At 37.9% G+C, this 72,089-nt stretch overlaps 1 protein-coding gene, 1 long non-coding RNA gene and 1 pseudogene across 2 annotated transcripts; 1 reads left to right on the top strand and 2 right to left on the bottom strand.

Moving 5' to 3' along the window:
- Positions 1-11,531: 11,531 nt before the first annotated feature.
- Positions 11,532-12,955, bottom strand: LOC147524902 (uncharacterized; annotated as a pseudogene).
- Positions 12,956-15,371: 2,416 nt separating this feature from the next.
- Positions 15,372-18,955, bottom strand: LOC147524903 (uncharacterized). The gene is made up of 6 exons (XM_086577097.1): positions 18,046-18,955; positions 17,553-17,812; positions 16,726-16,887; positions 16,554-16,613; positions 15,843-16,034; positions 15,372-15,722 (listed from the first exon to the last, which is right to left on the bottom strand). Exons 1-6 carry the CDS (start codon positions 18,953-18,955, stop codon positions 15,372-15,374), a joined length of 1,935 nt encoding a protein of 644 aa, XP_086433223.1.
- A 6,087-nt stretch (positions 18,956-25,042) lies between these two features.
- LOC147524904 (uncharacterized) lies at positions 25,043-41,287 on the top strand. Its single transcript, XR_015220919.1, has 4 exons — positions 25,043-25,853; positions 38,139-39,086; positions 39,149-39,279; positions 39,398-41,287. It is a non-coding gene; the product is annotated as an uncharacterized LOC147524904 (long non-coding RNA).
- The last annotated feature ends 30,802 nt before the right edge of the window (positions 41,288-72,089 follow it).

Genomic DNA, 72,089 nt, shown 5'->3' on the forward strand with positions numbered 1-72,089 from the left:
CCATCATGGATGCTATGATGGCCGAACGTGGTCGACAAGAGGCTCGTTTGCATTTTTTACAAGACTACTACCGCATGCAGGAGGGTCGTTCACCCCCAAGAGTGTTGCCTACTGATGGAAACTCGAGGGGGCAGTTCCAGCCACCAAGTCTCGACCATGGTGAGGGTTACGTCCCTACGCCTTATATCCCTTACTTCTTTGGGTATCATAGCGACCAACCAGATTCAGATTATAATCCGGAATTAGATCCAACCTGACACTCGAGTTCACACGGAACTGACTTCTCTTGGTATTCAAGTTCTCGAGGTATGAGGGATGGACGTCCGAATGTGTTTGCCCAGAATCCACAACTATCAATGTCACCCTCGGTACAAAGAAGACTTTCAGTTCCAAGGGAACCTTCATTGCCTCGGAATCCCCCAGTTCCCCTATCCGGTTTTCCAAACTCCTCCACTCGATCTTGGGAACCAGAACCACGTTATCATCGAGATGAGGACTATGAGAGTCCAGGTCCGAGGTACAACAATGAGAGAACTCCAATTCATGAACCGACTACTCTTGCACAGCTCAAGGCGCAAAGGAGATCCAATCTCTCATGTGCTCGGTTATCATCAAGCAATGGTGGATCTTTTTAAAGAAGATCATTATTTGTGCCGATATTTTGCTTCAAGTTTGACAGACTTGGCACTCATCTGGTACACGAAGGGGCAGCATTCACAAGTTTAAGGAGCTATAAATCAATTTCATTGCAAAATTCAGTTGCAACCGACCCTACATTAAGACCGCTGATGCACTGTTTGACATGAAGATTCAGAAACACGAACGTATCAGGGATTTCACCAAAATATTCAATGAGGTTCAATTGCATGTTGACAACGTCGATGAGACCCTCGCCATAGTGGCCTTTAGGAAGGGTTTAGATCTCTAAACCTATACATACGTCCTTGAAGAAAAAGAAGCCTGCGAACATGACAAAGTTGCAGGCTAGTATTGACAAGTATGAGGAGTTAGAAGAGGACCAATTGAATAGGGAATCTTCTCACAAAAGAGTGATAACCAGTGTCACCTCTGCTCCTACCGGTAAGAGCTCTAGTAATCATTATAATTACAAGAAGTCTGAAGAACCATAGTCGGACCAAAAGTCATTCGATAAGAATTCTTATAATGATAAGTCCAAGAGACAGAAAACTGGTGTCACGTTCGGAAGTAGTACATTACTCCCACCGGATAGGGAATTTACCACTTTAACTCATTCTTATGAGGACGTCTTTGAACTTAACCAGGAGCAAGATGTTGATGGAAGATCCTCCAGCGATGAATCTCGATGCAAACATGTACAATTTCCAAGTAATGTTACACTACTTTTAGCTTCTAAGAGACAAAATTTTCACAGATTTGGATCTACTTCTACTATACTGGGGGCATGATCTATTCCAATTAATTTTCAATAAAAGGTATATTTCTCTTTTCAAAGCATTGTTTCTTTTATAATTTTCTGATGGGATACTTTTTGGATGTTGGGTGAGAGATCCCATATGTTGGCTAAAGTTGTATCAGAACCTTTAGAAAGCTTTCTCGGGGTGATGAGTGAAAGATCTCATGTGTTGTTCCCCGTGTGATAGGGAAAGTTGAACTTAGCTTGGATTTTATCCTCCTACGAGCAGTTCTAATGCCTTATGTTTATAAGTGTCGATTTATGCATTAGATACCAAATCATTTAAGGACTTTGCAGGAAATAATACAGGGCACACCCTACGTTCCTACAAAGCTTTTTTTCTTAACAAAACTAAAGGTATTTATAGGAATTGACACAGGGGCAAACCCTATTTTCCTACAAAACCTTGTTTTTCTAAGATTCACAGTACGAGAATTTAGATAAAATATAATTCGACACTTTTGTCATTTTCCCTCGATGGTCGAATGTGCGACAATCTGAGAGAAAATAGGGGCATATGTGTATACATATTTATGCAAATAGGAAGTAGACACGTGACAAAACTATTTATGCAAATATGGAGTAGACACGTGACAACACTTCCGTAGCAATTGGATAGCGTGTAAGTATGGGTAAGAAGTACCAAAACATACTTTGAGCTCACTTCCAGGAACTCCACGTTCAAAACTTGTCCAAGTTTGAAACACCACTTCCTAGCTAGTCTAGAACTCCACGTTCAAAACTTGTCGAAGTACAGAATTCCACATTCAAAACTTTTCCAAGTTCGTAACTCCACTTCCTAGCTAGTCAGGAACTCCATGTTCGAAACTTGTCCAAGTTCGAAACACCAATTCCTAGCTAGTTTGGAACTCCACGTTCGAAACTTGTCAAAGTTCGAAACTCCACATTCGGAACTTGTCCAAGTTCGTAACTCCACTTCCTAGCTAGTCAGGAACTCCACATTCGAAACTTGTCGAAGTACGGAACTCCACGTTCGGAACTTTTCCAAGTTTGTAACTCCACTTCCTAGCTAGTCAGGAACTCCACGTTCAAAATTTATCCACGTTCGAAAATTGTCGAAGTTCGGAACTCCACGTCCGAAACTTGTCGAAGTTCAGAACTCCACTTCCTAGCTAGTCAGGAACTCCACGTTCAGAACTTGTCGAAGTTCGGAACTTCACTTCCTTACTAGTCTAGAACTCCGTATTTGGAACTTGTCCAAGTTCTAAACTCCACTTCCTAGCTATTTCAGAACTTGACTAAGTTCGGAATTCCACTTCTTAGCTAGTCATGAACTCCACTTCTTCTATGGGAAGTCCAAGTTCGATACTACCTTGTCACGTAACAAACCCGAAACTGTTTTGTGGACTGAAAAATCCAGAACTACATTGTCAATTACTGAAGAATTTGGAACTGCATTGTAACTTGACATATCCGGAACTGCTTTGACAATTGATCGAAGAAGTCAAAACTGATTGGTGAGACATCGAAATTGGAAGTGTGCAGTCAATTAGTAAAGCCGGAACTGGTAGACCTTGTGACTGGCCATAAAGTGACGACTTGGTTGCCAACGTCGGACATGAGTGTTCAAATTCGAAAGATGCTAAAATGACCATTAATGGCGAGCTTGAAGTTTTTCTTCTACGATGAACTCTTAGGGTGCAAAAATCCAGCTTGTACAAGATTAAAATTCAAGTTTTGATTCAAAAATCAACATGAGCAAACCCATGGTTTATGGTCATAAAGATTTGGGTGATAGTAAGGCATCAAGAGGGTCGTATGTGGTAATGGCTGCTTCACGCCTTCACTTCCAAAGAATTGAAACAAGCTTCACGGTATGCTATAGAACAGCAACTAAAACCAAGAAAAAGTTTTATTTACTTTTTCTCTCTCTTAAGAGTCCTCTCTCCTCACATAGCCAGTTCCAGATGGGCTGAGTGTGGGCTTGAATTCCTATCTCTTGAGGAAATATATTCAATTCCGAATGAATGGCTAGCGGACCTAACAAAGATGCCGAAGGGTATCAGGGAAGTATCAAGTATATAAATTTCTTTCATTTTTTGTACTCTAATATTGTCAGTCATGGGCTTATGGCTTTAAAGCTTGGTCCGGATATTCTTAGGTCCGGGTTGTATATTAAGAAATGTTCGGACCGCACAAAGTTTAGTTCCGGGTTATATAATAAACATGTCCGGACCTCAAAAAGTTTAGTTCCGGGTCATATATTAGGACCTTGACACTACTCTTGATCTATTTATCCACGTTCGGGTCATGATGACTTGGAAAAGTCTTGATATGTCCACATCCAGGTTATATATTATAAGCTAGACAAGTTCGGGTTATATTATTATAAGTCATGACATGTCCGGGTCATGGCCAGCGTATGTCCAGCCTTCACCATATCCAGTTCCTTGATCTAAGATAACGGAAATTTTTGTGTATAAATTTCAAGGAGCAGATTGAGGCATACTGCCCGCTACTTTTTTATTTTTTTTATAAATATAGTTACGCGATGTGACGAACGCCTACCTTTTTAACCCTTTTTCCTTAAGGGTTTGAATTACAACCCATGAAGAAAAAAGGGGGGCATTTGTGTGTGCATATTTTAGCAAATATATATGTAACACGTGACCGCATCTTCTTAAGGCTCGGATATGGTCTTGGTGTGGGTAGAAAGTACCATAACACACTTCAAGTCTAAATCCTCTCACTTCCTAGGTTCGGAAGTGAGACAAGAAGAGGAGGTTCGTGGGCTTTGGAACTAGTTGGAGTAGTAGGTTAGTATAACCAACTCCTAACTCCTCATCCGGAACTCAACTACAAGGTTCGAAGCAGGTTCGTGGGCTTTGGAACTAGTTGGAGTAGTAGGTTAGTATAACCAACTCCTAACTCCTCATCCGGAACTCAACTACAAGGTTCGAAGCAGGTTCGTGGGCTTTGGAACTAGTTGGAGTAGTAGGTTCGTATAACCAACTCCTAACTATGAACTCCAAATTTAGAACTCAACTACTAGGTTCGGAGCAAGTTTGTGGGCTTTGGAACTAGTTGGAGTAGTAGGTTCGTATAACCAACTCCTAACTATGAACTCCAAATCCATAACTCAACTACTAGGTTCGGAGCAAGTTCGTGGGCTTTGGAACTAGTTGGAGTAGTAGGTTAGTATAACCAACTCCTAACTATGAACTCATCCGAACTCAACTACTAGGTTCGAAGCAGTTCGTGGGCTTTGGAACTAGTTGGAGTAGTAGGTTCGTATAACCAACTCCTAACTATGAACTCCAAATCCGGAACTCAACTACTAGGTTCGGAACAGGTTCATGGGGTTTGGAACTAGTTGGAGTAGTAGGTTCATATAACCAACTCCTAACTATGAACTACAAATCCATAACTCAACTACTAGGCTCGAAGCTCTAACTATTACTCCGAACCTAAACATGTTTTTCTGTTGTTTAAGTCAATAAAGGAGACCTATTTAACTTGGGAAACATGGGGCTTCTAGAAGAGTCAAGATGAGACTTAACAAGAGACGGTCTCCTAGTTAAACACTAATTGGGAAACCTTATCTATTCTTATAAATAGAATAGTTAAACTACGCTTTGGGTTTGATTCCTATTCACAGGATACGTAGGCAGCCATTAGAGAACGTGGTTCAACTCATCATCTTCTACATCTCTTCTTCTTCTTGATCCAATACTTCTCATTGTTCTTCGATCATCAACAAAATATTTGTGTTTCTAAATTATGAAAAATCATCACACAATTGGCTTGTATGTGAACTTATATGTTTGTTTTATGCTTATAGTTTCTATCTGTTAGAACTTGTATGTTTGCTCTATGTGAAAGTCTTTTGTTCATGGATAATACTTGAACTAGAACTTGTATGTTTGCTCTATCTATCAGAATTTAGTACATTGTAGTTGTTTCTTTTATGTCAGAACTAGAACTAGAACTAGAACTGGAACTAGAACTGGAACTTGAACTAAGTTGTTTCTTTGTTAACAACTTGAACTAGAACTAACACTCTAACAGTTGGAACAAAAGTTGAACATAACTGAAGCTAAAACTCAAACAAGTCATTTTTTTTTCAATAATGGATATTTCATTAATCATAATTTAATGGTTTGGACACCTGAATCTACAATGCAAGGTGGAAGAGTGCTCGGATTTGCAACCTTAGCCCAGGTAGCTAGTTCATGAGCCTCCCTAATAAAAGACCTACGTAACCAACTAAACTTAAAACATACTAGATCAGCCAAACTATCTAAAATGTGATAGACTACACTTATAAATGGCCACCAACATTCTTCTAGACTTAAGTGTTATGATAATACTTTGATTGTCTCGAAGGAACTCCACATGCCTACATTCCAGGCTTTTGGCAAGTAGAATAGCCACTTCAGCAACAACAACCTCTACTTCATGAATTCTCCTCCCTCAGTTTTTGCAACTGCTCCTGCTATTGCATTTCTATTGGACATGCTCATCCTTTTATATTTAGCTTTGAGAATTTAGATAGAGTCATTTTTAAGGTAACAAGGGGTTCCGTTGTCAAAGTGGTTCTCTTCTTTCTTGACTCCATCTTCAGTGCATCTTCAAGCCATTCAAATTCCCCACAACTCTTGCATTTCAAATACGCTTTTCCAATATTCATTCCATACTTGGTAGTCTTAACAGACCTCATTCCCTTACAATCATTTCTCTTGCAATCATAATCTACCCATGGGTACTCCTGCATCCAATGGCTAGCCTGACCACACTTAAAACATTCATTTCTTGATAAGCTTGATCCAATCCCAAACAGTCTTTCAGCAACAGCTTCATCCAACCATTGCATATAACTTGGACATGATTGATGTTGGCACTTCAAGTACTTCCATCCTAGATTCTTTGTTGTTTGCGATATTCCGCCCAGCATTATTTGGATCCCATCACATGTAGCTTCCTTACAGGGAGAGTACATAAGTTGTCACTCAATAGCTGAGTGTCCAACCTCATCACAGACCTGACATTCAACCTGTGGTGAACAAAAAATGTACTAATTACTGAAGAAATAAAAGTTAACAACAAAATTTGAAATTAAAAGAATGTATAAAGCTCTCACAAGGACAAGCATAAATATTATAAACACCTCATGTATTCATTAGAAACTAATATAAATTTTAAACTAATAATGCATATGCTTCAATATTGCAATTACCTTCATTTTTGCACGTTCTTTTGGAAAAATAGAGCTCCTGTTTGCTTTTTGGAATAATAAAGAAACACCAATTTTGGTTTGATCTTGAATAATACCGTTGTGACTGTTTGTGAAGTTAGGGATTTTGGAGGGAGATCAACATCAGGGACTTTGAGAAAGGAAAATTCTTGAAGACTCACGTGAGTGAGTGCATGCGTCCTTCATTTCTCGTTTAGAAAATTTAGATGGAGACTCATGTGCTTTGTGCATGCATTACTTATGTGGAGACTGAGTTGCCATGTGTACGCATTATGTATGCCAAATCATCAAATACATATACATACTTCATAGTATACATAGACAGTACCAATTTTAGCAATATTTGAAATCTACTATTTTGCAAAAAATATAATACAATACCCATATTGTAAAATCCACTATAGTTCAGTACCCATATCAATAATTTTTTCAAAACTTTTTGTAGTAGTCCACAAAAGCACTATCCATATCTACCTGCCCTTCTCTTTTGTTGCCATCCATATCCTCAATAGGCCACAACTATCTTCTACTCTTATTTTCCTTCAGAACATTAAAGAAGTATTTGTTGCATCTATCACCATACTGCATCCAGTCAATATTGGTTCTATGCTTCACATCCATTTCCTCCATTCTAACAAGCTGAATCAACCTATCTCTGACAGAGCACTCAAGAGCACCAACCACCTGATCAAGATCAAGGGTTGGACTTGAGTTTCTCTTGTATCTTTTTTAACTGAAACCTCGCTGCTTTGACTTCCCTTTGTAGGTTTGAACAGTTAACTCTAGACCATTGTTTTAAAGAACTCTTTAAGTGCTTGAGCTTTTTAAACAACATGAAAGAAGGGATCCCTTGTGTAGGTATAGTCCAACTGTCTGTTAAAGTTTCTCTTGAACATGACGTATTTGGAACCGAATGCCACATGAGGCTATGGGTACACGTACTACAAGTCTACAACTGACAAGAAAGGTAATAACATGGTATTGTTATTGTAGGCTTGTCATATTTTATGTTTGTGTGCTCCTCCATCATAAGCTATTTGCCATTTCAGTTACTTTCTACATAGTGAAAAAGGGAGAAAAAATGGTAAAAAAAAAGACAGAAAAAGAAGTTGAGAGAATAGACAATTTGATGCATTTATAAATGAAAATTGAATCAATTAACAAAACAAACAATATAATGAACTAACCTATGCAATTAATGATCGTGTTTACTCCTAGGTAGTACAGTAGGTGTGAGTTATGATCTAACACTTTCAAATTTGAAAATTTTGCTTTCTAAACTATAATATGAGTTTGATTTTTAAAAATTGAAAACATAAACTAATTTTTTTTTATAACAATAGTACAAAGAAAAAAATTAAAATAAATAAAATAAAATGGTTTATTACCAATAAATATTAAACTAAGAGAAAAACAAAAAATATGTGTGTACGCTCTAATTAAGGCCTTGAGGTTGCTCTAAAAAATTGTAGTATTGATCGGCTCACCCTAGACTAATTTCTTGGTATATATATATATTGGCCCGACTAGGTTGACAACCAAAATCGAGACAACCATCTTACATCCGAAATCAAACCGTTAGATCATCCCAAATCCAAATAAGGAACCTTAAGCACAAAATCACAAAATTTCGAAATCAACCCATTTTCGAAATCAAACATAAAACACTTACAAAGGGTTTTCGCTCCTATTCCTCTCTCCCAAATTTTCTCCAAAATCAAACTATTTTCACCTCTAAATTTCCTCCAAAATCAAACAATGAATTTGGTATCTCAAATTTGCTCCAACAAAATCAAACAACACAAAATCCAATTTGCTCCAAATCAAACCACCGAAATACCTCCAAATTCAAACCGAAAGTTTTATTATATACCTTCTCTCTCCGTCGTTCAAAATCTATAGTTCATAACAATTTTCTTCAACCAGAAATTCAAGAAATTGCCAAGTGAAATTCTTCTAAGAATGTCAATTTTGATTTATTTATTTATTTTATGTTTTTTTATTTTTTTTTTAATTTAGAAATGGAGAAGACGGTAGTTTAAGTTATAATCAATTATGTTTAAGAATTTGAATGCAGAATTATGAATTATGAATTTATCAATTGTTTCTTTTATGAATTATGAATTTATCAATTAAGTTATAATCAAAGTATTGAATTATGACACTATTATCTGTTTTTACATTTTCTTTTAAGGTATTGAATTACAATTTTCAATTTTTTTTTATGGCTACCAATATTGCCTGTTGTTACAGCTTCTCTTAAGCTATTCATTTTTTTTTAAAAAAATTGTTTTTTTTTTCCATATCAATATTACATGTTTTCTTAACATTATGTATTGTTTTTTTTTTCAAGAAATGGGGTGCCCAAGATATAAGTAAGAAAATCATAAAATATGGCATTGGGAGACAACCTGATGCGTGGTCCTTAAACAAAACAACGCGGTCTTGCTAGTAAGATTGGTTTTTTAGCAGGTGCCAACTAGCAAAGTCGGTAAAACCTTTGGGTGACGATATTAGAGGTCTAAGGCTCGAACCCCGCTAGCATCAAAGAGTTACTTATCTCATTTAAAACAGGCTTATCACTACTAAAAGAAGGGCATTTTGTGTCACTTTTTAAGTGACACAAGAAGTCACTTGTGTCACTTTTGAAACTAATTCTGGAGTGACCTATAAGCCCCCTACACATAAAGTTCTACCAAAAGTGACACAAAAGCCTTACTAAATGTGTCACTTTTTGTTAATAAAAGTGACACTTAAGAATAACCTCTTGTGTCACTTTTAAGAAAGAGTGTCACAGTGCTTGTCAAAAGTGACACTAGTTGTATTCGTTTAGGACCAGAGTGGGACATAATTTCGTTAAAAGTGATACATTAAGTATATTAGTTGTGTCACTTTTGGGCCAGAGTGAGACATAAGTACGTCAAAAGTGACACATTAAGTATACTAGTTGTGTCACTTTTAGACCAGAGTGAGACATAAGTACGTCAAAAGTGACACATTAAATATACTAGTTGTGTCACTTTTGGACCAGAGTGAGACATAAGTGCGCCAAAAAAGTGACACATTAAATATACTAGTTGTGTCACTTTTGGACCAGAGTGAGACATAAGTACGTCAAAAGTGACACATTAAGTATACTAGTTGTGTCACTTTTGGACCAGAGTGAGACATAAGTACGTCAAAAGTGACACATTAAATATACTAGTTGTGTCACTTTTGGACCAGAGTGAGACATAAGTACATCAAAAGTGACACATTAAGTATACTAGTTGTGTCACTTTTGGACCAGAGTGAGACACAAGTACGTCAAAAGTGACACAAAAGCCCCTTACTTCTTGTGTCACTTTTGGGAATCAACTCCATATAACTTGTATGAAAAAGAAAGTGACACATAAGAGTGGTCAGTTGTGTCACTTTGAATAGATATTATGTCACTTTTTTTAAAAGTGAGACAAATGAAAATAATGTTTTTTAAAAATATTTTCTCATTTTTGTATTCGATCGTATTCATTTCTCAACCTGCATCCTATACGTCATAACCAAAATCCCATTAACCTACTTTATGACATAAACAACATCCACATACATTTATCAAAACATCACAACCAAAATCACTTTAACCTGCTTTATGATACGGAAACAACATCCACTCGAGAAGAAAGAAACAACATTCAAAACAATTAACTTCTATTGATTTCATCGATTAAACTAAGTATTTTTCATCTAGTTTGACTCCCAACAAAAGAAGTCACTCCAATACCAAAAGAATCACAATTAAAAAAAAAAAAAAAAAAAAAAAAAAAAAAAACTACATAACGCCAATACTATCCTAGCAATATATATATTAGCTTGTTGTGTGCACTTCCAACACCAAAAACCTAGCTGTCATCTATTCATCTGTTAATCGATCCATGACACCTGCATCATATCATGAAGTCGTCATTCCACAATGACTAGTATATAAAATTAAAAAGCAAGTGAATCAAGAAGGGTATATTATACGAGTAAGAAAAAAAAACGATAAGAAAAGTATATATACATAAACAAAGGGAAAATATGGAAACCCACTTACTCAAATTAACTACTCGATAAATTGTTTGATAAAGTCAATGAATTCAAGACGAAGTTCATCTATTTCAGTGGTGTAACTCTTCTTGCTATAGAACTCCAATACCTGTTCGACGAAAAATATATTATAAATGAGTAGAGAAATGAATATACTTCCTACATTGTTTATTTGACTTGTTTCCTAGACTGGTTTCCTACATCTTTAGATGGATGTTGACATTCATACAGCAGAAGCAATGATTAAAATCTTGCACATTTTCTTAGTCACAACTGACATGCTCTTGAGCATTAGATGATGATAACTGCAAGAACCTTTACTTACTAAAAATATTCTCTTAATGGTCTTAAACAGGTCTAACTGCAATGAGCACAACTTTGCAAACAGAGGAGAATGTTACAGATGTAACACACCAAGGGGCTACAGCACCAACACATAAATTTATACTTCAGGTAAGGGACATTTGCCACAGCCAACTTATTGCTAACAAACTAATAAAATATAGAATTGAAAGTCTAAGACATTCGTGGTTTCCGTTTCAGGTCGTGCGGTCTAAGAACTAAGAAGAAAACCAAAGAGGAGTCCAGTCTAATATCCAGTCCTCCCCACACACACCCACTTCTGTCAAATTGTAATTCTAAGTAGCCTGAGCAAACAATGGATGAAGAAACCTTGTTAAGGGAATCAGTTTTCACTTTGTTAGCTTTCTTATAGTAGGTATTATAATGTAACTGGCGTAAATTTGATCTAATAATCAACGTGCCTTTGTGCATCAAAGGTTTCTATGTGTACAGTAATTCCTCTCAATTTTAAGCTTATAAACAAAACTTCAGTACAAGTTTCAAACAGTGTAAAACAAGCCAACTGCTCACTATAAATATTTTAATTTCGTTACAACCTAAACTGCGATACGGAAAATGGTGCTAATTATTATAATATTTGAACTTATCACAGATGACAATCTATTATCAATTCAACTCGAACACTCTCACAGTACCATCTAGTGAGACTGAGACAAGGTGTTCCCCATTGGCTAACACTGATATAGACTGAATGGCATCAGAATGCCCACTAAATGTCGTTACACAGTCACCAGAAAGGCTAACCCATACTCTTACTTTCCCATCCACGGAGCCTGTAGCTACAAATGGAGATGCACCCAGCCATGCCAAGCATGTCACTCCTTCCTCATGTTCACATGTGCATCGTGCTGCCGAATGCTGAAGATCCCAAATTATGAGTTTCTTATCCATGCTCCCCATTGAAACCTTTGTGAAAGTCTTTGAGAAAGTCCAACACACTCAATTGAGCTGGTGTGTGCCAGCAGAGAATTTACAACCCTCCCAGTTGTAATGTTCACTATGTGGATAGAATTATCCTTTGAACCGGTGATAGCTAAAGTAGAATCACTGGTTATTGCCAAGCATGTCAGTCCCTCCGTATGATATGGATGATCTCTAACAACATGCACACACTCTCCATTTCTGGGATTCCAGATCCTCAATGATGCATCCTCCGAACCAGTACAAACCATTTTACCATCAGGGGTAAAATCACCACAAGTGACAGTGCTACTATGACCAGAAAACATATTCAAAAAGACATTCTTGTCACCATTCCACATCCATGCTGTGGAATCCTCTGAACCAGCTAAGACCACATATCCTCTTGGATGCCACCTAACCCACTCAATACCCCCTCCTGGACCTTCAAGTGTACACTTGAGACTACCCGAAGTGATGTCCCACACTTGAATAAGTCTATCAAACCCTCCGTGGCGAGGAGCTTCCCGGAAATCGAACTAAAGGCTAAACAAGTAACGGAGTCTCTATGCCCTGGGAGCTCTTTAGCCCAATCCCCATGACCAATCTTCCACATAAATCCCTTGTCATCTCCACCTCCTGTTGCCACCAATAGTGGCTCATTTGGACTGGTCGCAACCGCATAAAGTTCACTAGTATGACCAGTAAACAAATGTATTAAACAGTAATTGATGTGGTTCAAATTTTGTAAGTTAAATTTTGGCTATGATGGAGATAGGACAGCACATTCCACACAATCCCCTTCAATAGGGATATTATGTAAAACCCAGCGTCCCAGCCTATAAGAAGTAAGACCTGAAAGAATATATTAAAAGGATGGGTTAATGAGTACGGAGCCCCTTAATCCCCATGAACCGGATTTACAGATATCGTCCGCGTAAGGGCACGGAGACCCTCTTCTTCTTCAGTCTTGCCATCATTTCATGGAATTAAGGACTAGGGATGGAGGTCTAAAGATGATAGTACTCAGAAACTCTGATACTCAGATATTCAACTACTATTTGTGAGAATAATGGAACTGCGACTTTTTACTTCGTCAAAAAAAAATGACCCTACCAGAAACAGAGTACTATCAGAGTACTATTACAGCTCTAAGTTACAGAGTACTATTACAGTGGTACTATCAGAGTACTATTACAGCTCTAAGTTATATCCATTCATGGAGCAAAATACAAGGCCAGATCAGAGCTCATCGACAATTTATGGTAGCCAAGGGCCGGATTAGGCAGAAGAAACTAGAGAACCAATTGGAACTTGAAGCAAAGCTTCGCGAGCTTGAGGTAATGACTTTTATTCATGTCCGTTGGTTAGTTCTTAGAATCTCTATTCACTCGAACTTTGTACATCCAAAACAACACTATTTCTCAGGCCATTCAGAAATTTATACATCCAAATCAAGAAGATATATAAGCTAAATCCATTAAATATAATAAATGTTTACACAAGATGCTAAGAATCAAACTTAAAATCCAATACATATGGAGATTATTCAAAGTGAACAATGATTACAAGCAATCAATCCTAAGTATGTGTATTCCTAAGATTCGAACGACTGATTCATACCGAGCGAGCGAGGCAGTCACGCAGATAGTGGCTTTGGGCTATTTCCCACAGGATTGACCTTATTGTATTGATTAGGGACAGTTGCTTGCTTTGGCTTACTCAATAGGGGATACCTTGATCTTTATTTTCGGGTATGCGTCGAGGAAGCGAAAGATCACTCCACTTAAAAGGAGAGGAAGCTTTCAAGAAAGGAAGCCTTGGAGGGATAAGCGGCGAAGTCAAAGGTAGCAAGCAAAGGCTGTGAAAAGCCATGCCCGTAGAAGCTTTGAAAGCTATCTCTCAAAAGGGGTTTGGAACCGAACCCTGACGGAAAGGTGCCTAGAAGTGCCTACTACTAGACTACATTCAATCTCAGGTCGGAGCGTTCATCGTTATGCTTGCTAGTTCAGTAAAAAAAAAAATCATAAATCGAAGCTAGATCAAGCTAGATAGGGAACCACATCATCTAGATCAAGACAAAAATACATCAATATATCAAGCTAGGTATCCTACACAATATCAAATATGCTTCGCAAACACACATACAATGATGAGCTTGATACTTACAATCTTTTGAACTACCTCCTTTGTGGCATCATCAGCATATTCACCACTTTTGTCTTGTCAAGCTAAATGCCACAAAAGAGATCTATCATCTTCATCAATAGGTATCCCATCTTTTATCTATTATCAATTACAAATAACCAAACCAACCAAGTAATATTAGATTACCTACGTTGGTTTTATCTAACAAACTTAAATATAATATCTACTTACCATCTTATCAACAAGGCCATCATAACCTAATTTTCTTAGTCGATGGTTATACTAGTTCAAGTTTCTTCTTTCCAATTGAATCTTGCTTAGTTCCTAACAGCCCAAATGAAAATAGTATATTAGTTTATCACACCTTAACAAAATTATAAATTTATTAGAAATGAAAATTCAAAGGAAATGACAGATATATACCTGGAACTCTTCCGATAACCTTATTTTTACAAATTTCTCCCAATCTTGCTTCTTAACATTCGGATAGATTTTTGGTGGATTCATTAGATCGGGGTAATCTATGTAAGGTATGACAAAATATTTTGTGCAATAATTCTTAAATTTCCGCCATATCTTACCACATTGCTGCAATCCTTTTTTCTTAAACTTAGGATTTGCCTCAAATTTTTCCTACAAATAACCAAGGAAGAGATGAGTCTACACTTCTATAAAGACAACAATAATAATTCAAAATCAGTATAATAGGCAAAACAACCGCTTACCAGCACTGAATCCCATACATCATCTTTTATTTGCTTGTCAACTTTCGTCCCAATTTGGGTACTCGGCTAGTGGAACCATATTTTTTTAACTAGTGTGCCAACCCAATTACTGAACTTCGCTTGAATAAATGCACCTTTGATCTTTCCTTTCGCATTAAACTCCACCACAAGCTTACCTTTAAAATGCTTAGTGAGTGAAAGCTTTTTAGCTTGACCCCTAACACTTGTAATATTGTCACCTTCCTCGATTGGATGCTTCCTTTTTTTCTGAGATGATTTGGCACTTGTTTTTGGATCCATATCTAACTAAACCTTAAAAAAAAACTATAGAATAAGAAAATCATTAGAAGATGACATGATCAGTAGCAATAAGCATGTCTATGGCAAAAACTTGATATCATAATTTGAACAGAACCAAAATAATCGTAAGGCCAATACATAAAAGACAAAAGTTGGTCACAATCTCTTATTAACAAACCAAATATCGATTCCACCACAAAAAACAATGAAAACTAATAAATCAAGAAGTTTCTTTATGCTCAACCCAAGTGCCCTCACAATCTTCACGAACATAAACTGACTGAGATTCGTCATTAACATCCAATGAGTCAACATTTGGCAATTCAACAAAATTGTCATCTCCTACATGAGCATCAACGAGCTCATCATCGTTATCGTCGTCATATTCGTGAAAGCATCTTTGAGGAGATTCTACAACAACTGACCACGTTGGGTCAAGTTGATCAGGTATATAGAAAACTTGCTTGGCCTGAGAAGCTAAGATGAAGGAATTAGATTTATAGCCAACTCTACCAAGATCCACTAAAGTGAAACCCATGTCATCCTTCCTAATTGCATTCTTGCTATCAACCTAGTCACACTTGAACATTAGAATCTTGAAATTTGTATAATCGAGCAACCATATTTCAACAATAATACCGTAGAAAGACATGTTCGAAAAAATTGGGTTTTGATCCTTTGCGCTTGAAACCTGTGGTGTTGTTGCTGTCAAACTCACGCCACTATTTTGATTTACTCGTAAAGCGTCTTGCCGTTTCATGGCAAAATGATAACCATTAATGACATAGGTAGAATATTTGTAAACATGTGCCAAAGGCCCCTTCGATACCCACTTCAAGGTGTTTGACACCTTGTTGTCAGGATTTCCCCTCTCGAGAAAAACCTATGCATTGTTGTGTAAACATTTTAGTCCTAATCTAAGTTAAATTAACATACAAAAATAACAAAACAAAAAAAAAAACCAATTTATAATATACCTTGTCTCTAAGCCAATCACTAAATGAGCGATTGTGTTCAGCATGCAACCATGTGGGTTTTTTTTATTTACGAGGTTGTTGTTCCTTCATATAGTTCATATGTTCTCTATCATGTTAGGCCACAAAATAAACTAGTTAGCTATCGGAATCCGAAACCAACGAACTAAAATAGACTTTTAAAGTGAACAACTAAAGAAACCTTACTCGATGTAAAATTGAACATCTCTTGTGTTTTGCAACACATAGAGATGTGCCTCGGTCCAATGTTTTTCTATCTACTTGACTATGGGTACTTCCTCGGGAAGATTTCCAGATGATATCAAATCTGTGGTAGTGTTATCTTTACAGAGGAATCCCAATTGCATCTAAGTCGGTAAGAATTCGCTACAAAATTCAATTGCTTCCTCTCGCAATGTAATTCTCACAATACAAGCTTCCGGTCGATTTGGATTAGCGTATAAAGCCCTTTTAACACGGTCATGTACCTAAGAGATTGAACAATAGTAATGTTTATAAAGAAAAGCGAATTAAGAAATATTGAAGGGTAATATATAATTCATTGTACCTCTCAAATGCATACATCCATCGGTAGAATACAGGACCACAAAGATCAACTTCTCTGACAAGGTGCACTGTTAGATGAATCATAACGTCGAAAAATGATGGCGGAAAATACTTTTCCAGCAAACATACTGTGAGCACAATGTCTTCCTGAATTTGAGGCAATTTTTCCTTATCTATTACTTTCGAGCAAATAGCCTTAAAAAAAGAACATAGCCTAATAATTGCACATCTCACATTCTTTGGCAAAATTGTTCTTATTGCAACCGGAAGAAGTTGCTGCATCAAAACATGACAGTCGTGCGACTTCATATTTTGCAGTTTTAGATCTTACATCGAGACAAGAGGCCTAAAATTCGAAGAGTATCCACTTGGGACTTTTAACTCATGCAAAGTTTTGCATAGTCTTTTTTTTCTCATCTTTAGATAGTGTGTGACAAGCCGGAGGCAAGAACGATCGCTTTTCCCCAATTGTTGGAGCCAATTCTGTCCTTAGACCCATTTCTTGGAGGTCAAGATGAGACTTAATGGTGTCTTTATTTTTACGTGGAATGTTAAGTAGGGTCCCAACAATACTGTCACATACATTTTTCTCCGTGTGCATAAAATTCACATTATGTCGGAGTTCTAGATATCTCCAGTATGGAAGCTAAAAAAAAACTGATTTCTTCTTAAAACAATTGGTACCACCCGTAATGGCTCCCTTTGTTCCCCATATGACTTTGATCCCTTCAACTTCTTCTAGTACTTTCAAACCAGCTAAGGGTTCGTGCCTCCCACTCTGCTTTTTTACCATTGAAGGTTTTTTTTGGTCTTCGATATGGATGATAGCGCGGAAGAAATCTTCTATTGGCTGTGTATACGTTCTTCCCAGAGTGTTTAAGCCTGGTTGAGGACGTGCCCTCACTGCAAATAGGACAAGCAAAATAACCTTTCACAGTGCACCCAGAAAGATTGCTATACGTAGGAAGATCATTGATTGTCCATAACAAAACAGCTTTAAGTATAAATGATTCATGACGGTACACATCATAAGCCTCCACCCCTATCTCCCACAAAACATGTAAGTCGTCAACCAAGGGTGCCAAGTAGACGTCGATATTGTTTCCAGGTTGATTTGGACCTGATATCAACATCGTAAGCATCATATACTTTCTTTTCATGCATAGCCATGGTGGGAGGTTGTATGTGACCAAAGATATAACAGGCCATAAACTGTACTTAGTACTAAGAGTACGGTGTGGATTGACTCCATTGGCTGAAAGTGCTAGGCTAAGATTTCGATTTCGCTACAAATTCGGATATTTTTCACAACCAACTTCCATCTTTGGAGAGTCTGGCGGGTGGCGATCTTACCATCAACCACCCTTTCATCGGCATGCCATGTCATTGACTTTGATGTTTGGGCAGATTGAAACATCTTCTTGAATCTTGGAATTGGTGGAAAATACCACAAAACTTTTGCTGGTACTCCACCTAATTTGTTGGTCGCTCTCTTGTTCTCTTTATATATTAAGACTCCACAAATAGGGCACATAGTTTCATCTTTGTATTTATCATCCCTATAGAGTATACAATCATTTGGACATGTATGTATTTTCTCGTACTTCATCCCATAAACAGATAATGTCTTCTTGACTCCATTCAAGGATTTCGGCAAGAGATTTGGTTGAGGAAGCATCTGTCCCAGTAGCTTCAATAACTTCGAAAAACTTGTGTCAGACCACCCACTATTTGCTTTCAGATTAAATAAAATAATAACTATTGATAGCTTTGTGAATTTTGAGCAACCCTCGTACAAAGGCGTTTCGGCATCTTCAAGAAATTCCTTAAATTTCTCGATCACCGTATAATGGTCCTCTGCGGCCGTCGCCATTTCTCTCATGCGTTCAACATCTTCAGGAGTCTCAATCTCATCATAATATCCAACATCTTCAGGAGTCTCAGTCTCATCATAATGTCCAACATCTTCAGAAGTCTCAACCTCATCATAATGTCCAAAAGTGTCTTGTTCTGTAAAACTAGTCGGGGTCTCAGAAAATAGAGAGCTTTCGCCATGAAACCGCCAAATAGTGTAACCTTGGCTAATACCATGTTCGAAAAGATGATTTCTGACCTCAGTCTTAGTTAACTCATTGATATTTGAACAATCTCTACATGGACAACGTATGAAACTTCCTTCTTCCTTTCCAACACTAATTAACCTTTCTACTCCTTGAATATACTCGCTTGTTAACCGGTCCTTGGACATCCAAGACTTATCCATATCGTAGAAAAATGCAACAAACCGATCTCTTAAAGAAAAATAGAGTCAAAAAAAAAATCAAGTACAAAGACCACACATTCAAAAATAAAGTATCATGGCAAGATAATATCAACACATGACACATTAGTAGGAAAAACATTATGTAAGTCTAAGATGATATGATAATTGTATTATGCAAAATCAAATTACATTGGAAATCTAATTAAACAATTTAGGCTACTCTCAATAACCAAATAGAAGCTAAGAAGCATGGATACCGACATGACACACGGATACGACACGACACGGATTCGCGGACACGACATTTTTCAAAAATATAGGAAACGGATACGTCTTGGACACATTTGAATAATATATATTGTATTTTATATATATATATATATATATATATATATATATATATATATATATATATATATATATATATATAGATAAAATAAATATATATAATATATATATATATATATTGTATTTTATCTATTGATATTGTATTGGTGGTACGAATATTTTCGTGTGATGCATCCTGTATTGAAGAGGTTGGAAGAGGATGAGACTCATGACCTGATTCCACATATTCAAGCATGGGGGCTTCATCGTAGGTAGAGGGGGTATGGGGATCTATATCACAATATTCATAACACTCGTTAGCAGATTAAGCTTTTAAAAGCTACCCGAATTGAGTGGCAACCCTGGGCCGAGTCCATCATATTTCAGACCCCTTATACGGATATTCCTGATGTTCCAGAGAACACTGAGTACCATAGACTATCCTATATGTGTAATAGAGCAAGGTTTCTTTCTCAGCGGTGAATGATACTTATAGAGTCAGTAACTGCATGGTACCTTGGGGACAGATGTTGGCGGCAAGTATCTGAAGAGATTGTTATACCTTACCCACCACCCATAGATATGACAGCCTCTGATATTCTTCCTGCTGCTCTTTCACACTATAGAGCAAACCCAAATGATTGGTCAGACGCATCAGCTTTCATTTTTACGGGAGACTATGACTTGTATTGGAAGAGGGTTGGTCGAGGTCTCTTGCTAGGTGCATTATACCGGGGCACCAATTTTGAAGGGGTTACTTCTGAAGCATTGAGGCCCAACATTCATTTCCTAGAAGGAGTGGAGTTGCCACAGTCACAGCCCAGGGTGTTTCATGATATTCAGATGCCGCAAAGAACTTCACAGATATTTGATGAGGATGACCTTTGGCACTGGAGCATGATTACTTCTCAGGGGCAAGATATGAGCATACCTATTCCACCAGTAGATGCCACAGTGGTAGCAGATTTGTCAGTACAGTTTGCGCAGTTAGCCGAGGTTAGTATGATTTGAATTTAATCATGATTTATTATTATTATTATTCACTATAACCCCTAACATGCATTTGTTTTGTTAAACAGGATGAAGTAAGGTCGGAGCTCCTTAACTACATCACTCTTAGTTATGGCATGTGTGCGTCCTTCATGGAGTCCTCTCATCGCAGTTTTGAGTACTTACAAGAAAAGCGGAATTGAACTTTGCAGTTTCAAAGACGTGTGCAAGAGTTGGAGAATGCTGCAAGTGCCACACCTCAAGCTCAACCTCAACCAGAGAGGCGACAACGACGTAAGGGGGATAGCTCTTCGACCGAGCCTTCTCGTAGGGGGAGGAGGTCTCAATAGATATTTTTTTGTAGTTTGTAATAACTGTGCGCCATTACTTGTCTTATGGCGTTTGGGATTGTTGTTTGTAATGACTTTTGATTTAGCAGGTTGTTTTTTTGATGAGTTTTGGATATGAATATGTCATTAAACAAAGGAGGTTATGTCCAAAAAAATTCAGAAATTATAAGTTAGTTTTTTTACCGAGTTTCTTTGTTTGACTTGGGTGTTGTTCATGATTGTTGTTTTTCTTATTTATTATTTCTAAAGTATATTAGCAGATTTTTTATATGAATATGTGAATAAAACAAATGAGGTTATGGCAAAAAAAAATTCAGAAAATTATAAGTTCGTATGTTTCCAAAGTATAAGTTCGTATGTTTCCAAAAATTTCACATTCGTTTCACTCATTTCACTCGTTTCACTCATTTCACTCATTCCAAAAGTTCGTAGGTTAGGCTAGACCTCGCATTTCACTCATTTACTATGTCTTGGTTGAAACAGAAAATTTTGATGGAATATCACTAATTTTTGCAGGTGGTTTGGTTTTGATAGGTTCTGACAGGAATAGTGTATGGGGATACCGAGACAGAATGTAACATCCCATCTGGTATTTTTAGACCGAGATAGAATATAACATCCCGTCTGGTTCTTGGTTCCATCCCACTGCGCTTTTTACTATTCCATACATTGGATTTGTGGATGGTGAGCCATAAATTGGAATTATTGAGGATACATTTGGATAGACATTTGGATACAATGTGTTGTCACTTGGAGAACAAAAATATGATAAAATGTGTTGTCAATTGGAAAGTGGACCAAAATCGAACTATCACATGTGACCTTACCTTTCATATTTCGTTTTACTCTTCTTTCTTTTAGATCAAACAAACAAACAACCATCTTCTTCCCCACAACCAAGCTAAAAATAGAAAAAATGTCTAGAGAAGAAAGAATTGCATTTAACCAAAGGTTATGGGGAGGATCTAGTAGTAATAGTTCGTCTTCTGGTTTTACCGGGTCATCTTCTGGTACTTCCGTTGAAGATGACTACATAGAAAGAGTAAGAGATGAACATAATGATATGATAAGGCGAAGGACGAGGAGGAGGTTGCAATTATTATCCACTGCTGGGGCATTAATGACTCAAGCAGCCATTGAAATTGAAGATGTGGATAAAGACAAACACGGTGGATCTATGAAGGGCAGAGAGTATACGTTTAGAGATTGTGGGGATTTCAGTAAACAGAAGATAATGAGGGATTACTTCACAACACCTTGTAGGTGGCCTCCTCATAAGTTTAGACGAAGGTACATGATGACAAGAGAGCTTTTTATGTATATGTTAAAAACTATTGCAGTATTCGACGATTACTTTAAAGACAAGGTGGATGGATTGGGTCGGCAAGCAATTTCTGGGTTATAGAAGGGACTAGCTGCAGTTGCACAATTAGCAACTGGTTGTTCTTCTGATTCAACGGATGAGTATTTACAAATTAGAGATTCCACAGCAAATGTATCTATGAAGCGTTGGTGCAAGGCAATAATCACGGCGTTTGAGGAAGAGTACTTGAGACGACCAACTGAGGCAGACACTGCTAGGATATTAGCTGAAAATGCGGCAAGGGGTTTTCTAGGAATGCTTGGATCAATCGATTGTATGCACTGGGTGTGGAAGAATTGTCCAAGTGGATGGGCTGGAACACATGTAGGGTACAAGAAGGAACCAACTTTGATATTTGAAGCCGTTGCAGACAGACACTGTTGGATTTGGCATTGCTTTTTCGGCTTACTAGGTTCGCATAATGACATTAATGTGCTTCATCGTTCTCATGTTTTTGAATCATTAGAGCAAGGTGAGGCTCCTGCTGTTGCATTTAATGTGAATGGTAATGACTACGATATGAGATATTATCTTGCTGATGGTATTTACCCAAAATGGGGCACATTTGTTCAAGTCATTCGTTATCCAAGAAATAAGCATGAAAAGATCTTTACTCAACGTCAAGAAGCTGCAAGAAAGGATGTTGAAAGGACGTTTGGAGTTTTGCAGGCACGATGACATATTGTTAAGGCTTCTGCGCGTTGTTATAGTGTTGTTGTTCTTTGAGACATAATGAAGGCATGCATTATAATGCATAATATGATTGTTGAGAATGAACGTAAAAGTGGAGTTTAAAATTGGAAAGGTCAGAGGAAAGAAACAATACCTGCGTTCTTTCAGGAAGAGGATGGTTTTCATTTTGTCTATCAGATGATTGAAGCAAGAAATAAGATCAGAAATGAAGTTACACATACTAATCTTCAAAAGAACTTAGTTGAGCATGTTTTTAATTTGACTGGCATTGAAGAAACAGCAGATCCGGTACCAATTTATGATCCAAATTGATCGGATCCAGAGGAGGGAGAAGGAGGCGAAAATTAAAATGGAAATGAAAGTGTATTTCCTATGTATTCCCTATGTATTTTCTAACGTGAACTATGAAGTTCCAAAGTATTTCCTATGTATTTCCTAACGTGAACTATTAAGTTCCAACGTATTTCTTATGTATTTACTATGTATTTCCTAATGTATTTCCTATGTAATTCCAATAAGTTCTTATGTGTTTAATGAGTTGTGTTTTAATGAACTATATTACAATGTATTTTAATTTTATTGGTAATTGTATTTCTATGAAAATAATTATATTGGAAAGAACATACATAGTACATTAATTTTAAAAAAAAAAAACGGTGAGATAAAAACACATAGTTCATTAATTAAAAATACAATGAAATTAAAATACATAGTACATTAATTAAAAAGACAGTAAAATTAAAATACATAGTGTTTTAATTAAAATAAAATACTAGATATTACATAAGCTTAGTTAGAGCTAGAACCACCTCTATCCTTTGCCCATTCAGCACGTATTTCAGCTTGTTGTTACTTGATTAAAAAAGCGGTATCGGGATGGAGGACACTTGTATCAGTCGCTAAAATCTTAGCTTCATATTGCATCTTTAGAAGCCAAATTTTTTCCAATTGAACTTGATTTTTTTCCATTTGAATCCGATTTTTTTCTTCTCTTGCCATCACAGTTCTTTGACCATATGCAAGTTTCATTTTCCTAAGTTCTAAGTGTTTTTGTGTTTCATTTGCATCTTGTGAAAATGTATCCTCTAAACGTGTAAAAAGTAACCCTCCAACGTATCAACTGATTTTTCTTGGTTTCTCTTGGACTTAAATTTCTTCGATCCAAGAGGACGCTCCATTTCTTGAGGACGCTCTATTTCTTGAGAACCCTCCAATTCAACTCCACCAACACTTGGTGAATTATAAGTTGAATCTTCACCATCATTTTTGCGACATTTTCCCTTTGTGGGGCGGCTTGACCTTGCCTTAAAAACGTTACTCCACTTTGGATTATCCTTGAGTATAACGTAACAATGATCAAGTGAAAAAACCGTTTTTTCTTGTAGTTGGTACGTCATCATTGCCTCGGACAACTAAAAAATAAAATAGAAATAATTAGACTAAAACAATCACTAAGACTAAGATAATTAAACTAAAATAATAATTAGACTAAAACTAAAATGGAAATAATAAATACACTAAGATAATTAGACTAAAACAGAAATAATTAGACTAAGACTAAGATAATCAATAAATTTCAAATTGACAACGTTGTAATTACCCGGCTTTGTATTGTTGTACCACTTGCATGTCGAGCCTCCACTGCATTCACAATTGCCACGAACTTGTTCATCATTTTTGAAATATATTTCCATCTACCACTAATTAAATCGGAAGACCTATCCGACCCACGTGTTTGATTGAACTCGTTTGTTACACGATTTCAAAATCCTTTTGCATTTTGGAAAGCACCAACAATGGAGTCTTTACTAATTTTTATCCAAGCAAGACATAGAGCTTGATCTTCAGACATGCTAAAGTGAGTTTTTGCTTTTGCTTGAGTGCTACCACTTGCTAGAGATACTTGAGTTGATGCCATTTGATATTTTGTTTTTTTGAAGAACTGATTTTAAGGAAGAAGAAATATGAAATATGATTGTTGGAAGTGTGAGTTGAAATGAAACAAATGTTGTATATATACCAAAGTTTTTTACTTTGACCGTTTTTGACCGTTCTGACTTTCTGACCGTTGGTGAACTAACCGTTAGGACTCCGGACGGGATGTTTGATTCCGTCTGGAAAAAAAGAAATAAACCGTCTGGTGAGTTTTGTAATCCAGACGGAATCCAACATCCCGTCCGAAGTTAACAAGTCAGCTACTATCTCGGTGATGAGTTTTACATTGAAATCAACTGGGCAAAATATTCACCAGATAATCATCTTTGCATTGCATAGCAGTTTTTCCCCACAACTGGTGACTATAGTCACAAACCCCTTGAAACCCTGCATTGCAAATGCTCTAAGGGATACAAAAGTATTTGGGTTAATTGATGTATTTCAGCGCAATTTGCTCCGCGTTGAGCTCCAATAGTTAGGAAGTTGAAACAAGGAATTTTTTCAATGAAATTCTTTTTATGAAAATAGTAGAGAAACAAAGTAGTTCTCCTAATCAATCTCATCAAGGAGAAAACAAATTCGGGTAAATTAAATCACACTATACCAGTTTGTGCTTCGTGACAGGCTTGAATCGTTCTTAACCAAATTAAGAGGCGCGTTTTGACAAATATTGGTAAATCGGGCTTGGGAAAGGTGAGGGATCGAATCAACATTCTGGTGCCAGTGGCACTAGGCGCTCACCGGGTTCCACACTTGAAGAACTGCCCTGGGGGGTATTGATAAAATCAATGACATAAAGATGCTGAAATAGATAAACACTTAAAGAGCAACTAATAATTTGAAGTGCATCTTTAAGAGTTCTAGACTGATTTTATCCCTGCCTCTTTTCATCACAGTATTTTCCTTTGGCAGTATAAATAAAGTATCCAGCTATTAGAAGAAGACAAGTGAAAACTAACTAACCGAAGTAAACACCCAAAGTTATGCAAACTAAGATGAGGTCAATCTGCCAAATTAATTCTAGAGTATCGAATCCACATGGATAAAGCATAATAGCAACCTTTATAGGATCATAAGGAGATGCTCTCAGCCTCACTATAGCATTTGGAATTGTGGCCACCACTGAATCAGCATCAAAATTTCCATGTAGAATAAAGACAGATGGCTGTGTAGTTACTATAATTTCAATACCCCCCCAGCTCTATGCATCATTTTGGTGGACGGAGATATACGCCAGAAGGTATGTGATTGTTCTACCTTTTTATTTGAATTGTTACCGAGTTAAATAAATAATTTGATCATGCATAGTACTTATATAAACTTTTAGTATAAGGGAATCCATCTATGCTTACCAAAATAGTAAAAGGAAGAGAATAATGACAAGGGGCTGTCGCTGCTTGAATTCGATCATTCCCAGGTCTAGGGTGTAATGTGTTAAAAAAAATTAGCAAACTCATTTTAACGATCAGCTATGCTTCGATGATTTTCATCATTCTTACTATGTGGTGTAAATATGGTAGAAGTTGCAGGTTTGTTCCACCTTCTGAATGCTCAATAGAAATGTGGTCCACTTATGAGGCCAGCGATGGTAGCAAATAGGTTGTTTGGTTAGGATATCCATTCAGTTTTTTGTTCTCTTCTATTTCTGACTAGTAGAATGGGACAGAGATCCTTAAGAATTTGATAATGTATATTACTCATGTCTTATATAATGATATATACTATAAGGAATCTGCCTGCCAAAATTGTAAAAAGAAGACATCAAGGATAGGGGTCTAGTTTTTCGCTGCTATGTTGTTGCTTGAATTAGTTCGTTTCCAGGACCAGGGTATAATGTGTTCCTTTATGCGAACATATTACAACAATTAGCTGTGCCTCGCTCGATGGTTTTCCATAGGGATCACGAGGTATAATAGTGGGCAGATACTATTTCCATCAATAAGACGCTGGTTTATCAGAAAGATAAAGCTGTGGCTCACCTTCTAAGTAGGTGATGCACCATACAATCGTTAACAAGAGGAAAAGAGGATAAAAGGAGGTTTGGTGAGGAGAGGCATTTTTTTTACTTTTTCATAAAGATTCTGGATTTCCTTAATTATTTGTTATGCACTTGTTTTGAGGGCAAGTATGGTTAGAAGGAAGAGGGAATAAAAAGAGCACCCAAGAAATATATTCTAAATTATTCCATATGCATGCCTCTATTGTCCGTTGCGCCCAGGCTGCTGGAAACTCTAGGAAGTGAAAACGCTCAGTACACTAATGCGATTCATTACACGAGGCAGCAGAGTTGGACAATCCTTGGATCCACCTAAGCATGCTTTTAACTGCATATTCATTATTGACAGACACTGTACCCCAAGTAATGGGGAATAGCATGGGTGTGGTCCTTTCTCTCACCACTTAGATTTTGATTTGCTAGATCGAAGCTCGTAGTTGATACTGTTGTGACCAGAAATGGAGCTGGAGCACTTTAGTTTTCCAAGTACGCACATAAGAAGAGCGTATTGTCCTCCACAATCTGGACATTAGTAATTTCCTTGTCACATTCCCTTGAGAGGCTTTGAAGACTACGTATGCTCATAAAGCGAAGATTCATAATGGCGCAACACAGAAACAGCCCAGATGGCTTAGTTAGTATTATCATTGATGTGGGTTTTGAAATTGCTAGTTTAGTTACCCACCCACTTATCAGAAAAATATGAGAAAATATCTTGCAGCTGATCGCTTTTGGTGACACTGATTAGATATAGGTAGATTGTATAATCCTTTGCCTTAACTACCTATACTTCTTGAAGAAACCCTATGGAAATACTGATAAGAACAAAGAACAGAAATTTTTGCCCTAGGTGGCACATTTTGAACCATCTTCTTTGTTTTCCTTGATGCTCATGTTGTCTAACTTTAAATTGTGAACATCTCTCTCTCAGTTCCAATTGCCTCTATCATGGAAGAGTTTGGTTCTTTGGGGTCCCTTTATTGGTGAACGGTCGCTGGTAGTGGCACTTATAAGAAAGAAGGAGATTCAGCTAACATTTACTTCGATTCTTATGAGAGGGTTGTGGACTAAGCTATTTATACTAAAACTCAAATTTGTCTTTGTTGTCTATTAGTGGAGAAGAACCTAGTGTAGAATCAAAGAAGGGAAGGGAGGCACTGAGTTTAACTTCTTCACACAAGTGAAAAATTTTCTTGCTTATTTTTAAAGCTGCCTCGTTGCATTGCAAGAAAAATCTGGTCACTTGCCCTTGAACTTACAAGGAAACCGTAGCATCATGGAGTTGATCAAGTACTTTAGTCTTGGTTTTTGAATGGGAATTGTTCGCCTTATCTCATATTGAAGAGGCTCCATTGGCCCTTACTGAGAACAAGGTTTGGGATTCGTAGTTAGTTGGTTAGAAATGCCATGTTTGGTTCTAACAGATTAGTAAAATGAAAGAAAACAAGATAAATTTTCTTATCATAGTTATAATTCTTATATATGTTTTTTAGCAAGAATTTATTCTAACTGTAGGTCCTATTGATTCTCAACCACTAAGGAAATAAATCATGGGTGGTACCATTGAAGAGCAAAATCACTTAAATGGGTTAAATCTCAAGTAGATATAGTGAGGAAACTCCAAACTATAAACGTAAAACGGTTCAATCCAGCTCTCCTGAACAAGTCTCATAAATCCCTCATGCTTTGGCCCGTGTCCCAGCATATATTGAATCTAAACTGAATACTATGACTATTTGGTACTTCAACACGTTCTCATATTAATGGTGAATGATCAGATGCAGCCATGCAGCCATCTCTGTATCTCCAACCTGGAAGCCTCAAATGCTAAGCATTGTTCATCAGATCTCTATCAATTTTGCTATATTCCTTTCCTGCTGATTCTTGCACCATGTCATTTGAAGTCCATAGTGATTTTCATTCAGCTTTTATGTGTCCCTGTCTTACCAGAAGTCATGCATACTACATCTAGGTGGTGTTTAATTACCTCTTTTTTTTCCTCCCTCCGTGAGCACACGGTTAATGCCACCTATCGGTAACCATGGTTATAGGAGAATTCATGGCTCTGGTATCCCTCCATAGTCCTCTTCTTTCACTAATCACACATTTTCGTGTAGAAAATGATCATTGCACCATCAACTTTACAGTAATATGTTGGTATGAGCTAAATAAATGCTTAACATTCACTCCTTTTGTACTAATGATCCATAGATTTCCAAAATGGTCATTTGAATGATTATGGATGATAGCAGAGTTGTTCATAGAGAATCCTAGTTCACTAACAATGCTTTGCTTCACTCTAACTAAGAGTTCAGTGAGACAAACAGTATCAGGTTTAAACACCCTAGCAAGATCAACTTGAATCTTTGGATGTAAGCCATTAATGTCTCAACATTGAAGCAGATGTATTGAGTCTTACGAAAAGAAGGTTAAGCTCTTCAGTGTGAACTTGTATAGATGGAGAAAGCTGTCTCAAGTTATAAAGTCGAATAAATAATCTCCGCTCATGAGTGTGGAACGCAATCTCACTGCAAGGCTTATTTCTTCTTTTGCCTGTAAAGGATATGAGTATTACCCGCTGTTTGATAGTTACTCATTGTTATTTATTTATTTATTCTGTCAAGAAAGAAAAGGGATGTGCCTACCAAACCTGTGGATAGGTAACCAATTCAGTAGCACATGCCAAACTTAGAGTCAGACATGCCCTTGTACGCAAATATTTTCTCATTTCGATTCTATCAATTAACACGGCTAATTGACTAGTAATCTAGTATTATCTCAGATGAATACTTGAGTTGCTAACCAGTAGGGAAGGTCCCAGAAAGTGACTCGGTATCTGATTCAGAAGAACCACAAAGGAAAGATTCGTTAGAAGAATCACTATTGGAATCAGTAGTAGGGATACTCTAGTATTATAAGCCACTTCTTGTATCTGGGTTCGTTGTGGGGTTGTAATTAGCTAACATTTGCTTCTTGTTAAAGTTTAGCTAACAATTTCATGGGAATAGATATACGTTTTATTGATTAAAGAACAGAAAAAATCAGAAGAGCTACGAGGAAGGGGTCATAATTTTGAGGGGGTTAAAGTTGGGTGGCACCTCAAACCCATCATCCATAAATATGTCGTGTAGACATGGTAGAACGAAGATCAAAAGGAGGTGGTGGAAGTTGAGGATTAATAACGAGGCGATTGTTTCAGCTTTTGAATGCTGATTAGAAGTGTGGCCCACTTATGGGTCCAGCAATCTTAGCAAATAGGTTGTCTGCTTAGGGTTTTTTGTTCAGAATTTCATTTTCGAAATTTGGTCAGCAGTGAGAACAATTGCCCCTCATTCAGAACTTCAATCAGTGGAAAAGTGATGCTTAATGCTGGATTCAACAAATGAATCAGAACCAGCGCTCAGACATGAAATTAAGCACAGCCTAAGTTGGTCAAGGATTTGATAAGTTGGGAGGGGAGTGGTTGTCGCCATTGTGGTGGTTAGAGTTTGTTTTGTATTTTGATTGTGAAAGTTGGGTTTGAGGGGCACCTCCTGAGATGGAGGCGTTTGTGGGTGTGAAACACCAGTTTGTAATTTGTAGGCTTATGCAGTCCACTGGCTGTTGGTTATGGTGTTATAAGTAATGATAGTATGACATGTAGTAGGGATGATATATTGTTGAGAGATTTCGGTGTACGGGATTGGTAAGGATATGGGGATGTAAAGAATAATAAGGATGAACCTTCAATCGGCTGAAATAGGTTAGGTCCAGATAATTTCTTTTTCAGTGACTGCTTCAATTTCACTTATAAACCATATGTTGCCTCATCAATGATTTCGTACCAGTATTTATCGCGACTTCCTAGGAAACACGGTGGCTTGCTGTAGAAGGATTGTAACTGTTTCATTATCCCATGCTCGAGTATATACACAAAATTTACATACATACTAGTTCGTAATATTTGTTAGGGATGATATATTGTTGAGAGATTTTGGCGTATGGGATTGATAAGGATTTGGAGATGTAAAGAATTAGGATGAACCTTCAATCCGCTGAAATAGGTTAGGTCCAGATAATTTATTTTTCTGTGATTGCTTCAATTTCACTTTATAAACCATATGTTGCCTCACTCAATGATTTCGTACAGTATTTATTGCGACTTCCTAGGAAACATGGTGGCTTGTTCTAGTAGGATTGTAACTGTTTCATTATCCCATGCTCGAGTAAATTTATACACAAAATTTACCTACATACTAGTTTGTAATATTTGTTAGCCTATGGTGTTGATATAGTTGATTAGTCAAAACCACGACGAGAAAACTGAGTTGTTTCGAAGACATCAGGTTTGGCTCATCTGAACGCCATACTAGCAATGGTAAGTAAGCTTGTGATTAGTGAGAGACCTTGGGGATGGTTTAGAGTTTAGTTTGCACTTGTGCTTGGAATATCTCTAGAACTCTCAACACTCTTGCTTGTTTATATTGTGACCGTGAAGCTGAATAATCCAACTTCTGAATTTATACAAAGTACAAATAAGCCGGAGTGAAAATGTCCGATTTTTGTATATGAACTGCAAGCGCTATTCATAGTGCAAGTCCACCCGTGTTCAACATTGAGCTTCACTTTATCAATCAATTGACATATCGATCTGATTGATTGGAAGCCTCTAGGAGAAGCTCAGGTTTTTTCTGGACCAATTAGTATGTGATGGTTAATCAGTTTGTCCTACCAGAAAGGTTTAACATGAGCTCCCGACAAAGTTAGGAAGCACGGATATCGATACGCGATACGGTATTTTTCAAAAATATAGGACACGGATACGTCATGGACACGTTTGAATAATATATATATAAATATTATATAATTGAGCATTTTTCACCAAATTCAAATTAAAATAGCAATTCTACTTCATAAAATGACCAATTCAAACACATTAAGCAGCAACTTACATGTATAACTTGGATTCACTTCATCTTTCTTCTCTTGCATCTCTTCTTAACTTGGATTTTATTTCACTTGTTTTTTTTTTTGTTGAAGTTCCAAAAAAATTTCTTGTATGTGTGAGATCACTGTCCCCCACGTGTCCCCCGCGTATCCCCTGCGTGTCGGAAATTAAAAAATTAATTATAAAATCGGATACTCCAAATTGCGTATCCGACCGTGTTGGACACGTATCGGGGCGTATCCGTGTTGGACACGTATCAGACACGGATACTTCACCCTTAGGGATGTATCGGTGCTTCATAGGGACAAAGGACCATCACTAGGTGAGTTTGCTTATTAGGAAGGTGTATTGAGGAACTTCTTGGAGGGCACATTTCACTTAAAAACACAGCTAGAGTTAGAAGGGTTCATGCTTGGTACCTGGTGTTTAGTATGGTAGGGTAGATAACATCCTCTATGCGAGTGCCTTGTGGTTTATCCTGGGTGGGGGGTTTCCACCAAAGAACCTTGCTGTCATAATTGTTTGAACAGATTACCTAGTCAACTCAACTAAGTTCTATAATACGTGGTCTGATGGTCCTTTAGTCTGTCTGGCTTAAACTGCTTAGCATGGACTACATACAGTTGCTACATGTTTCTAACCTCATGTGGGAAAGTTTTCTGTGACTATCAATCAGTAAATAGTTGCAGGGAATGGCATCTATTGGGAAATCAAGTTAGTCCACAGGAAGAGTTGGTTGAATAAATTTGATCGTGTTAAAGTGATGGAGAAGTGAGATTGACTGATCTATATAGTATTTGTTAACCAAAAGTGAGAAGTAATGCCGGAGCAAATTAGTAGTTATAGCTCCTCACTAGCTCACTGTTTATTTGAATATTTACAGCTCTCATCATAAAGATATGAGTCTGTTTTCTACTTTTGCTTTTCAAAAGGAAGACATTATTTTCACTTTGTCCATTTTTACCATAACCAGCTTGAACGTTTTTATAAGGGCATATATTTTAATTACTGCATCTTTTGGCTTTTTCTCATCACCGCTGTCTGTTCTTGTGCCCTCCTTTGTCAATCGGATCCTGTTGTGGTTTTTGGATAAAACAAGAGGTGAACTTGGGCTTGGGCTTGGGCTCTCTTTGATCCCTTATTTTCTTTTGGTAGACCATTTTTCTTAAACTGTTTCCGGATAAGTTTGGAAACAGAATTGGATATGGATTGGGAAACAGATGTGATAGACTTGTAGAATCCAATTCTTATCGGAAAATCGGATCGATTACCACTATCCGGATCTACCGAAAGTGCTCCACATTTTCCTCTATAAATACTCCTAAAGCAAAGAACTAATAATGCGTGAAAAAAACTATTTTCTATATTAAGTTGGGGGCTTTCATAAGATCGAATCGTGGTTCTTCTTTTTTCTTCTTTGGTTTATCCGCAAAAACAAAGGAGAGTCTATCCGGCTGTTGTATCCTCGGAGGTTGACGCTTTGTCCGCATAAAGAGGAAAAACAACGCTTTAAACAACCTTTGAGAAAGCGCTTGATCCGCGGCTCTCCTTCTTCTTCATTCAGTTTGTTCTTGTTGCAGAAATTGTTACCAACAATTTTAAGGTTGTTTAACAATGGAACATGAAGAAGGTAACCACCCAGTCCCACAATGACAATAGTCATAATCGACCGCTCAAGTTTCTTTGGTGAGCACTTCAAGCGTGGAAGGCGAAGATGATGTTCTATCCGACCGGTGAAAGTGGAAAACGCTTCTAAGTGAACCGATTCCCCGCGAAGATGTCTTCTTTGGAACCTCGCTTCTATCCTTTGTTGATAAGTGGATCGCCAAGGATTTCAAGTGTAAGAATTACATTCTCGAACTCGCTTTTGATGATCTATAATGACTTATACTACAACAACTTCCGTCATTCGATGTTTGGGAAGCCCTACAAAAGAAGTATGATAATCGAGGAAGCCGGGCTCCAAAAATACGTTGTAAGTCGTTATCTTAAGTTTCAGATGGTAGATGACAAATCTGTTGTGTCTCAGTGCCATGACCTACAGATTATCGTTCATGAGATACTTTCAGAAGGGATGAAAATTGACGGGCAATTTCAGGTTGCTGTCGTCATTGATAAGCTTCCTCCCTCTTGGAAGGATTTCAGGAACATACTGAGGCATAAGTCTAAAGAGTTTTCGATGGAGAGTCTTATTATGAGACTCCGTATAGAAGAGGAATCACGAAAACAAGACCTTAATGAGGAAGTTGCCATGTCATTTGCTAAGGCTAAGGTTAATGTGATAAACCAACAAACCAGTAAGACTAAATCTAGTTTGAAACCTAATAAGAAGACAATGAAAAACAAACCTGTTAACAAGATAGCTCCACAAAATCAGAACCAAAATCAGGTGCATATGAATCAGAAACCACCTGTTGACATGTCAGAAGTTGTATGTTATACTTGCAAGAAGAAAGGGCATTATGCTAGGAACTGTAAGAGTCGTAAAGTCAGTGAGGCTAATGTTACTGAGGAACCTTTTGTTGCTATGATAACTGAGGTCAATTCTGTTAATGTCTGTGAGGGGTGGGGTCGATATCGGGTGCTTCTAGGCACGTTTGCTATAATAGGAACTGGTTCAAGAGTTATACCACAACTACGAATCAGGAAGTCCTACTTGGTGATAATCATACGACCAAGGTTCTGGGTACTGGTGATGTTGAGCTACAGTTCACTTCTGGGAAGAAACTGTTGTTAAAGGATGTGCTTCATACTCCTGAGATTTGGAAGAATTTGGTTTCTGGTTTTATTTTGAACAAGGCTGGATTTCAGCAAGTCATAGGTAGTGATCAGTATGTGATCACTAAGTCTGGGGTTTTTATTGGTAAGGGCTATGCATGTAATGGGATGTTTAAGTTGAATGTTGCTGATATGAATAAAACTTCTACTTCTGCTTACATGATCTCTTGTTCTGTTAATGTTTGGCATGGTAGATTATGTCATATTAATAGGAAGTATGTTAAGAACATGAGCGTACTTGGCTTAATTCCTAACTTGGATGATGATTTTGCACACTGTGAATCTTGCACTAAGGCGAAAATCACAAAGAAGCCTCACAAATCAGTTGAGAGAAGTACAAGCCTACTAGACTTGGTACATACTGATATCTGTGAGCTTGAAGGAGTTCTGACTAGAGGTGGTAAAAGATATTTTATTACTTTTATTGATGATTGCTCGAAGTTTGCATATGTTTATTTGCTGAAAAATAAAAGTGATGTGTTTGATGCTTTTAAAGCTTACATACTTGAGATTCAAAATCAGCATGGACAGAACATTAAAGTAATTCGGTGATAGAGGTAATCAATATGGTTCTCGCTTTTTGATTTTTTTTTGCAATCACATGGTATAATCCATGAGACGACAGACTCCTTATTCACCGAAATGAATGGAGTAGTGAACGTAAAACGTAACTCTTAAGGAATTAATCATTGCTATGTTACTTAGTTCGAGCACCATCAAATTTATGGGGTGAAGCTGTTTTGACTGTTTGCTATGTGCTGAATAGAATTGCTAATTCTAAAACGAAGGTTACCCCTTATCAGCTATGGAAGGACATAAAGCCTAATTTGAATTACTTCAGAACATGGGGATGTCTAGCTTTTGTAAGGAAGCATGATCCCAAGATCTCAAAGCTTGAGAGCAAAGCTTATGAGTGTGTCTTTCTAGGCTATGCAATGAACAGTAAAGCCTACAGGTTTCTAGATATGAAGACTAATGTCTTGTTTGAATCATCTGATGCTGAATTTCTTGAAGACAGGTTTCCATACCTATCTAGAAATAGTGGGGTCGCTTTTTCAAGGCACCTACTTCGATGTTTCGACACTTATATACCTAGAATACATGATGGAGACACCGCATGCATCCGAACCGAGAAGAGGTAAGAGAGCAAGGGTTGTTAAGGAACTGGGACCCGATTTTGTCACTTTTTCTTTGGAAGGAGATCCCTCCTCCATTGAAGAAGCTCTCGCATTTTCTGACTCTGAGTTTTGGAGAGAGGCCATACAGAGTGAGCTTGATTCTCTCATGGAGAACAAAACTTGGGAGCTTGTTGATTTGCCTCCTGGTTGCAAGACCATAGGAAACAAATGGGTTTTAAGAAGGAAGTTTAAAACCGATGGTTCAGTGGACAAGTTTAAAGCAAAGTTGGTTATCAAAGGTTTTCGACAGAGAGAGAACTTTGATTTCTTTGACACATATTCACCTGTTACACGGGTAACATCCATTAGATTATTACTTTCTGTTGCTGCTGTTCATAATCTTGTTATTCATCAAATGGATGTTAAGACAGCCTTTCTAAACGGGGATTTAGAAGAGGAGATTTACATGGATCAGCCAACAGGTTACGTGGAACCAGGTAAGGGTAAAAAGGTATGCAAATTACTTAAGTCACTTTATGGGTTGAAACAGGGCACCTAAACAAAATGGCATGAGAAATTTGATAACTTTATCATTACCAGTGGGTTCAAGATAAATGAAAGTGACAAGTGCATTTATTATAAGTACTCTGATGGGATATGTGTTATTATATGCTTATATGTTGATGATCTACTAATCTTTGGTTCCAATTTACATGTTGTAAAAGAAACCAAGAACCTATTGTCTTCTAACTTTGATATGAAGGACTTAGGTGAGGGTGATGTAATGTTGGGAATCAAAATTACAAGAATGTCGATGGCATATGGTTGGATCACCACACTACATTGAGAAAATGTTGAAGAAAGTATAACTACTTCGATTGGTGGTCATTGGTACTCCTTTTGATCACAAGTGTTAAATTATTTGCGAATAATGGTGAACCCGTGAATCGAATGAATATGCAAGTATCATTGGTAGTTTGAGATATGCTACGATTTATCTTAGACCGACATTGCCTATCGCGGTGGGGTGTGTTCTTTTGCACGATACTAGTTATCCTGGCGCTACGCATTGGAAAGCAATTGGCAGGTTAATGAGATACCTAAAGGGAACCAGTCATTTGGGTATTCATTATCAAAGATATCCTGCTGTTCTTGAGGGGTATACAGATGCTGACTGGAATACTCTCTCAGAAGACTCTAAGGCCACCAGTGGTTATGTGTTTAGCATTGGTGGAGGTGTTGTATCTTGGAAGTCCAAGAAGCAGACTATTATAGCGCAGTCTACCATGGAGTCTGAACTGATTGCTTTGGCTAGTGCAAGTGAGGAGGCTGGTTGGTTACGAGATCTTCTCACTCATATTCCGGTTTGGCATAAACCGGTACCAGCCACTTTGATACATTGTGATAGCACTGCTGCTATCGGGCGTGTCCACAGTAAATTTTATAATGGTAAATCACGACAGATTCGTCGTAAACATAGTACTGTCAGGGATTTTATATCTAGAGGTGCAGTGACTATTGATTTTGTGAGATCTGGTGATAATCTAGCAGATCCATTTACCAAAGCTTTGGCCAAAGAAAAACTGTGGACTACTACCAGAAGCATGGGACTGAAGCCAATTGGAAGATGAACATCTATGATGGTAACCCAACCTAGGGACTGGAGATCCCAAGAACTAGGTTCAAAGGGAAGAACAAGTCATAGAATGTTGGTTGTAAGACATACATTGTTACTTATCTGTCCCGTAGTTGGATAGTAAAATGTATGAAATCCTGTAGCGATAATAAAGGTTGAGGTTTTCTGGGAAAAACTCTTAATGAAGTTCTATGGTCCTTATGGGCGTGTGTATAGCTCTGAGGAGCACTCTTGATAGACTCACCTAGTGAATGTGAAAGTAGAGGCCGCTTTCTATGAGAATGAGGGCTGATTCTCTAGATCATTCACGAATCCAGGAGAGCACAGGGCCTTTAATATGCAGAACATGAAAGGAGAACACTGGATATGTTGTGTGTGATTATGACTTATTGTATACTCAAGACCTAAGTTTAAGACTTAGTCACTTATGGTTCTTATACTTTGAGTAATTTTCACTACGTAAAGGTTTAAGTCGTAGACACCTTCATCTATGCATAACATGTTGATACTGATATTGATTGCCCTTAAGTATAATTTCTATTTTGTTTTTATCAAAAATAAGTGGGGGATTGTTGTGGTTTTTGGATAAAACAAGAGGTGAACTTGGGCTTGGGCTTGGGCTCTCTTTGATCCCTTATTTTCTTTTGGTAGACCATTTTTCTTAAACTGTTTCCGGATAAGTTTGGAAACAGAATTGGATATGGATTGGGAAACAGATGTGATAGACTTGTAGAATCCAATTCTTATCGGGAAACTGGATCAGTACCCTATCCGGATCTACTGAGTGCTCCACATTTTCCTCTATAAATACTCCTAGAGCAGCAGCTAATAATGCGTGAAAAAACTATTTTCTATACTAAGTTGAGGGCTTTCATAAGATCAGAATCGTGGTTCTTCTTTTCTTCTTTGGTTTATCTGCAGTAAACAAAGGAGAGTCTATCTGGCTGTTGTATCCTGGAGGTTGACGCGCTTTGTCTGCATAAAGAGGAACAGACGCGAAACAACCTTAAAGAAAGCGTTTGATCCGTGCCTCAGCCAGCCTTCTTATTCACAGTTTGTTCTTGTTGCAGAAATTGTTACCAACAGATCCTGTACTTAACGACGGGCAAAGTGGAAGTGATGTCATTGAAGGAGTCCGCAAGAAGTTTATAGAGAAAGTTGTGGCGCAGCATGAAGACGATGAGGATGCATATTCTAGTGATTAGAGAGATTGCAAATATGTATTTTACACAGCCATATTTTCACTTCAATGGTTTGTGAGTGTTTGTTGCTTTAGTAGTTTGCACTTGCAGTCTTCTATTTGTTTGAAGCTTTGACCATGCTAAACATCAGTCTGATAAATTTATCTCTTGTTTATCTCAAAATATGAATTCAGATTTGTTGTTATGCACGTAACGTTACATGTTCTTCAGTTCGGTTTATGACTTTAATTTTGCAGGGGATTTGGAAAATGTTACAGGTTTTAAGGCTTTCTTTCTTACAGAATAGAAAGAGCTTTTTGGTCTGACAGTCTCTGTTTGTACTTTGTAGTTTAGTGTAGTCTAGTTTTATTTTGTTTTCCCGCACAAAACATACAGTCTCAAATTGGTTTAGCTATTTCCCTGGCCCTGGTATACAAATCAGAAGAAAACGGGGTTAGTCTTAGACCACTTTCCTTGATGGTAAACCACAGCAGTATGCAGCAGATGACAAGTAAACTGACATGTTTTTATTAATCTTGTGATTTTGTAAGACCCGACTTTGGGTGGCAATAGGCTTAGATGCTACGGTAGATAGCGCAATTGGCATCTCGTGAATCCTGCATGCTTTAAAATGGAGAGGGACGGATGATGAAATGCAGTCCGCTGGAATGAGGTTTTAAGAAAAAGGGGTGGGACAAAATCAAAATCGTGTTTATTGTAGATTGGTTTTACGGTGTATTAACATCACTTGGATTATGGCAAAAGGAAGCCAAGATCTTGTTTCTAGGTCTTGACAACGCTGGCAAAACCACTCTTCTGCACATGCTCAAAGACGAGGTCGGGTCGTATCATTTGTTTTTTGTTTATTTTAACACGTTAATTGATTAATTGTTTTGTAGAGATTAGTGCAACACCAGCTTACGCAGTACCCGACATCAGAGGAATTGAGTATTGGGAAAATTAAGTTTAAGGCTTTTGATTTGGTGGTCATCAAATTGGTCGTAAAGTCTGGAAGGATTACTACGCTAAGGTACTATTATTACTGCTCGTTTATAATAATAGATTCAAGACTGCGTGTGCTTTTGTTGAATTATATTACATAAAAATTTGACATATATGTTATAATGTATAAATCATGGTAACTTTAGTGGTAGGGTCCGCGAAGACCGGGGTCAAAGGTCGAGGGACCGATGCATCTACAGTAGCAGGAGTCGGGGAGTAGCGGATAGCTAGGAAGAGTGGGCCCGAAGTGAGATAAACAGAAGACACGAGAGTAGAGTATCACACCGCGGAGTACGAAGGTACAGTGAAAACCCTACACGTGGGAGGTCGAGAAGTGATAACCCGTAAAAACTCAATTAGATTTACTCTAATCTTATTCTTACGGTATCCATTATTTATTTCTTACTCTCGCATATAGATTTATGCAATATATAGAGTACGGAATCGTTCCACTCCTAAACTACCAAGACATAAAGAAATCAATTAATCAACACAAGGGAACAATGGTGAGAGTAATATTTATAGAGGTGAATTTATACTATGAAACTAAATATATGAATTTAACTTATACTAATTTAACTAAGCAATTGAATATGAATTGAATAAAATATAGAGAAGAATATGGAGAAGAGATTAGGGGGATTTGATTTCACTTAAATAAATTCCTAATATGCTAGTGTAGATTATTGCAATCATAACCAATTAAGATTAATTGTGATTCTTAATTATTCATAGCAATCTCTGCTAACTAATAATTAACATTTGAGGAAGTTCAACCCATTCTCATGGCGAATCAACTAACCTACTAAAGTGAATTCTTAAATGTAATAATTCTAACTAACACATCAAGTCTTCATCTAAGCTTCATCAAACTCTTCTAATGGAAGTTTAGCGTGGAGTCATCAAACTATCATTTCTAATTGAAATTAAACAAGACATAATATTAAATATTGTAAATTTACTATATCAATCTAAACAAGAATTCGAAACTAAATTACCACTAAGAAATGATCCTAATTTATGAATTTAACAATACTAAAACTAATAAGAATTTAATCACTAAGCTAATTGGAATTAAAAATTAATACTTTATTGTAAAACTAAAATTGATTCTCAAATAATAATCTACTTGTTCTAACACTAATTAATTGAATGTAAAAACTAGATTAATCTATATAAACTAATTCAATGAATTAAAACTAATTCTATATTACAAAAACTAAATTTTATGAACTAAAACTAGGTTTAGATCTAGATAGCTTAAGAGCTAAGCTTTTGTCTCTTGATATAGAACAGCTAGATCCCCAAATTTGTGCATGGGCTGAGGAGTCATGTTTTGGGCCGAAAAATCGAGCCCAAAACCCAATTTGTTGAATCCAAGACTTCCCATTTTGGTCGTGTTACTGTAGCACGAGTTTTCACCAACTTATACTATTCTGATCGAGTCAAGGTCTAGACCATTGGAAAGAGCTTTCTGAGCCGGTCATTTTGATATAAAATGGGCCCAAATCCGAGGTTTGAGTCCAAAAATATGGCATTTTGAAGTTCTGTTGACTTTTCTTCAGCTTTCTAATCCGATTTGACTTTCACTTAACAACTTTGACTTGGGCTTTTTAAGGGTTTTTTCTCCATGAAACTTGGGCTTTCTTCATAGAACTTTCATAGCAATCCCTTTAGCTCCTTTTAGCGCCTAATTAGTAATGAATTTACATTTATTCAACTCCAAAGTCTGAAATACTCAAAAGCACGTAATTAGTGATAAACCTATATTATTAATCACATAATTGGTCTAACAGCAATATTGTTAAAGGGTTAAAACTACAGTTTTGGGCTTTTATCAAACCACCCCTAAACAGTATTTTGCTTGTCCTCAAGCAAATATGAGAAATTAGAATAAGTGACAAAAAATGGAGTTTTAACTAGTCTCGTTTTGTCGAGTGCGATTGCATTGACCATATGCAACAAGGCCTTAAACCACTAGGAATTCCCTAGTGGACGAGTTATAGCCTCGTGAGAGTTTTCCAGATGAAGGTACTCACAAACTTCATCTATACTACTTACGACTACTAAAAATAAAACTATTGTTTCTTTATTTATGTCTCAATTATCTATACATCTTACTAGCAATGAATACAGAATAATCAAGTCGAAACCTAAGCTAATATATGCATAATAATTAATCATCTACGAATAAACATATATACAATGAGTAATACTATGAAATGCACTAGCAGGTCCGTTTATGAAAACTCGGAATAGCGTCCTTAAGTAGGTCCTCACATAAATGTCAAGACAAAAACCACTCTAATTTTTCCGCTCAAGTTTCGCTACTCTAGTATGCAGTGGGCACACTTTACCTTACAATCTCAGTGACACACAAGAAAACCGGAGTCGATCACTAACCTATTCCTAATTGAGCTAGAGGTCTTTATTAGGTGTTGCGGGGATTAGGAGATGGTTTAAGAAGGAAGGAAATGAATATTCAAAAAGGACAAGTCTGAGATAATAGAGTCTTCATATTATGTAACTTGAGAAAATTTTGTTCTTTACTTTTGCTTTTACATTTTGTTTCCATCCTTAGCCTATTTTTCTTTTACTTTGGCTTTTGACTCATTTGATTCTATTTTTGGAAATTCTAACTCTTTATTTTCTTTTCTTTATTTTTTTATTTGGATGAAAACTTTCTTTTCTTATTTGAAGCTTCTAACAAATTCTTGATTTCAAAGGTCTTTCTCTTTTCTATTATTCATCTCTATTCTCAGACTCATTCAAAGAATGGGTTGGTTGATTTTTATTTTTATTTTGTTTTGTAAAAGAGTAAAGGAATTGTGGTTTATGAAAGCCTAAAGAAAGGCTCAAAGGGGCGACTAGTGGAAAATAATTTCATAAGGTTTGAATTTCTGGCTATATCGATCCAAATAGGGCTTAAATTCTCGCTTAAGATATGGTATAGTGATCAAGCAAGTAGACGCGTGTGATTTCTCTATCCGGATTTTACTTCTCCCTTGTGTCATTTCTCAAATGTTTCACTCATATAAGGCTTTAGGCTATATTCTCACATGATTTGTAGAATAAATACTCTAGCCCAGATTTCAGAAACTTACTACCAAATAATCATAGATACTCATGTAATATATTTATAGATAGATGCAAAGATTATTACCTATATATTAACCTAAGTTTCTAAAACTATTCTCATGCAAAAGCTACGTGAGATTTCTAGATTATTAAGAACATAGAGAAAGAAAACAATACCAATATTCCTAAGTGTATAACATAATTTTTTATTTATATTTTTAAAATTTTCAAATTTTTACTAGAAAACAAGTGCATATTATACATATCTATATCCTAACAGATGCCTTAATTACACGTATTTCTGTGCCCACCCCCAAACAAGAAGCATGCTTTGTCTTCAAAGTATTTAAATAAAAATGGTAGAAAAATACCATAGAAATGCGTAAAATTCTGGAACATCTGCAAAATAAGGTTATAACATACTAATATAGCGACGCAACTCTATAAGAGTTCCACCCGTTATGGGGTTAATAAGAAATAAATTGCTTGGGACATAAGCAGACACTAACTGAAACTAAAAACTTACCTTATCTCCCGCTTAATCGTCCTCCTCATCCTCTCCTTCTATAAAGAATTGAGGTTCTTTCACGTCCTGCCATGCCATGATAATTTGCCAGGCTTGACGCCATTTATCATCTACGGATGCTAACACTTAAAAAGCCCACTTGGTCGGATGGGGTGTAAGGTGCAACCTGATGAGGTTGTATCCTCCACCCTTGCCAAGTCATTGCACAGAAAGATCGAATAATACAATTGGTGGGTCTCACAATGTCGACCCCAACCCAATCCGTGAAACGGGTACAAAAAATAGGGAAGAAACATAGCAAAATACGACAAACTAAAATAGGCATAAGAAGGTACTTATGCCTCATGTTATGGGCTCGCGCTAAACTAGAAACTAAGGTTCGGGGAAGGTCATAAAACATACGTCCCGTGGCTAAAGCAAGGAAGACACTGCAAGTGGCGTCATTCACAGACGAAAAACGCCATTCCCTTAGTATGTTTAGCATGAATCAAAACATAATAGTGCCCACGTTCATGGATAGGCTACCAAGGGCGACATTGTATTCCCCTTGGTCCTCAATACGGAAAATTTCTGCCCTATAAGCCTCATACAAAAACTCATAGGTGTAGACATACATATTATCTACCCAATAGCCCCATGGGTCTTGTATTTCAGCGGGCATAGCAAGTCCAAGAACAAATGCTAGCAAGAACCTGGTAATTTCCATTGGTTCATCCTCAATGTTGATGGAGAACATTGGTAATTTCCATTGGTTCATCCATTGGTCCATCCGGTCTATCAAAGAACATGCAATTATCATAAAAATAAGATGTAAGTGCTGGAGAATAATGTTCATCAGGTCTTACCATTAGCGGTTCCCAGCCTACGTGTATGATCACCTTGCGAAACCAAGCACCATAGGTGGTGCTTTGGAACAAATCTTCAAAGACTGTTCCAAGATGATCGTAGGAGATGTCATCTTAAAACTACCCTCCGAAACAAAACAAACGATCCTGGAACAACCCACAAAAATTGGAATTTTTAGGTGCCGGGGTCGTCGCGGGCGTGAGCTCAATTGAAGCCTTGTATGGGCACGGGTCGCGCTCCGGAGAATTTGGACTTACAGTGTTTTGGGCGCTGGTCACGCCAACCTAGGGTAGGTAGGCTGGTCGCTACCAGTGAATTTGGACTTCTACAAGAGTTTTTGGGCGTGGGTTGAGCACAACCTATGCCTGGGTAGGGCGCGGGTCACACTCAGGGTAAACTGGACTGGTAGTGTTATGGGCGCAGGTGGCGCTCCACTGAGGCGTAGGCGCACTCCGAGGTGCTGAAATGCTGAAGTGAGAAGGAAAAAGAAGGAAAACTTGGGAGTGAAAGGTGAGAGATGAAAGTGAGAGATGTGAGTTGTGTATGGAGAATGAATGAAGTTTATATAGGTTTTTAGTTTCCAAAACGAATCGGAAAGTTGCCAAAAAGTTTTAAGGCAATTCCTAGAAACAAAATTTTTCAAAACCGAAAACGGAAACAACCCATATTCTTGATTCTAAAACAAACCTAATATCTTTTAGGTTGAATTTAGGGTAGTAACTGCCTAACTCATTGAGATTAATCCTACCACAATATTTACTCATAGCCATGTCAATATCAGCAACATTCCCAACAATCATCACAAAATTACATAATAAATTGTGGATCATATAAAAACCATGCTAAAAGAAATAATACCACCCCCAAACAATTCAGGAAGGTGAGATTAACACTAAAATCAACGCATAATTTGAAAATAACCAAATTAAATTAAAATCGAAATTCAAATACAATTAACTACCGAATTCAAATTTAACTACTGAATTTAACAACTTAACATCCAATCTACTAAAAATAATAAAAACAACATCAAAGCAACAAACAACAATAAATCTAGCTAAGAGATGAGGAAGGGATAAGAATATGAAGTTGAGTGATCAAGAATGGAAAAACCAAATACCCCACCCCCAAACAAATTTTATAGAACAGAGTTTAGAAAATTTGTTTTAAACGTGGGTATTTTAAAGTCAAATTCCCCTAGACTTAATATGGGGTCGTTTTGAGTCAAATTCCCCTAGACTATGCACACCCCTAAACAAGCAAGAAACTGGGGTGGCACAAAATAGATGATGCGTGGTCAACTATAAACTAATAGTTGAAAGAGTTGGGGGTCTAGCCATAAAAACATGATACTAAATGCATCTCCAAATAGAATGAAGTTGTATAATTGGAAGCAATCATGTAGAAGAATGAAAGAAAACTTATGCAACCCATCAAAGAACATATGCAAACTATCATGTTGTAGCTGCGTTAAAAAGTTGGAATGACCCAAAAGATGAATTAGCGATACTTTAGGTGAGAAAGGAATGAAGTATGGATCCTGATGTCTTTCATGCGGCTCAGATGAGGAAAAATAAGACAAACTAGGTGTCTCACTACACTCGGTCAAAGCTTGGTTCTCAACTACAAGAATGGTGTACTCATGGGATTGTGTGCTTGGAAAACACTCTTCACCGTGAGGGTTGAAAAAATTATAGAGGGTCTCTGAGGCAATTGGCTCAAGGGCAAAATCGAGGTTCCTTTGAAATGGTGGGTGAATGGATGGCTTAGTTGTGGTAGATGGTTGGATTATAGGAGATGGTAACTCAACTGGATGGTGGTTGGTTGGTGGTTCATCAGTTGGTGGATCCTCACACACTCTTAAGAAATCATAGAAGTCTTCATCTAGCTTAGTTGAATCCATAAAGTTGTGGTTCGTGGCTTTATCTTTAAGAAATTCATCTATTTCTTTCATTGTTATTTCCTCAGCTGCCAAACTAAATTGAGATTCATATTGCGATAAAGAAGTTACTTTCTTTAATTCCTGCACATGACCTTGTTCATGCCTTATATTAAAATTGTTAATCTCTATTTCCTCACCCTCTTCCTCTAAAACACTATAAGTATCCTCAATGGCATCATTCGAATATGTCAAGGAATCATCTAGCCGAGTGCGGTTAGCAAACACAAAGGCCTGGACATGCTCAACCGGAAGGTCCATATTAAGAGAATGCCAATAGTTATCAAATTCTTCCTCCGTCACATCTTTATAAATATCTTTTAATGTGTCATCATTATATTCATCTTCAGATGGATCAGTGGGAGGTTCCTCGGAGACATCTATCGAATTTGAGTGGTCATCCAAAACATGTCCTAAAGAGTCGTCTTCAAGAATTTCCTCATCCAGGTAGAGTGTGGAGTCAACATAATGGTTAATGGGAGGGTCATGGGAAGGTAATGATTCATGAAATTCAGGGTAGGTCTTAACTAGGTCGAATGGTGTGGTTATAGGAATAGGTTGTTCTAGTTGTGTGTTGATCTCTGGCAAGGTTGAAAATTCTTTGTTAAGCGAGGAGATCATGGAAATCATCTGGGCTATGTTTTGAAGCATAGTTAGGTTCTGAAGCATAGTTTGGAAAATTTGGTTTGGGAAGGGTGGCGAACTAGATGGGTGGGTGATTTCTGGCATGGTGGAAATGTCTTGTTGGTATGGTGTTTGATAGTCATAATTATTGGCGTTTGAGTGACTCTGGTTGATCTCGTATTGTGATGGGATAGGTTGAGGTTGAATAAATATGGGACATGAATGGGCAGTGTGGTCTGGATCTGAACAAATTGTGCACGGAAAAGTGTTTGGTTCGTTATACACACTCATTACAGAACTAGAATTATACGACACTGGTTGACTCCTTGTATAGTTTGGATGACTAGAAAACTCTTGATTGCTTGGGTCACTATAAAAATTTGAAAATTGAGGTTCATAATTATTATTATATCCTATAGTAGGCTCAAACTTTTGATATGATGGGCAATGAGAAACCCAATGGTAAGGACTACCACAACATGAACATGGTGAAGGGTTTGCATAATAATCATATGATTGTTGGTCTACATATTGATATGCCATATTGGTTTTACAAATATATTATAGGACAATTAATATGCAACCAAAACTCTAACTATAAATTTCTAGTTAGGCATGTACGTTGATGTTTACGATAAACAAGCCTGATTATACTAGAATTGAAACTCCTCTGACAGAAGAGGCGAGGACTGGAAGAAGGAGTACCTGAATGCCTCCTTTCTATCGCTGCATGAATAGCGCCTTGTATACCTTAATCTCGGTATTGAAGAAGTTAGAAACACCGAATAACTTGAAGAAATGGAAGTTTGACCTGACTGCGAAAATCGCCGCTCGGAGGAAGAGGGAGAGGTGCTCAGAATTTGCTTGTGAAGGGCTTAGGTCGCGCTCTTTCCTGAGGCAATTTTCAGTGAGTTGAGCGCGGGGGGTGCTCAGAATTTGCCTGTGAAGGGCGCGGGTCGCGCTCAGGTGGAACTTGAGTTGCAGTGTTTTGAGCGCAGGTTGCGCTCAAACTTTGCCTTGTATGAGCACGGGTCACGCTCTCCAAAAAAATTGGAATTTGTAAAATAGGTTTCTAAGATGTCCAGTAAGTATCCTGTAAAATTTCAAAACAATCCGAGCTATGAATGTCCTTCTACTGCCCTGCAAAATTTGCGAAACAGTTTTCGGACACAATACAAACAACCAAATGGTTAACCAATCAAAACAGAGCCAAAAATCGCCAAACTTTTACTGGAGACTTTTGACAGATCATGCGTGTTTCTCTAAAAAGTTTAGAGAAATTGGAGTTCTACAAATCCTCCTTATTGGCTATTGTTACAGAAATTAAGTGTTGCAAAACTGCAGAAACACACTGGAAGCACTCCACTAGTTAGGAGGTCAAAACAAATAAAAAACTCATCAAATTTTTACTGCAAACTCCTGACTTAGGATAGATACTCCTGCAAAAAGTTTAGAATTTTTGGAACTGCCTAAGTAACCTTACTCGTCTGGTTTTCAAGAACTTACGGTTTGAAAACTGAAATGCAGCACTATAAAGATCGTATTTGTTCACAAGGTAAAACAATTAGGAAAATTCTGAAAATATTCCAGTAAATCAATAATACCTTAGATATTATGCCTGAAATGTTTTAGAATTTTCGAAAATTTATAAATACCTTTACCTCAGTATTCCTCACTGTGATTCCGCAATCTTAAGGGAGCGCGGGACCGCTTTGTGCAAGGCAAAAGGGAGGGCGGATTAAAACAATGAATTTCAAGCATGAACAGTAATGAAAATATGAGAAACAAGAAAGAAAAATTAAAAGGGTGGGTGGGTAGAGAATGGGGGATTACCCTTTGGATTCAAGCAATTGAATTCTTGTCCTGAAAGAGTTTAAGATGGCAGCGGCGCCATTTGATAACCCGTAAAACTCAATTAGATTTACTCTAACCTTTTTCTTACGGTATCAATTATTTATTTTCTACTCTCACATATAGATTTATGCAATATATAGAGTACGGAATCGTTCCACTCCTAAACTACCAAGACATAAAGAAATTAATTAATCAACACAAGGGAACAATGGAGAGAGTAATATTTATAGAGGTGAATTTATACTATGAAACTAAATATATGAATTTAATTTATACTAATTTAACTAAGCAATTGAATATGAATTGAATAAAATATAGAGAAGAATATGGAGAAGAGATTAGGGGGATTTGATTTCACATAAGTAAATTCATAATATGTTAGTGTAGATTATTGCAATCATAACCAATTAAGATTAATTGTGATCCCTAATTATTCATGACAATCTCTGCCAAATAATAATTAGCATGTGAGGAAGTTCAACCCATTCTCATGGCGAATCAACTAACCTACTAGAGTGAACTCTTAAATGCAATAATTCTAACTAACGCATCAAGTCTTCATCCAAGCTTCATCAAACCCCTCTAATGGAGGTTTAGCCTAGAGTCATCAAACTATCATTTCTAATTGAAATTAAACAAGACATAATATTAAATATTGTAAATTTACTATATCGATCTAAACAAGAATTTGAAACTAAATTACCACTAAGAAATGATCCTAATTTATGAATTTAACAATACTAAAACTAATAAGAATTTAATCACTAAGCTAATTGGAATTAAAAATTAATACTTTATTGTAAAACTAAAATTGATTCTCAAATAATAATCTACTTGTTCTAACACTAATTAATTGAATGTAAAAACTAGATTAATCTATATAAACTAATTCAATGAATTAAAACTAATTCTATATTACAAAAACTAAATTTTATGAACTAGAACTAGGTTTAGATCTAGATAGCTTAAGAGCTAACCTTTTGTCTCTTGATATAGAAGAGCTAGATCCCCAAATTCGTGCATGGGCTGAGGAGTCATGTTTTGGGCCGAAAAATCGAGCCCAAAACCTAATTTGTTGAATCCAAGACTTCCCATTCTGGCCGTGTTACTGTAGTACGCGTTTTCACCAAGTTATACTACTCTGATCGAGTCAATGTTTAGATCATTGGAAAGAGCTTTCTGAGCCAGTCATTTTGATATAAAATGGGCCCAAATCCGAGGTCTAAGTAAAAAAATATGGCTTTTTGAAGTTCTGTTGACTTTTCTTCAGCTTTCTAATCCGGTTTGACTTTCACTTAATAGCTTTGGTTTGGGCTTTTTAAGGGCTTTTTCTCCATAAAACTTGGGCTTTCTTCATAGAACTTTCATAGCAATCCCTTTAGCGCCTTTTAGCGCCTAATTAGTAACGAATTTTCATTTATTCAACTCCGAAGCCTGGAATACTCAAAAGCACGTAATTAGTGATAAACCTATATTATTAATCACATAATTGGTCTAACAGCAATATTGTTAAAGGGTTAAAACTACAGTTTTGGGCTTTTATCAAGAAGCGATGGATGGAAGGACAGGTGGACAACTGTGATGGGAGAGAAGGAGTATAAAATGAACAGTGATGGAGAGAGAGATGGAGGAGGCCATTTGAGAGAGGAGGCGGTGAGAGTAGAGAGAAAAAGCTTGTATAACTGTATTTTAGATACAACATTTGGCGCCATCTGTTGGGAATGAGATCTGAACATTACTAAATATGGCAATGAAAGCAAAAAGAGGTGTAGGATGACCGAGGAAGGTGGCGGTCGTAGAGGAGGAGGCGGAGTCGATAGGGGATGATGGGGGAGATCAAGGAGTAGAAGAGATGGCCGCATTGTCATCAGAAAAAACGAGACAGTTAAGGGAGGAAGTAGCGAGGTTGAGGGAAGAGAATGAGGGGTTGCGGAGGGAGAAGGAGACCATACAGGAATCAAAAAGGGAGGTGTCAGAGACGGTGAGAGAGGGGGAGGGGAGACCCAACGTGGGGGAGAATGGGGTGCCGGGACTCACTAGGGAGCAAGTGAAGGAGATGATCGCCAACGATTTGAAAGCGATCTTGGAGCAAGTGAAAGGCACAGGTGGTATTGCGAACCAAGTAGTGGTGGGATTGAACCGCAACCCGTTGGCGGATGCAATTTGGAGGGCAGAGGTCCCAATGCGGTTCAACCAGCCTAGATTTGAGCGGTATGATGGGACAGGAGACCTGGTAGACCACATCCACCACTTCCAGCAGCAGATGCCACTATGGCAGGAACCCAGATACGACAGACTGTGGTGCATGATGTTTCCGGCAAGCTTAAAAAGGGGAGCCTCGGACTGGTATTATAGGCTGCCCTCGAAGAGTATAAACAACTTCCTTGAGTTAGAACAAGCCTTCGTGGACCACTTTATACATCAGAAAAGGCGAGTGGTGGACATAGTGGCCCTATTCAACGTGAGGCAGAGGACTGCGGAGTCAGTGAGAGAATTCTTATGCAGATTCAAGGTAGAAACACTAAAAATGGAGAACTTGGACGAAAGGACTGCGGTGATTGCCTTTGAGAGGGGGCTGTGACCGGGAACTAGGGTACTGATAAGAGCCCAAAACTGTAGTTTTAACCCCTTAATAATCATACTGTTAGACCAATTATGTGAATAATAAGTAAGAGTTAATACTGATTACGTATTTTTATGCATTTCAGGCTTCAAAGTCCATTATGTGCGGAATCGTGCCACTTTAGCGAGATAAAGGAGCAATGATCGCCAGAACTTCGAATGCCATATCTTTGGACTCGGACCTCGAATTGGGCCTACCTTATGTCAAAACGACCGCTCGGAAAGAGCTTTCCAATGGTCTAAGCCTTGACCCAATCAAAGGAGCAGAAGTGGACGAAAATTCTGTTGAAACGAACTGCAGCTGAAGAGGCCTTTTTGGACCGAAAGAATTGGGTTTTGGCCGATTCTCGCCCAAAACATGGCTCCAAGCCCATGCACGATTTTTGGATCTGGATGTATAAAAACAAAAGCTTCATTCTTTGTTAATGGTAGCTAGTTAGACCTAAATTAATATATAGAATTCTAGATCTAGTTTTATTAATAGATTAAGTTTTAGTTCCATTTCAATTCCTGTTTTAGATTAAATCTTTGAATGATTGTTCTTGATTGATTAGATTAATAAAATAGTTAGTTGTCAATTTCGAATTTCGTCATTTCCATTCTAGATCTAAATTAAATTCTTGTTATTATTCCATTCCAGCCATTAAATTAAATTCATTATTGTTGTTAATTAAGTAAATCTCAATTTCTTACATTATGTTTAGTTTAGATTCAATGGGAAATGTTAGTTTGATGACTCAAGGCTAAACCTCCATTAGAGGGGTTGATGAAGCCTTGATGAAAACTTAGTGGTTAGTATAGAATTGGTAGTAGAATCTATTCCACTCTAGAAGGTCGTGTTTAAATATGAGAATGGGTGGACGACCTCACATGCTAGTTAGTATCCGGTAGGAATGCCATGAACACTAGGGATTAGACTTCGAAATTCTTGCCGGCGAAAAACGTAAGAATCGAGATACGACAATCTATACTAGGTTATTAAGTTGGATTCGAGGTGGATTTAATTCCCCTCTATTTCTTTATCTAGAGTCAAACAATCGTATTTCCGTAGCTTCGCATATTTTATCTTGTTATTTATTATATCTAGTTATTTAAAATAACGCGTCTTGTTAGCATAACATTTAAGTAAAAGCTCTCATTAGATTTAAGACTGATTTCTTAGACTTAGGAAACAATCCATGCTAGGGTACTAGGAGTGGAACGAACTTCCTACTCCACTTAGTGCAATTCGCATCGAGAGTAGAAGCTTTGATAATAGACACGAAAATAGTTTTAGTTTACTTACATTGTGAATTCATCGCTCATTTAGGTAGGTAGACTATTCATTTTACTTTTATCAAATGGCCATTTGCCATCTTAGTTACACTTTAGCATTGTTTTCATAGTAGAAGTAGTCAATTTTAAGTCCCATTAAACCCACCCACCCTTGTTTGTTTCATCGCGTGGTTGCCCATTTCAGCGTGACAAATTCGAGAAAATACAATTGAGGCCCAGCATACTTCAGGAGAGCGACCAGCAGCTAAGTTCTTGGAATTTTGTTTACCGAAGGCCACCGCCCATACCAAAAGCGACCACCAGCGCTCAAACACCGGAACTTCGACTTCCCACCGAAATCGACCACCTAAAAACAACGTAATCTGAAAATTACTTTCGGAGCTCGAAGCCTTCTATCTTGGCCTTGGCCATACCAAAGGTTAAAATTCCCGGATTTTCACAGTCTTGATTCAAACTTTGATCTTTCATATTTTTCGGTGTTCTAATATACACTGAACACGCGCATACAAGACGCTATTCATAAGCATAAAGCAAGGGCGCTATCGGTATTCCTTTCTTCCATACCTCGCATTTCCGTTAGAGGTTTTCTACTAGTATATCGAATTGTTTGGAGTGTTGCATGTTTAGTTAAGCTCAACTTAGTCTTGCATGAGATTAAGGTCTGGTCGAACAAAACAAACAAACGTAATTACACGGCAACAAACAAGTCTATCTAGTACACCACCCACGACACCTCTAACTACTATCACACACACCATACGACATAATGGTGAAGAAAGAGAGACTCCTCTCTCCGACTTTTTTACAAAGCCTTGGCGATAGCCCTAAATCGTGCATCGTTCTAGCGGACCCGGTTAGGGGATTTTGAATCCCCAAACATATTTAATTTGTTACCCGCTTTTCATGGGTTAGACCATGAAAAACCTTATCGGCATTACGCGTAGGATTGAACAAGTCCTTACAACATTCCATCATCCTACGGTAGGTGCGGAACAAATTAAACCGAGGGTATTCCCTTTCACATTAGCCGATAAAGGCGGCTTTGTTAACTGCCCAAGCCTAATTCTGTGGACTCGTGGGCTAAATTTGTTCAAATTGTTTATGGAACATTTTTACCCACCCCTAAAGACGGATGAGATGCTTTCCAAGATTCATTTTTCCCCCGAATCCTCATGAATCATTTTCGAGGCATGGAATCGTTTCACCGATCTCCTTATAGAGTGTCCACATCATAACTTAGCTAAAGACACGCGTTAGTTCGTGCCTTTTCAAAGGTCTTCTACACCACCATAAAGAAGTCCTTAACATAATGAATGGGGTAGTTTCCTAAGTAAAGGAGCCTCGAGGCTTATAAATTTTAGAAGACCAAACTAAACGGAATAATAATTGGGGGTAGTGATGATATCCCCGCCGGCTAGTTCTTCTTCAACAAGAAAAGCCACGGTATGTTTGAGAAGAAAACCGATCCGTAACTTAAAAATCTAATCGAATCTCTAACTAAAAAGTAGAGGCTATTTCTGCTCAACAAAAGCCTATCCCCGTCATGAATGTAAACTCCAACCCATGTAATTTCTGTTTGAGTCCGAGCACCACGACGATTATTGTCCTCTAGCTTATGAACAACAACCACGAAACAAGATAATGTTTACTCTATTAATAACTATCCTATTCCTAACGCCCTTGGAGACAACATCCCAACTTCACTTGGAGAAATAATCAACAAGTAACACCTCCGTGGTACAATAATCAAAACGTTAGGCAAGCAAACAATTATAACCAAGCTCCACCTAGGCAAGGACAAGGACAAGGTCAAGGAATTATAATAATTATAACAACCAAGCGCAAACCACGACAAGGTCAAGCACAAGGTCAGAATAATTATAATAATTATAATACCAATAGAGGTATCGTTAGGTTAATAATAATAACTATCACAACCCACCCATAAATAATCAACGAGAGATAGTTCCAATCCACACCACCCGGACTACTACACCTACACAACCGGATCGTATCGATCGACGCTTTATACAAGTTACCCAACAACTTTTCCGCACAATGACTCAATCAAACCAACAGATTTTACAATCCATAAATCGGGGGCATACAACGGTTAGCCCAAGCGAAAAGCCCAACCAAAAAGGCGTGTTTCGGGACAAGCAATACCAAACCCTAAAACAAAAACACACGGCTTTGAGGTAAACGGTAATTCTAGTACGGAAACTACAATAGTAGGTGACCTAAATGCCATCACCACTCTCCGCTCGGAAGAGTGGTTGATAACAAAGTAACTATGCCTATAGTTACCCCATCGATATTCCTACCGGATATCGAACTAGATACCAAATAGAAACCCAAGAACCTACCACTGTAGAGGTCCCAGTTAAACCACAACCTAAGAAACAGAAAGCCAAGGTTACACTTCAAGTCGAGCCATACACTAAATATAGAGCGAAACCACCGTTCCCTAAAAAATTAGCCATGCTAACCAGGGATACAAACTTTGAGGAAATTAGGAACGTTTTCAAGAATCTAACGATAAACCTTCCTTTTCTCGAAGCTATTAAAAAGCTACCTAACCACGCTAAGTTTCTTAAGGAGTTGTGCACTACTAGGCGTAAGACCAATATACCTAAAGACGCCTTTTTAACTAAACAGTTCCCAACGTTATCCGAAAACAATGGAATTGTTAAGTACAAGGACCCTGGTCGTCCTACTGTAAAATGCACCTTAGGAGATTCCCACCGCGGCGACGCCTTTATTAGACACTGGGGCGAAGTGTTAACTTACTCCCCGTATTACTTGTATAAACAAATAGGTCTACGAAATGCAACCTACAAAAATAACGTTGCAATTAGCGGACCGAGTCAATTAAGTATCCTAAAGGTGTAGTGGAAAACGTGCTTGTTAAGGTTCGAGATTTCTACTATCCCGCTGATTTTGTTATCCTCGATACGTAAGTCGCTAATGACTCATCCGATCATTTTTAGGGCGCCCGCTTCTTGGCAACCGCCAATGCGCTTATAAATTGTCGCGATGGAAAGATGTCCTTATCTTTTGGCCATCTCATGCATGCGAGGTAAATGTTTTAAAATGATGAAACAGATTACCCGATTAGATGCGTAGATGGGGAGGTTAGCATGATCGAGAGTTTAGCTCAAGATTATTTTAACAACCACGCGTTTCACGAAAAGCAATATGTACAAATTCCTTTCTTTTGGACCTTCTGATTTTGTAAATGACTCCTACTTAGAGGAAGTCAACACCATCCCGAGTCCACACCAATTGTAGACCGTCGGTTGCTCCATATATATCGATTCACGAAGACTTGCTACCTAAGCAAGTCTTCATTACGCAAGATAAGGACACTTATGAAACATCAACGGACATTCCGTCCACACCGGAGTTAAAATATATTCAACTTGATCCGGATGGTAGTCACCCGATAATTATATCTTCTCTGTTAACTAAGGATGAAGAGACATGTTTAATAAGGGTGATTAGGGAACATCGGTCTGCGATTGGTTGGTCCCTAGCCGATATTAAGGGAATTGACCCCAATGTTTGCACTCATCGTATCCATTTGGAGGATAACGCGAAGACTTCTCGCGAACCTCAGCGTCGTTTGAACCCCGCCATGAAAGAGGTGGTTAGGGAAGAAGTCTTGCGATTACTCGATCTTGGGTATTATATACCCAATCTCCGATGGCGAATGGGTAAGTCCCATTCATGTAGTTCCTAAGAAATCGGGGAGTTACCATGGTGCGTAACGGGAAGGGTGACTATGTTGTCACTCATGGTCCTATGAAATGGAGAATCAGTATTGATTCTGAGATGTTTAAATGCTATGACACGAAAGGATCACTTTCCTTTACCATTTATAGATCGGATGCTAGAACGTCTAGTCGGGTCATGCCTTTTATTGTTTTCTGGATGGCTACTCTGGCTATTTTCAGATTATTATTGATATTGATGACCAAGAAAAGACAACCTTCACATGTCCCTTCTGAACATATGCCTATAAACGAATGCCTTTTGGCCTTTGTAATGCCCCCAGTACCTTCCAAATATGTATGCTTCATATATTTAGTGACATGGTAGAGGCTTTATGGAAGTGTTCATGGATGATTTTTCTATCTATGGAGACTCCTTTCTGAGAATGTTTGTCTAACCTGTCTAAGGTCTTGACACGGTGTGAAGAAAAGAGCCTCTCGTTTTAAATTGGGAAAAGTGTCATTTCATGGTCAAAAGGGGCATAGTACTAGGTCATATTGTATCTAGTGATGGCATCGAAGTAGATAAAGCCAAACTAGATAAGATAGCGACCTACCTAAACCACGGACTGTCCGGTGAGATTAGAACCTTTCTAGGCCATGAAGGGTTTTATAGGCGTTTCATTAAAGATTTTTCGAAAATAGCTAGGCCTTTAACTAACTTCGCTTTTGAAGGATGCAATCTTTGATTTTAATTTTAATCGTAAACAGGCTTTTGAAACCTTAAAAGCCATAACCACTCGCACCTATTATACAGCCTCTGATTGGTCTAAACCTTTCAACTCATGTGTGATGCTAGTGACTATGCAGTTGGTGTTGTCTTGGGACGAAAACTAGATAATAAGTCCACCTGTTATTTATTATGCTAGTAAAACATTAAACGACGCTCAACGGAATTATATAACTACTGAAAAAGAATTCTTAGTTGTCATTTATGCTTTAGATAAATTTAGTCCTTATTTGGTTGGTTCTAAAACTTTAGTTTACACGGACCATGCAGACCTTAGGTACCTTCTTGCAAAGAAGGATGCTAGCAGATTAATCCGATGGATTCTTCTCCGCAAGAGTTCACATTAGAAATAAAGGACAAAAGAGGGTCGAAAACGTGGTTGCCGACCACTTATCTAGACTTTACAAATGGCGATAGTAGTGATTCGAGTCCATACCGGATTCTTTTCCCGATGAGCATCGTATGCTATTTTTCATCACCATGGTATCGGGACATCGTTAAACTATTTAGCGGCTGATGTTATGCCTTATAATTGGACAAGAAATGAACGTAAAGAAGTTCTTGGCGAGTCAAGATATACTTCTTGGGATGAGCCCTACCTTTTTAAGTATTGTGCGGATCAGATTATTAAACGTTGCATTCCCGGTGGGAATATAATGAAGTTCTATCGTTACGCCATGACAAAGAGTGTGGCCACTTTAGCGGAATGAAAACAGCCGCTAAAGTTCTTCAATGGGATTTTATTGGCCTACCCTTTTAAGGATGCCCAAGTGCATTGCAAGACGTGTATTCGTTGCCAACAACTTGGGCGAATCACGAAGCGTAATATGATGCCATTAAATCCAATCTTGATAGTAGAAATTTTTGATGTTTGGGGTATTGATTTCATGGGCCCTTTCCCTGTTTCCCACGGTTATATTTATATTCTAGTTGCCGTGGATTACGTGTCTAAATGGATAGAGGCCCTAGTTTGCCGTAGCAATGACCATAAGACCGTGGTATTTTTTATTAAAGAATATATTTTCTGTCGGTTTGGCATTCCTAAAGCCATCATTAGTGATGGTGGAACACATTTTTGCAACAGAGTTGTTGCATCCCTAGTGAAAAAGTATGGAGTTACACACAAAGTAGCAACTCCTTATCATCCACAAACTAGCGGACAAGTAGAAGTTTCTAATAGGGAAATCAAAAAGATTTTAGAAACAACAATAAACCCTGATAGGAAAGACTGGTCGAAGCGTCTATCGGATGCCTTATGGGCATATAGAACTGCTTTCAAAACTCCTATAGGTATGTCTCCCTTTAGACTTGTATTTGGGAAACCATGTCATTTGCCCGTTGAATTAGAGCACCGTGCTCTGTGGGCTATAAAAAGCCTTAACTACAATATTGATGAGGCGGGTGTCAAACGCAAGTTACAATTAAATGAGCTTGAAGAAATCCGTGGCGATTCTTACGATCTCATGAAGGATTATAAAGCTAACATGAAACGTGTTCATGATAAGCATATCTTCGCAAAAAGTTTGTGGTCGGACAAAAGGTTTTGCTTTACAACTCCCGTCTACATATTTTCCCAGGGAAACTAAAAACCCGTTGGTCTGGTCCTTTTCTAGTTACTGAAGTCACCCCTTACGGGGCAATTACCTTGGTAAATCCCAAGGACAACAGTACCTTTCAAGTTAACGGTCAACGGTTAAAACATTTTCACGAACTTCTGTCCCCTGATATAGAGGAAGTCCTTTTATAGGACCCTATATATGAGGAATGACCCTTGTCATTGGTGTACTTCCTTTCACTTCCATTTAATGGTAAGTGCACCATTAAGGTAACCGGGCCCTCCCTATGGAGTGTGTGTGATAAGAGCCCAAAACTGTAGTTTTAACCCCTTAATAATCATACTGTTAGACCAATTATGTGAATAATAAGTAAGAGTTAATACTGATTACGTGTTTTTATGCATTTCAGGCTTCAAAGTCCATTATGTGCAGAAATGTGCCACTTTAGCGAGATAAAGGAGCAAAAGTCAGCAGAACTTCCGAATGCCATATCTTTGGACTCAGACCTTGGAATTGGGCTTACCTTATGTCAAAACGACCGGCTCGGAAAGAGCTTTGCAATGGTCCAAGCCTTGACCCAATCAGAGGAGCAGAAGTGGACGAAAAGTCTGTTGAAGCCAACTGCAGCTGAAGAGGCCTTTTTGGACTGAAAGAATTGGGTTTTGGGCCTGATTCTCTGGCCCAAAACATGGCTCCAAGCCCATGCACGATTTTGGATCTGGATGTATAAAACAAAAGCTTGACTTCGGTGTTAATGGCAGTCAATGGCAGTTAGGTTAGGTAGATAGCTTAGAATAGAAAGTAGCCATTAAAATAGCTTCTAGATCTAGATTTAATTATTTTATTTAATTAGTTTCAAATCCTTTATTAGATTAAACCTTTGGATCTTGTTCTTCATTTGATTAGATCAATAAAGTAGTATTTTTTTTATCAATTTCGATTTTGTCATTTCCATTTCTAGATCTAATTTCAATTCTTGTTCTTATTTCATTTTAGTCATTAATTTAGATTTCATTATTGTTTAAATTAGTAAATTTTAATGCTTTATATTATGTTTAGATTTAATTTAAATGGAAATGATTGCGGAATGATTCAAGGCTAAATCTCCATTAGAGGGGGTTGAGAAGCCTTGATGAAAGCTTGATTCCGTTTATCGTAGAGTCGTCGTAATTTCTATTCCACGCCGAAATAATTAGTTCACCATGAGAATGGGTTTAATTGTTCACATGCTAGTTATTAATTGGTAGAAATGCCATGTGTAATTAGGGATTAGGAAGAACCGCGCTTGTTCTCGCGTGAGCGATTCAATTCGGATTATTACCGATGGACTCGTCGTTAGTGGATTAAGTTGAGTTAAGGTGGAATCAATCCCCCTCTAACTCCTTATCATAGAATCACCGTAGCATTCCCATAGTTGTCTGATAATCGACTAGTTGCATCTTGTGGGTAGTTGCACCATAGTTTAGTTGCCCCTTCGTAAAGCTCTCATTGACTTTAAGTAGAGTATTGAGACTAGAAAACAAGCATACGGAAGGACTAAGAGTGGAACGAACTTCCTACTCCACTTTATCTCATAGGATCGAGAGTAGAAAACTTTGATAAACGCTCTAACAAAAGATAGTTTAGTTTACTTACGTTTTGAATTCATCGCTCATTTCGTAGGTAGACTATACTTTTGACATTTATCAAATGGCGCCGCTGCCATCTTAGTTCACTTTCGTATTGTTTTCATAGTGTTAGTACTGTTTTTAAAGTCCCATTTCACCCACCCACCCTTGTTTGAATCATACTGTGGCTGTCCATTTTAGGGTTGAAAAATTCCGAGCAAAATTTACACCGGCCACTTCTCCTTCATGAGCGACCAGCCCCATGTGGAGCGCGACCCGCCCTAAAAACACTGTAAATTGAAAATACCTCGAAAGCCTTGGCCTACTATGCGTGTTAAATTTTTCGGATTTCGGCGGTTTTGATTGAACTTTGATCTTTCATATTTTTCAGTGTTCTAACCTGCTATATACAACGAACAAAGCGTAAACAAGGCGCTTTTATAAGCGAAAGGGGCCTTGTCAGGTATTCCTTTCTTCCAAACCTCGCATCTCCGTTAGAGGTTTTATACTAGTATATCGAAATTGTTTGGAGTGTTGCATGTTTAGTTAAGCTCGACTTAGTCTTGCATGAGATTAAGGTCTGGTAGAACAAAAACACCTAACGTAAATACACAACAACACCAACAAACAAATCTATCTAGTATACCACACACTACACCTCTAGCTACTATTTTACACACACCACCTGATATAATGGGGGAAGAAAGAGAGACTCCTCTCTCGGACTTCTACAAAGCCTTGAGCGATAGCCCCAAATCTTGCATCGTTCTAGCAGACCCAGCGGGGGATTTCAGAATCCCTCCAAATATTTTTAATTTGTTACCCGTTTTTCATGGTTTAGACCATGAAAAACCTTATCAGCACATGCGTAGGATTGAACAAGTCTTAACAACATTCCACCATCCTACGGTTGGTACGGAACAAATTAAATTAAGGGTATTCCCTTTCACCTTAGCTGATAAGGCGGCGTCTTGGTTAACTGCCCAAGCGCCTAATTCTGTGGACTCGTGGGCTAAACTTGTTCAGCTGTTTATGGAACATTTTTACCCACCCCTAAAGACGGATGAGATGCTTTCCAAGATTCATTTCTTTCGACAAAATCCTCATGAATCATTTTCAGAGGCTTGGAATCGTTTCACCGATCTGCTTATAGAGTGTCCACACCATAACCTAGCAAAAGACACGTTAGTTCGTGCCTTTTTCAAAGGACTTCAACATCACCATAAAGAAGTCCTTGACATTATGAATGGGGTAGTTTCTTAAGTAAAGGAGCCTCCTGGAGGCTTATAAATTTTAGACTAAAGCGAAATAATAATTGGGGGTAGTGATGATATCCCCCGCTCCGCTAGTTCTACTAATACAGTTAAGGCCGCCGGTATGTTTGAAATTAAACACGATTCCGAGCTTAAAACTCTAATCGAATCACTCACTAAAAAGGTAGAGGCCATTTCTGTACAACAAAAGCCTATCCCCGTCATGAATGTAAATTCAAACCCATGTAGTTTCTGTTGGAGTCCTGAGCATCCCGACTCCCACTGTCCTATAGCCTATGAACAGGCTTCTTCCATTAATAGTGAACCTAACGCCCCTTGGAGACAAAATCCCAACTTCGGTTGGAGAAATAACCAACAAGTCACACCTCAAGGGTACAATAATCAATATGTTAGGCCAACGCACAGCTTTAACCAAGCTCCACTACGACAAGGACAGGGTCAGGGTAATTTTAATAATTATAACAACCAAGTGCAACCTCGACAAGGTCAAGCACAAGGTCAAGGTAATTATAATAATTATAATGCTAATAGAGGTATCGTTCCGGTCAATAATAATTATCAGAATCCACCTATAAATAATTCACGTGAAATAGTTCCAGTCACACCACCCGTGACTACTACACCCACACAACCGGATCGCCTTGACACCTTCATACAAGTGAGCCAAAAACTTTTCCAAACTATGGCTCAATCTAACCAATGCTTCTACAATCCGTTAATAATTTAACCCAACAAATTGGCTCAAGATAAAGCCCAAACCAAAGGTGTGTTGCCAAGTCACGCAATACATAATCCTAAAACAACAAACACAGCCTTTGAGGTAACGGATAATACTAGTAATGAATTTGAAAAAGTAGGTGAGATAAATGCCATCACCACTCTCCGTTCTGGCAGAGTGGTTGATAACAAGGTAACTATGCCTATAGTTACCCCACCAAGATAACCCTACACCTACTATTTTTACTAGATACCTAAATAGAAACTGAAGAGCCTACCAACGTAGAGGTACCCGGTTACAAACACAACCTAAGAAACGTAGTAAAGCCACGGTTAAACATCCAGTGATACCATTGCTAAATATAGACAGAAACCACCGTTTCCACAAAAAATTAGCCATGTTAACTAGGGATACAAATTACGAGGAGATTAGGGGACGTTTTCAAGAATCTAACTATAAACCTTCCCTTCCTCGAAGCTATTAAAAGCTACCACATCATGCTAAGTTTCTTAAGGAATTGTGTACTACTAGGCGTAAGACAAATATACCAAAAGACGCCTTTTAACGAACAATTCCCAACCTTATCTGAAAATAATGGAATTGTTAAGTACAAGGACCACAGGTCGATCTATCATACAATGCACCTTAGGAGATTCCTATCTGACGACCGTTATTAGACACGGGGGCTAGTGTTAACTTACACCCATTTTATTTGTATAGACAAATAGGTCTAGACAAGATGCAACCCACTAAAATGACGCGTTGCAATTAGGCGATCGGTCTATTAAGTATCCTAAGGGTGTAGTCGAAAATGTCTTTGGTAAAAGTTCGTGATTTCTACTATCCGGCTGATTTTGTAGTCCTCAATACGTCGCTAACGACTCTGTCCCGATTATTTTAGGGCGTCCGTTCTTGGCAACTGCCAATGCGCTCATTAATTGCCGTGATGGTTCAATGTCCATGTCTTTTGGCCATCTTGCTGTTGAAGTCAATGTTTTTAAAACAAGGACACAGTTACCCAATTAGATCTATGGATGGAGAGGTTAGCATGATCGAGAGCTTTGCTCGAGATTATTTCAACAACACGTTCCCGATAATCATATTACCAAAATTCTTTCCTTTGGAAAGTCGACTCAACATTTTCATTCCTACACTAGTCGATACACATGTTATTGATGAGGACGGGATAGATGACTTTCTCAAAGATGTAGAGGACTACCATAGTAATGTGGATATGACCAATCTAGATGAGGAATTCGATGAGTTTCTTCGAGTAGGTGACGATTCACCCTATCAAGATCTACCTTGCACAACATCCACCTCGATTCCCCTCCTTCCACCCTTTCAAGGAAATCTCGAGTTTGCACTCGATCCTTTTGTTTCTCCTGTGCTTCATAATTTTTTAAATCCTCCTAGCAAACAGATACTTCAGAAGGACAAACTATTTGACACCTTCATTTTCAGAATTGAGACAGTCCCTACACACACAATGAATGAGTTCGGTTGCTAAAACCACATCCTCATTGTGTACAAGCTGTCTTTCTAGAACTTATCCATATCTACCATATTCTCCACAACCATTCACTTTTCCACACTTATTTACTAGAACACCCACTCATTCAAAAATGAAAAATAAGGTGCATGATAGGTTACACAATAGGGTAATCCGACTTAAACTTTCATTTCACTAGGTTGAGCAATCGGGAAAATTGGTGTTTCATTGTGTTTGGATATGTTTTATGTGATATTTATTTATGGAATGATCCACAACTATTTCGGTTGTTGATATATGATCAACTTCATGTTCATACATATGTTTTAGATAAAGTCTCGAGTATCTGACTATAAACGACTCAATTTCTGTGTTTGGTGCACTTCCTTTCACTTTAATATATTGGTGAGTGCACCATTAAGGTAACCGGGCCCTCCCTATGGAGTGTGTGGCTGTAAGAACCGGATCCTAAGTCCACGGTTCACATAGTTCACGTTTTCCAATCTTGCATGTTTTTCTCGGATTTTTGAGTCATGTTCTCTATGCTGTGAATTATGTCCTTATTGCTTATTGTTTTTTTTCTTCTAAAAAAAAAAAAATAATAATAATAATAATAATAATATATATATATATAAATAAATAAATAAAAATAAAATAAAAATAAAAAATAAAAAATAAAAATAAACATATTAATCTAGGAAGTCTCGAATCGACTTTAAAAGACCATTTCTAAAACAAATTTTCTAAGCTTCGTTGTAAAAATTTGTTTGGGGTGGGGTGTTAAATGTTTCCGTAATAAATGTTTTATGTCCCATTAGAGTTGCTTAGGCCGTTTTATTGTATTACGATTCGGATTGACATAATCTATTAATTTAGAGTTCATTCGTTAAGCATAACTTACGTCATGCACGACTTCCGGGCGTTTTCCACTATCTCGTATGTCATCCGAAGTCGGAATAGAGTGTTTTATGGATCATTGGATAGGAAATTCCCTCCTGATCATTTCCATATCTCATTCGCAAAAATCGGACCCGATAACGGCGGCAATTTTGATTTGAAATTCGCGAAAAAAATCGAAAAAAAAAACCAAAAATTTCGATTTTGGGCTTGGGCCCAACCAGCCCAACCAGCCCCCGACCAGCCGCGCTTTTACCCTTTACCTTCTTCAACAGTTCATCGCGTTTTTCATCTTCCACCGCCATTAACAAGCTCCAAACCTTGAAAAATAAAAAGTAAAAAGAAAATACCATAAACCCACGCCAAAAATCAAATCCTAATCCCAAATCTTCTCTAAAACCAAACCACCACAACCCCCACCGATTTAAATAACTAAAAACCACCAAAAATTCAAAATTTGGTCTTTGCGCCATACCACCACTCCACCACCACCATTGTTCTTTCAGTCGGTCAAGTCAAACCACCACCACCACATCATATTTAAACCCTCACTCCATTTCAAACACTAAATGGCTCAACAAACGCCGAATTATCACGGAGCAAGTTTTCACTGCCGACCATTTCGCTCCGTTTTACGGTGACGAAATGGCTAGTAGAGACTGGAATAGTCTCTGGTACTCGACCGAAGCCTTCTACCACGAAGACTTGGTCCGACGGTTCTACAACACCAGGGAGTTGGAGGGGAGTAGGATTTTTGTGATGGTAAGGAAGAAGAGAAGGGAGTTGACTACGGGACTGTTGGCTGAGATTCAAGGCATTCCGCCTAGAATCCATCTGGAGGCTACCTTACAGGAGCCCCAGTTTGACGGGGTAGAGCCATTGATGGGCGTTACTATCATCAATGGGAGCTACAATACAAACTCCCATTGTGTTCGCCAGCATCCCCAAGACCAACCGGTATTTCTCTTGCCCGAGTGGATTGGTCGGAATGTCTTAGGGAAGGACAAGGTCAGCGACATCGGTCTGACCTGCCTCCACGTCCTATGGATACTCCAGGAGCAGAAGTACGATTTCTGTATCACGGAGTTTTCTTGAAACATGATTAGGGGTCGGAAGGTCTTTGGCACCTCTTCCTGTGTTAATCACCAAGATCATGCTGAAGATGAAAGCAGCTCCGGTGTCTGAGAGGATTTACATTACCCTGCACCGTAACACGCGTATCTATAGGGAGTGTGTCCAACAAGTTTGGAGGAGGGCTGAGGATAGAGAAGAAGAAGAGGATGGAGGAGCTGAGAATGAAGAGGAGGAGGATGAGGATGCCTCCGGGGATGAGGATGAGGATGCCTCAGGGATGAGGAGGGCGTGACCGCTTTGATGCAGATGCCTTCCGAGAGGTGTTGGTCGATCGTAACGCATGGCTATGCTTCATAGGGGCATCGTTCACTAAACACTATCTGCCGACGACCTCCGGACTCGACAGGCGACTATTCATCACAACCGAGATCCGCACCCGAGAGAGGATGAGAGATGGGAGCGGCGAGGGCTGAGATGGAAGCCCAGCGCCGGTTTAGAGTGGATATGCTTGCACGCTTCCCACCTCATCTGACTCTCTCCTTCCGAGGACACAACTCTGAGGCATGAGCATCGTCGGCGAAGGACGATCGCTCTTTGGACCTACGGAGCCAGGAGCCACCACTAGAGAGTGTGCCCTCCCACCATGGCGGTGCAGGCGTTTAGAGAGTCGAGGATTGATAGTGGTTGTTGTTTTATTTATTTTTGTTGTTTTATTGTAATGTAACTTTTAATTCCGTAATTTGAATTTTGTAGTGGTACTCCGAATGAAATTTTAATATAAGGGCCTATTTTCATTATGCATGGTTGTTTCATATTGACCCCACCTTCCCAACTTGTTTGGGGGTGGTTTTATCAATTCAAGCATGATTTTTGTATAACCCTCATTATTAAATTAATTCGCGGAGTCAAGGTGAAAATATGGTTGTTTAGGCAGAAATATGATCAAGTATCATTGTAGGATGAAATCTAGATTAAATAGGTACATTCTATCATAAAATCAACCTAAAAGATACTGGGTTTGAATTAGAATCCAGGTTATGAGTTGTTTCCGTTTTCGAGTTTGGAAATTTTAGGATTTCCGGAAACTGCCGTAATTAGTTTTGGCAACTTTCCGATCCTTTTTAGCAACTTTAAACCTATATAAACTTGATACAAACTATTCTCACAACTCACACTACACCTAAACTCCATCACTCACCCTTCACACCCGCGATTCCCGTTTCGACTTCATTTTGCAAATCTGCAACCTTCGGGCGCCGCCAGCCTGCGAGTAAGCGGCCTTCAGCATACTATAGTTCGACGAGAAAAATTTTACTTTCGAGCTGGCCCAGCGCTACCATAGAAGCGCGACTCACGCTAAAACACTGGAATTCCAAAATACTAAAGCGGCGCCAGCGCATACAAGTCAAAAGCGACCATACTACTTACTTGGAATTCCAAATTACAAAGCGCGACTTCAGCGCCTAGTTGGCCGCTTCGGCCGCCGCCTTCCCGTGGACCAGAAAAATTCCAGTTTTCCGAAGTTGTGCCGGTTGTTTTGCAGCTGTTCCGGCGTAGTTTTGAGATGACATCTCCTATAATAATACCGAACAGTCTTTGAAGATTTGTTCCAAAGCACTACTTACGGTGCTTGGTTTCATGAGGTGATCACATCGTTGGCTGGGAACCTCTTATAGTAAGACCGGCTGAACTTTATTCTCCAAAGACTTGCATCTTATTTTTATAATAACTGCATTTTCTTTGAGAGACCGGACGGAGAACAAGTGTTCTCCATCAACATTGACGATGAACCAATGGAAATTACCGGTTCTTGCTAGCATTTGTTCTTGGACTTGCTATGCCCGAGATACAAGACCCATGGTGCTATTGGGTCGATAATATGCATGTCTACACTTATGAGTCTTTGCACGAGGCTTATGGGGCGAGCATTTTCCGTTATTGAGGACCAAGGGGACTATAACGTTGCCGCGGTAGCCCGTCCATGAACATAAGGCTGTTATGTTTTGGATTATGCTAAACATTTTAGGGAATGGCGTTTTTCTTCTGTGAATGACGCCACTTGCAGCGTTTTCCTTGCTTTAGCCACGGGACGCCGGTTCTATGACCTTCCCAGAACTTTGATGTCTAGTTTAGCACGAGCCCATACCATGAGGCATAAGTACCTTCTTATGCCTGTTCTAATTTCACGTATTATGCTATGTTTCTTTCCTGTTTTTTGTACACGTTTCACGGATTGGATTAGGGTAGACACGGTGCGACCCACCAATAGTATTATTCGATCTTTCCGTGCAATGACTTGGCAAGGGTGGCGGATACAACCTCACCAGGTTGCACCCTACAACCCATCAGACCAAGTGGCACTTAATAGGTTAGCAACCATAGATGATAAATGGCGTGAAGCCTGGCAAATTATCATAGCATGGCAGGACGCGAAGGAGCCTCACTTCTTTATAGAAGTAGAGGATGACGAATATGACAAATAACAAATGGGAGTGGAGGTAAATTTTAGTTTCGTTGAGTGTGCGCTTATGTCCCAAGCAATTTAATTCTGTTAACCACATAATGGGTGGAACTCTTATAGAGTTGCGTAAGTTTTTATTTCCTATATTAGTACGTTCTAACCTTGTTTTGCAGATGTTTCTGAATTTCACGCGCTTCAATGGTACTTTTTCCTACCCTCTTTATTTAAATGCTTTGAGGACAGAGCATGCTTCTTGTTTGGGGGGGGCATAGAAACACGTGTAATTAAGACATCTGCTAGGATATAAATATGTATAATATGCATTTGCTTTCTAGTTAAAATTTCAAAAATTTAAAAATATAAATAAATAAGTTATGCTATACACTTAGGAATATTGGTATTGTTTCTTTCTCCATGCTCTTAACAATCTAGAAGTCTCAATGAGTCAATCGCGTCGTCGAATAATTGTTAGAAACTTAGGTTAATATATAGGTAATAATCTTTACATCTATCTATAAATATATTACATGAGTATCTATGATTGTTAGCAAGATAAGTTTCTAAATCTAGGCTAGAGTACTTATTTTACAAATCCTGTGAGAATATAGCCTAAAGCCTTATATGAGTGAAACATTTGAGAAATGACACAAGGGAGAAGTAAAATCGGATAGAGAAATCACACGTCCACTTGCTTGATCACTAAACCATATCCTAAGCGAGAATTTAGGCCCTTTTTGGATCGATATAGCCGAAATTCAAACCTATGAATTATTTTCGCTAGTCTAATCGTTCCCCAATCGAGCCTTTCATTAGCCCTTCCATAAACCACAATTCCTTTACCTGTTACAAAAACAAAAACAAAATAAAAAAAAAAAAAAAATATATATATATATATATATATATATATATATATATATATATATATATATATATATATAAATAAATCAACCTACCCAATTTAGAATAAGTCCGAGAATAGAATGAATGGAGAAAGAAGAAGAGAAAACCTGTGTAAACAAAAATTAGTTAGTGCTTCAAAAATAAAGAAAATAAGTTTCCATCCAAGAAAAAAAAAAAATAGAAATAAAATAAAAACTCCAAAAATAGAATAAAAGGGAGTCAAAAAGCCAAAAAAAAAAAAAAAAAATATGGCTAAGGATGGAAACAAAGTGTAGAAGCAAAAGTAAATAACAAGGTTTTCTCTAGTTACATAATATGAAGACTCTATTATCTCAGACTTGTCCTTTAGAATATCCATTTCCTTCCTTCTTAAACCATCTCCTAATCCCTAACACCTAATAAGACCTCTAGCTCAATTAGGAATAGGTTAGTGTGATAGTAAGTGGCAGATGTGTTTGATCGACTCCGGCTTCCCTGTGTCATTGAGATTGTAAGGTAAAGTGTGCCCACCTACAATCGGAGTAGCTTAAACTTGAGTGGAAAAATCAGAGTGTTGTTTCTTGACTATTATTGTGAGAACCTACTTAAGGGCGCTATTCGAAGTTCTCTCGAAACAAACCTCGCTAAACATTTTATAGTACTACTCATTGTGTATATGTTTATTGTAGATGATAGATTATTATGCATATATTAACTTAGGTTTCTGACTTGGTTATTCTTATTCAATTGCTAGAGAGATGTATAGATAGTTGAGCATGAATAAGGGAACAATAGTTTTATTTTCTTAGTCGTTGTAGTATAGATGAAGTTTGTGAGTACCTTCATCGAAAACTCTCACGAGGGCTATAACTCGGTCCACTAGGGAATTCCTAGTGGTTTAAGGCCTTGTTGCATATGGTCAATGCAATCGCACTCAGTATAAACGAGTAGTTAGAACTCCATTTTTGGTCACTTATTCTAATTTCTCATCTTTGCTTGAGGACAAGCAAAATCTTTGTTTGGGGTGGTTTGATAAGAGCCCAAAACTGTAGTTTTAACCCCTTAATAATCATCTTGTTAGACCAATTATGTGAATAATAAGTAAGAGTTAATACTGATTACGTGTTTTTATGCATTTCGGGCTTCAAAGTCCATTATGTGCGAGAAATGTGCCACTTTTAGCGAGATAAAGGAGCAAAAGTCGTGAGAACTTCCGAATGCCATATATCTTTGGACTCAGACCTCGGAATTGGGCGTACCTTATGTCAAAACGACCGGCTCGGAAAGAGCTTTGCAATGGTCCAAGCCTTGACCCAATCAGAGGAGCAGAAGTGGACGAAAAGTCTTTTGAATCCAACTGCAGCTGAAGAGGCCTTTTTGGACTGAAAGAATTGGGTTTTGGGCCTGATTCTCTGGCCCAAAACATGGCTCCAAGCCCATGCACGATTTTTGGATCTGGATGTATAAAAACAAAAACTTGACTCAGTGTTAATGGCAGTCAATGGCAGTTAGGTTAGGTAGATAGCTTAGAGTAGAAAGTAGCCATTAAAATAGCTTCTAGATCTAGATTTAATTGTTTTATTTAATTAGTTTCAAATCCTTTATTAGATTAAACCTTTGGATCTTGTTCTTCATTTGATTAGATCAATAAAGTAGTATTTTTTTTTATCAATTTCGATTTTGTCATTTCCATTTCTAGATCTAATTTCAATTCTTGTTCTTATTTCATTTTAGTCATTAATTTAGATTTCATTATTGTTTAAATTAGTAAATTTTAATGCTTTATATTATGTTTAGATTTAATTTAAATGGAAATGATTGCGGAATGATTCAAGGCTAAATCTCCATTAGAGGGGGTTGAGAAGCCTTGATGAAACCTTGATTCCGTTTATCGTAGAGTCGTCGTAATTTCTATTCCACGCCAGAAATAATTAGTTCACCATGAGAATGGGTTTAATTGTTCACATGCTAGTTATTAATTGGTAGAAATGCCATGTGTAATTAGGGATTATTAGGAAGAACCGCTTGTTCTCAAGGTAGCAGTTCAATTCGATTACTTAATGACGACTTCGTCGTTAGTGGATTAAGTTGAGTTAAGGTGGAATCAATCCCCTCTAACTCCTTATCATAGAATCACCGTAGCATTCCCATAGTTGTCGATAATCGACTAGTTGCATCTTGTGGGTAGTTGCACCATAGTTTAGTTGCCCCTTCGTAAAGCTCTCATTGACTTTAAGTAGAGTATTGAGACTAGAAAACAAGCATACGGAAGGACTAAGAGTGGAACGAACTTCCTACTCCACTTAGTGCAATTAAGCATCGAGTAGAAGCTTTGATAATAGACACGAAAGTTAGTTTAGTTTACTTAAGTTGTGAATTCATCGTTCATTTCGTAGGTAGACTATACATTTTACATATATTAGTGTGGCTGTAAGTACCGGATCCTAAGTCCACGGTTCACATATTTCACGTTTTCCACTCTTGCATGTTTTCTCGGATTTTGAGTCATGTTTCTCTATGGTGTGAATTATGTCTTTATTTGCTTAATGTTTTTGCTTATTATTCAAAAAAAAAATAAAAAATAAAAAATAAATAAATAAATAAATAATAATAATAATAATAATAATAATAATAATAATTGTTTTCATTTTTAGATATAGATATATATCTAAACCCATAAAACTAGCAATCCAACAAGTCTTGGGAATCTGACTTTAAACGACCCATGTTAAAACAAATTTTGTGTTTAAAAATTTGTTTGGGGGTGGGCAGTTGATCCTTGCATCCGGATTGCTCGAACCTTCCTTTTGCGTTGCTTAGGTCCATTAGTATAGTTCATTGGGGTTGACGTCATCTAATTTAGTGTTCATTGGTTCGCATAACTTACGTCATGCACGCACTTCGAGGCGTTTTCCACTATCTTATATGTCACCCACGGTCGGAATAGAGTAGTTTATGGATCATTGGATTGGAAATTCTCTCCTGATCATTTCCATATCTCATTCGCAAAAATCGGACCGATAACGGGCGGCAAATTTAGTTTGAAGTTCTTGAAAAATCGAAAAAGTCGAAAAATCGAATTGGCTTGGGCCCAACTTCACTCACCTACAGCGCCAGCTCCTTTCCAAAATCCAAATCGCGAGTTCATCTTCTCCAACCGCTTCTCACAAATTTAAATTCAAACCCTAGCAACCAAAATAAAAAAAAAAAAGAATAAAAAAAAAAATAGAATACATCAAAATTGAAAGACATCCCACTACCTTGTGAAACACCAACACAAGCTCCAACCGTTCCACCAAGAAACCACCCACCAATTCAAGTTTTCAAACCTCCACCGTAACCACCACCGCCACCACCATTGTTTCTCCTTGTTTTCATCAAACTTGCATCCACCTCCATCTACAAACCCCAAATCGGTTCAAACTCCAATGGCGCTTCTGACGAAGAATGTTCTTGCCGAGCACGCGTTTGAGGCCGACCATTTCGCACCATTTTACGGCGCCAATATGATTAAGAGGGATTGGAACAGACTGTGGTATTCGACCGGGATTTCTATCACTATGATTTGGTAGAATAGTTTTATAAGAAACGAGAATTGGAGGAAATAGGATTT

Source organism: Coptis chinensis, chromosome 1 (assembly GCF_015680905.1).
Source record: "Coptis chinensis isolate HL-2020 chromosome 1, ASM1568090v1, whole genome shotgun sequence".
NCBI classification, from domain to species: domain Eukaryota; kingdom Viridiplantae; phylum Streptophyta; class Magnoliopsida; order Ranunculales; family Ranunculaceae; genus Coptis; species Coptis chinensis.

Bases quoted from the DNA above. Each gene is read 5' to 3' on its own strand.
- LOC147524903 (XM_086577097.1), bottom strand. From the start codon at position 18,955: ATGGATAAGTCTTGGATGTCCAAGGACCGGTTAACAAGCGAGTATATT. The intron at 17,813-18,045 runs GTAAGATCGCCA...TGTTGATATCAG, and splicing joins CGATGAAAGGGTGGTTGATG to GTCCAAATCAACCTGGAAAC. The intron at 16,614-16,725 runs GTATTCTACCGA...TCAATCTCTTAG, and splicing joins AAGTTGATCTTTGTGGTCCT to GTACATGACCGTGTTAAAAG.